This window comes from Hibiscus syriacus, unplaced genomic scaffold (assembly GCF_006381635.1).
Source record: "Hibiscus syriacus cultivar Baekdansim isolate YM2019G1 unplaced genomic scaffold, ASM638163v2 tig00005678_pilon, whole genome shotgun sequence".
Lineage (NCBI taxonomy): Eukaryota > Viridiplantae > Streptophyta > Magnoliopsida > Malvales > Malvaceae > Hibiscus > Hibiscus syriacus.
This window is the reverse complement of record NW_024062064.1, coordinates 171,317-243,405: the sequence shown is the minus strand read 5'-3', so window position 1 is coordinate 243,405 and position 72,089 is coordinate 171,317. Positions and strand designations below refer to the sequence as shown.

Below are 72,089 nucleotides of genomic sequence, written 5' to 3'. Positions count from 1 at the left end.
CATCACAGTTAAAAACTTACCATCAAGTCCCTAAATTTCTTGACCTTTAGAATTCTACCTTATACTTTTCCCAAATTTTCACTTTGGTCCCAAATAAACATTTTAACTTCAAAATCAACATTCTAATGTTTATTTCCAGCAAAGTATATCCTTTATTACACAATTACACATCAGCCCCTTGATTTCCAAAAAACTATGAAATATTCCCTATACTTTTACAAAGTGCCAAATTCATCCAAATCACATTCCAAAACATGTAGAATTATTCTAACGTCAATTCCAAGCCTTAGGAAATCTTTGTAGATTTCACCCCTATTTTTTCCCTTTGGCCAAACCTAACTAAGTACACGGGGCATGGTCTTCACTTTTATTCAAGCATGAATTCAAGCTCTTAAGTTCAATTTCATGTTATTCCAATAATTTCCACATCAAATTCAATAAAAAATCAATAATTCCTCCAAAACCCTAAGGTGACTAAAACTTGTATAAGGCTTTATACATATTTTTAATCATCACACATGCTTTAGAATTAATCTACAACATCATTAACATAAAAATCCTCCATCAAATCTTCAAAATTAAACATGTTCTTCATAAACCCTAATCAACAATCTCATCATATAATCATGTTCTTCATATAGTTTTTACCACATGATAGAGAATTTCAGGAAAAATGGTCGAAATAATCCATATGGGGAGTTTTATTTCCCCAAATAATACACTTCACTTATTATTTCCCCAAATGGGGTGAAATCTACAGTACTTACCTAAAATCCTTGAGATCTCTCGGTGTCTTCAAACCAAATTTCCCATACATAAGGGCACGTGAAATCTTAGCGTCTGTAGCTTATTTCTCTGTGCATGGAACGTGATTTCTCTGTTGCAGCTGCATGGGGGGCCGGGACATGAAGAATCTATATGCAACAGATTTCTCTGCATGAGGCGCAGACGTGAGACAACAATAATGGTTCCATTGTGCATCAATAATGGGCACCAATAATGGTGCCATTGTGCACCAATAATGGCCGTGAATTGGATTTATAAATATGGGGATGGGGTGGTGTTGGGAGTTCGGGGAGAAGTTAGAATATAAGAGAAGAAAAGCTTGCATGTTCGAGAGTGATTTCGAAAAAACAAAGGAGATAAAAAAGTTTGAACAAAGGAAGAAATAATTCGAATATTTGGTAAGTTTTATGTAAATTTTATTTTTCCATTATTTATATTTTAAATAGAAATTAATTAGATTTTTTTTTATTTTACAGATTGAATTATATTTGCTTTTTTGGTAAGTTTAATTTAAAATTTCGTGTAATTTTTAGTTTTATTTTTAAATAATATTTATTTGATTTTACATATTAAGTTGTATTTGAGTAGTTTGGTAAGTTTAGTTTAAATTATATTTTTTATTTTTTTATTGAGTAATATAAATTATTAGACTGATTATTTTAATTTTAGGGATTAAATCGTATTTGAGTGGTTTGGTAAGTTTAATTTATATTTTTCGTGTATTTCTAGTATAATTTTGGTTTTTAATTTAAATTATAAATATTAGACTATTATTTTGATTTTATATATTAAGTTGTATTTGAGTAGTTTGAAACGATAAGTTTAGTTTAAATTATATTTTTGATTTTGTTATTGAGTAATATAAATTATGCGACTAGTTATTTTGATTTAACATATTTTTTAGTGTAAATTTTCTTTAATTATGATTAATATTATAATTGGAATATTTAATTTTTTTTCTAGATTTGTTGAAGCATGGAAGAAGAAAATGTTCTTTTAAGGCTAGATGGTCAACACATTTCTAGTCATTTGGGAGCACTGGTATTATGATCGAATAATATTTTTTATTTGAGAATGCTGAATTAATTCTAATTACATGTATTAACAAATTACAGGATGACGAACAACGAGTCCTTCGTGGTCGACTTACCAATTGTGAGATGCCAGATGAACATATTGTCGATAGTTTAAAAATGGTGGGCTTTTACGATGTCACATTTGTAAGAGAATTTAGGTTGGTCCTCGGGTTGATCAGTGCATTAATTGAATGGTGGAGACAAGAAACTTATACATTTCATCTTCCGTGTGGTGAATATACGATCACTTTGGAGGATGTGGCTTTATAACTCAGAGTGCCTACAAATGGAATGGCAGTGGGAAATAATGATCATGACGTGTTTGCAATATGTGGGGAGTACCTTGGGAAGGTACCAGAAAATAGATTAACAAAAGGGCCACGGGTGATATTATCCTGGTTAGCAAATGAGTTTAAGCTCAGTTCTTATTGTACTGAGCAAGACATTATATATACAACTCGAGCATATATATTATGGTTGATCGGGGGAATCTTGATGCCGAATAAATTCAATAATCTTGTCCATATACAATATCTTCCTTTTTGGGTAACTTTTTTATTACCCGTCAATATAGTTGGGGATCGACAATATTGACGTTCTTGTATCGCGAGATGTACAAGGCATCGTTACTTGTAAATGTTGCGTATATGACTGAAATCGGTGTATGTATGATGTTATTACAATCGTGGGCCTAGCACATAATTTGATGGTTAACACCGATTAGTCGAACTGTAGTTGACTTTGCTCTTTTCGGAATATAATTTTTTGATTTAAAATTTTTTATCTTAAATTAATTAAAGAATATTTTGTAAAGGAAAAATAATTAGAGAATTTTATTTTGATTGGTATATAGATGGAGGTATAAAATAGAAGGAACAGGGTTGGTGCACAATAATATGAAAGTGTTTAAATTTAAGATGTACATCAAATGCAAAGTTGAGGTATATATATAATTAATTAGCAAATTTATTTTTTATTATGTTTCTAATATTGTTGTTTATTTATTTAGTTGAATTTTATAAATATTTAATTAATTAATAACTATATAATTTTGTTTTATAGTTTATTTGGAGGCCGTACGATGATGGAGAAATTATGTCGTGCGTATCGCAATATGTTTGGGAGGGTTGTCAATATTGGTGTGTTGTTACCCTATTGATCCATTTCACATTTCTGGAGTTCCAATTTTCCGATAGAGTGTTGAGGCAGTTCGACTTCCACCAATCTATTCCAAGAATTCTAGAGAATCATGACGCTCTCCACATATTAGATGGGCAGGGTAGGGTTGGTGAGGATTGGTCTGTGAGGCATACCAACCATATCAACCATTAGAACAACAGAGGTTCATACTTGCCAACGCTCACTCCCATACAAGCAGATAACTTTGACTTTCAGAGTTCAGATTACATGAATTATTATTGGAAAAATGAAAAGTCGTTCTTGACAACGAACAAAAAAGACGACAATTTATAGAGTATAAGAAAAAAATTGGTAAACCCGAGAAACCAAGAAAGACTGGGAGTGGGAGTTCTTCTCACCATGCAGTAGAATAAGTGACAATGGATAATATCCCACCAAAAGCTTTTGATCCCACAAGATCATTTCATCAAGTATTTGGTGATCCTACACTCCTTAGCTTGTTCCTCATCAATCACCCATGTTCTCTCTCATGTTTGGGGCAACATATAATTTTGATAAGATGACATCCATGATGTCAAATACGAGTATTTGTCCTCATATGAGAGAGAATAGTGGTGGTGGGCATATATTTACAATGCCAGATCATATGCCCTCGATAAATGAGCAGGTTGGTTATGATGAACAAACTCTTGAACAAGTGCAACGACCACAACGAAATCGACGTGCGCCTCAACATTATTATTCAACAACACCCCGATACCAACAAGAGTTGTAAACACTTTATATGTTTGAATTATTATTAAATAAATTAGATATATTTATATATCATTCATGGTACAATAAATTTATATTAAAATATTAAAATAAAAATTAAATATTTAATCATTATTAAATCATTATTAGTAATCATTATTAGTAATTATTATAATTTCATTATTAGTAATCATTATTAAATAATTAGTATCAAATCATTAAATATTATTAAATTAGTAATCATTATTAAATCATTAAATCATTTAAAAACATTTGATCAAATTCATTACGACGTATGTATGCAATGACAGTAAAAGTATGTCTGTTGAGTCAATCGAAAGGATGAAATAGCCAAGAGGGGGGTGGATTGACAATTAAAATTTTGCGGAAGTTTAAGAGAAAAATTTAAATGAATTCTAACCGTTGTTTAAATACTCCCTTGATTAATTATAACCGTTGGAATTGTTGTGGGAGTCAATAGAGCCATTGGGGTCTTGTTTCCCACTTGAATTGCTGCTAGGAGGCTTGTAGTATCGATACTATACCACTTGGTATCGATTCTTCCTGCATAAAATTCAAAAATTTGAATGTTTAAAAACAACGGTATCGATGTCGTCAAAGGAGTATCAATACTACCATATAGAGTTGTATCGATACCACTTGATGGTATCAGTACCATTTTGAGTTTCTGTTTTCATGGTATCGGTACTGCCTTAGCAGTATTAATACTACTTAGTTAAAATTGAGTTTTTTACTTGATTAAAGTTCGAAACCTTTAGTAAAAATTATTTCAAAAATATTTCCAGTAATAGATCTCAATTTTTCATTTGAGTAAGGAGTAAAAATTGACGTTTTAAACTTTAAGTAATAAATATATATATTCAAATAATTGAATCGAATATAATCATAAAATTTATAACAATTAATTAACAAATTTGTTTAGTATATCAAAATATCAAAATGTTTTCAACAATATCCAATTCGATCAAATTCATGAACAAACATTGATGTTGTCAATCGCTCATTCGCTTGCCGGTGACACTTTATATGTTTAATTATTATTAAATAAATGATATATATTTATATATCGTTCATGGTACAATGAAATTTATATCTAAATATTAAAATAAAAATTAAATATTTAATTTAAATATTAAAATATAAAATTAAAGATTTCATTTAAATATTAAAATAAAAATATTAAATAGAAAAATATTAAATATTATTCACGTGAATAATCATTGCCTTAAATAATTGTTATTAAATCATTAATAAATTATTATTAGTAATCATTATTAATTAAATCATTATTAGTAATTATTATAATTTTATTATTAGTAATTATTATTAAATCATTATTATCAAATCATTAAATATTATTAAATTAATAATCATTATTAAATCATTATTAGTAATTATTATAATTTCATTATTAGTAATCATTATTAAATTATTAGTATCAAATCATTAAATTATTATTATTAAATCATTAGTATTAAATCATTAAATATTATTAATAAATTATTAGTATTAAATCATTATTAGTGATTACTATTAAATCAATAGCATTAAGCATTGAATCATTATTATTAAATCATTAAATTCATGAACAAACATTTATGTTGCCAATTTGATCAAATTCATTAACAAACATTGATGTTGTCAATCGCTCATTCGCTTGCCGAAGACGGGGTATTCGTGCAAGAAATACAATTATTTGTTCAAATAGAAATAAGATTACTAGTGATGCATGAATCGTGGAAGGTTTGGACAATTTCTTTTTTAATGACCTTCATGTCTACATAATCCACGTATCTTCGGGTTACCTTTCTCTCTAATATGGATATCCATACTGGTATGAATACGAGTAGATTCAGGTCGACCAGTCGGACTTCTACGAAGTAGTGGATTTGACAACCATTCATCATGATGCCGATTCTCCCAATAAGATTTATTTGGGATCGGTCTGAACTCATGGATATATATATTTAATATCTTCTGTAGGTGAAAGCATTCATCAACATAAGTGTATGAATTGATTCCAGCATGCATACATGCAGCGATTGTATGAGCACACTGATATCTCTACGCTTGAAAGAAGCCACAATCTTACTATCTTTGTCGTAAATTATCAGTAAATGATTCTTGACCTGCTCATTCGTTGCGACGTATGCATGCGATGACAACAAAAGTATGTCCAATTCGATCGAAGTCATGAACAAACATTGAGGTTACCATATACTCATTTGCTTCCAATGCTTCTACCACCGTCGGAGCCCAGATTTTACCTTGATTTATCATACACTCGATCTTTTTCCCTTTATGTAACATCCCAAACTACGAGTTAGTGACTAAATTATAAAACTTTAGAATTTAGTGATTAAAATAAAATAGTTGAATAGTTCAAGAATTTATTTAGAGATATTCTATTAAGGGTTGTTAGTAATTATTAAATGAATTAAAGGGAAAAATGGTCATTTGAATTAGAAATGGATAAGATAAGGATATATATGGAGATAAGGTTGAGAGATTTCTCCAGAAATCTCTTACTTTTTCTTCTCTACCGTGAACCCAAGGGAGCAAAGGTGAGTTTCTTTGTTAGCGATTATTTGTTGATTTTAAGAGTGGGTTTTGATCCTTAGGTGATACTTAAGCTTAAGGATAGTTTAAGTTGTCTTATAATCAAAATATGAAGTTATGAGAGATTAAAGATAAGAAGTTTCTAAATGAATTTCTGAAAAAAAAGAGTTGATAAAAGAACTTTGAGATGGAATTTGACTTGTCATCAACTAAATTAAGATATATGAAGTGATAGAATTGGACTTAGAACATCTTGAAAATTTGGTATGATTATTGATTTCTATATGAAGAATAGAATTTGAGGTTTAAGATGTGATAAACGAGTATAAATTGGTTTAAGTATGTATACTTGAGTTAATAGCATAAAAGGGGAGGAAACATGAAGTATTGAAATTGAAAGGAGTGAACGTGCTTAAAATATGATTTCTGGGCAAGGTGTATCGGTACACATTCAATATGTACCGATACACTAATAAATGAAGAAACTTCGAATGCAATAAGTGTATCGATACATAGGCAGTGTACTGATACACCAGTGAATATATGTACCGATACCATATAATGTGTATCGATACACTTCAAAGGGAAAATGGAAATAGATCTTCCTTTAGTTTAAGAAATGAAAACTAGAGTACGCTATTGCGAATACTGATATGTATAATGTATGGTTATGTAGACAGCGAACGTGATCAAGTATTAGAATGATCACCGAATTAGGATTCGACTCAAAGAAAGAAATATTAGAGGTGGAATTGAGAATTAAGTGAGGACAAGGTGAGTGCATATTATAGATATAGTGTAATGAAATAAGACTTGTGATAAGTCTATTTCTTATGTAAGTTTTTATAGTTCAATGGTTATGAACATGCATACATGATGACCGTTGTAAATACATGCATAATTTATATATGTTTATATGATATGATATTAATGATTGTATGCACACGTGATATGTGACCGAAGAGAAGAAATATATGATCATAAGAGCAATGAAATGAATACATGCATATATGAAGCATAATGATAGTGCCCATGTTATGTGATATGAGAGCTAGGGGTATAGTTGGCATGTCAAGAGTCGAGGGTTACCTATGTTCTTCGGGATATATGGACTGATTACCTAGGTTATTATGGACCTATGGATTGGTCCTTTGGGACATTGATTGAGATGTGGCGACAGTATAATTGTGCACAACCTCAATGTACTCACATACCTTAAGTTCTCAGTAATGTACATGGGCTTATAACATGTATCAAAAGTGTTGGTTTTATTATATGTTATCATGTTATTATTCTTTACACTGGAGTACATGTGACATGATTGAATTAATAGATTGTATGTTTATATTTATAAGAAATGCATCATTATTATATTTTATTCCTCGCTAAGTCTATGACTTAGCGTGTAAGTGATTTACACGTAGGTACTGAGAAGCAAGAGGATCAAAGCTAAGTTCAAAGAAACAACATATCTCCGCTCAAAGATCAGATAAGAAGTAAATTACACAGCATGTCTTATTATGTGATAAATATGTTGGCATGAAAACAAAGTCGTTAAATTAAGTATGTATACTCTGATCGAGTTTTGTAATGTTTTAAACGTAATTATGTAAATGGTAACTTTATAGTGATGAGAGTTTATATATTTTTATGAGTTTTATATATGTTGGACTGAAATTATTGTAGCAGTGTATCGGTACACTGTAGCAATATCGATACACAATTTACATTCGATGTTTTTGTGCATCGGTACTGTTTATTACTGTTCAAACAGTATCGATACTATTATACGGTACAATACTATTCACAAAAACATTTTTGCCTTAAATTTGTTAGAACGAAATGTAATTCAACAGTATATTATCGTATTTTCTTATTATAAGTCCAAATATTCTGTTATTTTGTAAGAATATTGTTTTAAAAGTCAATGTGACATCTCGGACTCGTATCCGGGTCGGGTACGGGTTAGGGTGTTACACTTTATCAGACCAAACTTTAGCCAATCTAAAGTATGTCTCTTTCACCACACTCGCTATTGGGAGATGGAGTGTACCTTGTAGTATTGAATTAATGGCCTCAACAAGGTTTATAGTCATATATTTGTATCGCCGACCACCATCGTATGCTTACGACCACTTTTCCCGCTCGATTTTTGACGCCCACTTCCAAACGCGCTTATCTATGACCTCCAAATCCTCCAATCTCTTGTCAAAATTTGGTTGGCATAGTTCATATCCTGTTTCAAAATAGATATTGTGTTAAAGTCAATTTATAAACAAACACATAAATGGGTACAAATGCTTAAAATGAACTTACCCATGCTGAATATCTCCCTACGAATATGGCCGTTATGAAACTTCTCAATACAATTCTTACTAATATGATGGATACAATATGCGGGATATGTGTGCGGAGGTGTCCAACGACTTCCCGGTCTTTCAATTGCTGCCAAAAGGTCTGTTTCTTGATAGGATATCAAGGAAACTCCATCTTCTCGGACGACATACTTACGTAGATTAGTCAGAAAGAAGTCTCAAGCCTCTGTCGTCTCTCCTTCAACGATGGTGAGTGCAATTGGTAATATATATCATTGACCATCCTGCGTAACTGCTATCAATAATATATGTATGTATTGACTGTATAACCACGTACCATCTACTTGGACCATACATTTGTAAAATGGAAAACCATCTATGCATGACTTGAATGCCCAAAAGAGTCTATGGAATATTCTATTCCCTTGAAGAAGTTGACCTTCTCGGTTGTATGCAGGCATGGTCTGAGACTTTACGATGGTTCCAGGTATGAATTATTTCATAGCTTGTAACAAATCAGGTAACTCATTGTATGATGTATCCCAATCACCATATATCAACCTCCTTGCCTTCTCCTTCGCATGCCAAATGCTTTGTATTTTACATTGTATTCGAATCGGTCTCGAATAGATGCAGTTAACACCGAGCAAATGATCCTTGGATTTTGTTCAACCAACACCTTCACATATTAACATATTACATCGGAGTCCAGTAGTCAGTGGTCTTGTTCGATAGAGTTTTGCAAACATGTGTATGGACCATTGTATCTTGTGATGACCCAAGCATCTTGCCTCTGCATCTTGGACTTGATCAGCCACTTACACTCAGGCCCATATTTAACACACTTCGCGTACAGAGTTTTCTGGTTAGACTATGCAACCTTGCAATCTACATGGCCTCTTATGCAACACTCTTTAATCGCTAGTGTTGCTTCTTTTTTTTCCTTTGTATTGCTTCCCAACTGATAATTCACTAGAGTTATCGGACGATTCAATCATGTAGCCTGAAGTTAAATGTGACATCTCCGGGAATTTAGGTGCCCTCATTGTTTCATAATCAATCTCCTGCATGTGAGGGTTAGGTTGATACGGTGTCGGATATTCATCAATATTGATATTAGCTTCATCACCATCGAACATATCATCATCCTCAACCAAAATAGGTTCCTCAGTTTCTTCATCTTCACTGGAATCATCAAGTATTTCTTCCCAGCGGTTTTCAGCGTCATACTCTGCGGCTCCAGATGTTCCACCGACTTCATTTGCACTTTCCAACATCGCCACAAAGCTGTTCATCGACCTATATGTCGGGTTATCAAAATGATTTTTGAAAGCCATTTGAGATGAAGTTCCAACCGTATTTCTTGATGACCCAGACACATTAGATATATTACACAAGTCAACAAATAACTCAATAATTGGAATATTTGTTGAGTCATGTAATTTAACCATAGTTATAATATCATCATCTTCTTGAAGTGCTACTGCAGCATACCTAACCGTATTAGGACATACCATAAATCTGTACCTCAAACCATCAACTTTAGCACGGATTTTTATTTCTATCCTCTCATTCATCTATATAAATGTGATTTCCCTTTTAAACATCATATTTATAAGTGCTTCAAACTAAAAAATAACTCTGATCTCATTTTTCATAATATGTCCATTGTAATGGACAATCGTGCAAAATTTGTTGCTCATTTTCTATGCATGTAAAAATATAGGTATTCAGAATAAATTACATTCATAGTTATAATGAAAATTAATTATTTACAAAATTATAAATAATAAATGTAAATATGTTAACATTTTTTAAAAAATATAATGTTTAAATACTATGATTACATTATATTAATGATTAAATTTATTACTTCATATTTTTTATAACTACTCAAATACAACTTAATATGTAAAATCAAAATAAATATTATAATAATTATATTTAAAAATAAAACTAAAAACTACACTAACAATTACATGAAAATTTAAATTAAACTTAGTAAACAACGCAAATATAGTCTAATATGTAAAATCAAAAAAATATCTAATTAATTTCTATTTTAAATAAAAATAATGGAACAATAAAATTTACATAAAACTTACCAAATATTCGAATTATTTCTTCCTTTGTTCGAACTTTTTTATCTTATTTTTTCTCGAAGTCACTCTCGAACATGCAAGCTTTTCTTCTCTTCTTTTCTAACTTATCCTCGAACTCCCAACACCACCCCATCCTCATATTTAAAAGTCCAATTCAAAGCCATTATTGGTGCACAATGGCACCATTATTGGTGCCCATTATTGATGCACAATGGCACCATTATTGTTGTCCCACGCCTGCGCCTCATGCAGAGAAATCTGCTGCATGCAGATTCTTCACGTCCCAGCCCCCCATGCAGCTACAGCAGAGAAATCACATTCCATGCATAGAGAAATCAGCTGAAGATTCTGAGAAATCCATAGGTTTCCTCAACCCCATTTAGCCTGAAGACGCGAGATTTCACGTGCCCTTCTGCATGGGAAATTTTGTCTTGAAGATGTCGAGAGATCTCAAGGATTTCAGGTAAGTACTGTAGATTTCACCCCATTTGGGGAAATAATAAGCAAAGTGTATTATTTGGAGAAATAAACCTCCCATATGGATTATTTCGACCATTTTGCCGAGAATTTCATGTAGATTAATATTCTATCGAATAACTTAATCCAAAAATCAATCATGTAGCTTCAAAAATAAAACTGAAAAAGTTTCCCTTACCTACCATGAAACGCAGGCTTGGAGCTTGAAGAAGACAATATTTTTTTCTTGAATTTTCCAACATAATTATCATAATACACATAACTTAATAATATAAATAAATTTACAATTTTATCATTAATGAATCATGATAATTAATATATGCCATTGCAATATCTTCCATTAAAATATTACATAGTCATAGATAAATCAACTTGTCATTGACTTTCTACTTTGGCCGTACAATTTTTAAAAATTACAATTTAGTCATTGATTTTCCCATTTTTGACCAAATATGAAAAATTCAACTTCAATTCCATTGATCCACATCAAATTTCACTGTTATAAAATATGGAAATAATATTTCCAACCTTTATCTAGCATCCTTTAAATTTTCGTGAAATTCCAGTTCGATCCGATTATTCAATTATATACTAGACTTTACTGCTTTACAACTTTTAATACAAATTTTGTATCAAAAATTCGATTCCCACAAAAACATTTACTTCTAATAAACTATCCATTTACCGGCCAAAATATATAACTTTTATAAATTACATTTTTTGGTCCCTAAACTTTTTAAAATTTATATTTTGGCTACTAAACTTTCAAAACTTACATTTGGTCACTACTAAAAAATTTGGGGTGTTACACGGGTTAATTTCAGTTCGGTTTACTTTTGTTCCAACTAAAATTTTGGACGGTTTCAATTCTATTCTATTTATTTCAAGTTTCAGATCAATTTGGACCATTTTTTGTGTGTTTATATCGATTTTCGGATCATGTACAATAGTATGAGTCAAATTTGCCGGGTCTAGTTATATCCCTGGAAGACATTTTTTTATAGTAAGTATATTTTTTTATAGAAAGTATAGATTTGAAAGTGTGGTAAATCTCCAAAAATAAGTTACAATTCTCGTCTTTTATACCAATTTTATTTATTGTACTTATGTATTTCTTGTTCCATAGTAGGTAATTCATATGTATTTGTATATCATGGACTTGATAATTACTTTTGCATAAAATTGGTGCGCTTGATGTTCGTTTGTCTGGTGTTTGATCTCAGGATGAACGCCGTGAAGAAAGAAAGAGAAGATTACTAGCAGGATTGACCTGGTAATCTGAGATTGATTGCAACAGTGCTGAAAATGTGCATCGTGTATTTGTGTCCACGAGAAAGACATGTCCCAAATAGACCGACTTAGAAAGAGGTTTAAAGTGGAAGTAGCAAGGCCCTAAAAGTTTTCCTATAAATATCTCGAGAAATCTTAGAAGGCGATGTACAACCTAAGCGGTGCCTGCGGATGCAACGAAATTCCTATTGAATCAAGTTTGGGAGATGAAGATGAAACATGTTCGGTGCGAACTCAATAAAGTTGTAGATTATTTGGCGGCTTTGACTCGCCCTCTAAGAATATCATTTTTCATTTTTGAACGTGAATCCTTGAATTCAATAGAATAAATTGATGGTCTGTAAATAAATAACGGCTGCAAGAACCAGCCGCAGATCACTCACGAGAAGACTTCATCTCCAAAGGCAGTGCAAACATGCATTCGCCGTAGTTGTGTGTACAGGAAAGTGACAACATTCCTAAATCATCTTCTTTCTTTTTTGTGTCGTTGGCTTTGTAATCCGTCGGATAATAAATTTGAACTTAATTGTATTAACTTTCAATCTAGCCATGTACTAATTTACTTGGGCTGAGACTGCTTCCTTTAGTTTATTTATTGTTTCAATTATGTAGTTTTGTTTCGTATATCTCTTTGCTTCGTTTAGTTGTTTGCAGTTTAAATAAATTTCTTCCATGTGTTTGATAATTGCCATGTTAAAATTGCTTAAGTTGTTTTAAACACTACATTAAAATATAGCAGCGATTTGCAACGTTTTTATAATAAACGCCGTTAATTTCATAAATACCATGGGTATTAAATTCCAAGCACCGCGAGATGGTATAATTAGTGGTGTTTACTCTACAAACACTGCTATAGACTAATCAGTCGCAGCATTTTAAATCAAACGCCTTGATATATAGTTACATATTTTTATTAAACGCCGTTAATTTTCAGTTCCTTAGTGGCTTTTTTTAAATTATAAACGCCGTTATTTTCCGTATTGTTTTAAAGGTTTCAGCTGTTTCGCCTCTACCCAGGAAGCTGCGCAATCTGCTACCGTTCGACGCCTGTGTGGGCTTCACCGGCATACCCATCAAGAGCTCCTCACTATTACGAGTCAGCCCAGCCATATCCTCGCCTCCGGCAGCCTTCTTTTTTTCAAGAACCCTAAATTCCCTTCCTTTCACCCCCTTTTGCCTCTCGACGAAGTACCCCCAATTTCACTCTAGTTGAATTAATCAAATTGTTAATGGTGTCCTGATACTGGCATTTTTGTGGGTTTCAAAGGCATTTCTTGAGGTAATTCATCATTTACTCTATAAACTAGATCTTTATATAGTCTTTTAAGCAGAATACGCATTGACGTGCTTCCTTTTTGTTAAATGATAGGGTTAGGCTATTGGTACTTCATTTGTGCATTGGTACTGCATTAGCGGGTGAGAATTTGGTGATTTATCCCAAGATTACCATCATGGTATTCTCCTGTCAGTTTTAAAGATGTACGGACATGGTATACTTTTTCGAGTTAGTTTGATTGTATATGTCGGTGATGATTTTCGGCTGTTTTGGTGTACTCAATTCATTCTTTGCTGTTTGGTGTTCTGAAGATTGGGTGTGATCTGTAGCTTGGGTATTTGTTGGAGCTTTGCAATCTCCATATAAAGTGCACAGGTGTCCCTTTGGAGATTTTAGTATCCTATTGCAGATTGTTGAATGTCTTTGTTCTGGATAAGGTGTGAATTGGTAGTCATGTAGTGTTTGTTGTTATTGAAACATGGACTGTTTTGCTGCTGTTTGTCTTCCTAGTTTAAGAGCATTATTTTCCTCCATCTAAGTCTAGGGAGGTTTTGTAAGCTCTTAAATAACTTTTAATTAATAAATTTTTATTCTGTTAGGTTCTTGTGTCCTCTACCATGTGAAGTAACCATATTTTTGTACTATTCATTTATGGTGTGTGCTGGCATTAATAATAGCAGGAGTTAAAAAAAAAACCCATTTGTTTACCAATTCTGTTCATATTTATGCAGTCTTATACTCACTGGTTCGATTCATATTTTTATGGTTGTTTAAGTACTTCATATATTACGATTTTGTTGTTTACTATCCATATGTTTACCAATTAAGTATACCAGTTTTTTGTACTATTTGTTTAGTTTGTTTAACAAGAAAAAAAATTCCACATTTGTTTACCAGATTTTTGTACTATTCGTTTGTGTTGTATAACGATGAAAATTTGAGTGCGTGATTGCGAATCTGTTTGCAGAGCACCGGTTCTTCCCAAGTATCTTGAAAGACAGCTCAAAATCACTGCAGCTCTCTTTGTTGAGTTGTTATTAATTCGGATAATTATTTTATAATTTTTTATAATCAATAGATTTAATAGAAAAATATCCTTGGCAATCACATTGCTTTTCCACTTTTATATGAAACCCTAACTCCCTTTTTTCATTGTTCACTTTCATCCCCCCCCCCCCGGTAATACTTGTTTACTATCCATATTTGAATCCATGATTGCTTGTTCCAATAATTTCATCTTTAAATTTCACGTAAATATATAATATGATTTATCAAAGCACTCGTAACTCAATAGCGTTGGCATTCTAAATCTAAACTAAAGCTTTACAAACTTTTAAAATATGCGTATGTGCCCCAAACTGTTTTTGATCATTAAGTTCCATCCATGAATCTTGTGTTTGAAAAAAAAGTTGTTTATAGGCTTTCATTTTTTTATTTACTTTTTAAACTTTCTCTATAGTATTAGCAATTAACTTTTGAAATGGATACTCTAGAAATACAAAATGGATAAGAGTTTGATGGATTTGCCTAGAGTAAGCGACAACTATCGAAATGGAGTAGAAACTTTTTAAATTTAGCTTTTATGAATGCAAGCCAGGAAAATATGATTCTTTGCCCTTGTAAGAAGTGTGTTAACATTAATTGGCACATTCGTGAAGTTGTCTATGAGCATCTAATTGTTTTCGGTTTTGTTAAGGGTTATAAAAAATGGAAATCCCATGGAGAGAGTACACCTCGTAGATCTTCTTCCAAGAGTAATTCAACTTATTATCCTAATTCTTATCATCGATCGATTACAGAAGATGACATTGAGGGTATGTTGCTGGATGAAGTTAATATGCACAGTCATTATCAATCAGATTCATTAGATGATTGTGATATGGGTGTTAATGATTTTACCGAGATGAGAAGAAGTGGATGTGATGAAGAGTCAAATGGAGAAGCATAAAAGTTATATAAGTTGATTGATGAGATGAATGAACAAATTTATGAGGGATCGAAATATTCAAAACTCTCCTTTTGCGTTCATCTTTTCCACTTAAAATGCTTAGAAGGGTGGACTGGTAACTCTTTTACACAGTTATTAAAGTTTCTAAGAGAAATGTTTCCTTTTGCAAAAATTCCACAATCATGCAAAGATATAAAGAAAATGATAAATGATTTGGGTCTTGGTTATGAGAAAATGATAAATGATTTGGGTCTTGGTTATGAGAAAATTCATAGTTGTTAGAATGATTACAAGTTGTATTGGGGTGATCGAAAAAATCATGAGTCCTATCATATATGCGGACAATCTCGATGGATGAATGGGGACACAAAACATGTGAGTGAGAACAAAGTTGAAATGAGATCAAGAAAGAAGCCAGTAAAGGTTCTGCGGTATTTTCCTCTAATATTTAGGCTCCAAAAAATTTTATGTCTTCAAAGACTGCTGAGTCTATAAGGTGGAATCATAATGAACGAACCGATGATGGGTTATTAAGGCATCCTGTAGATTGTTTAGCTTGGAAGTCATTTGACCAAAAGTTTCCAAGCTTTACAAGAGATCCCTGAAATGTCAGGATCTATCTTGCATTTGATGGGTTTAATCCTTTTAAAATCATGAGTACTTCGTACAATACTTGGCCTATTATGCTTATTCCCTATAATTTGCCCCGTGGATTTGCATGAAACAGTCATCCTTTATCTTATCAATGATAATCCCCTGTGAGAAAGGTCCTGGAAATGATATTGACATCTATATGTAGTCTCTTATTAAAGAGTTGAAACAATTATGGGTGGGTGTCGAAACATATGATGTGCTGAAGAATGAAAACTTTAATTTATTTGCAACTTTATATTGGACTATTAATGATTTCCTGCTTATGCAAATTTGGACGATAAAGAGTACAAATTAACATTTGTAAATCATTCTTGACTGGCGGCGTTTAAGGATGAAAAACATCACTAAAGGACTACACATTTGTTGCGTTTTTAACTCTATATGTCCTAACTTTTTGCGACGTTTATATAAAAAAAATGCCGCTACATATCATATTATATAGTGTCAGTTTATTTACAAACACCGCTAAATATCCTAACCTTTTGCAGTGTTTTGTTTAGAAACGCCGCTAAATGACCTAACCTATTGTGGTGTTTGTGAAATAAACACCGTTAAATGTCCTAACCTCTTGCAGCGCTTTTTTTAGTCGGAAAGCTTTTTTGTAGCTCTTAAAAATGTCACTATAGGACTAAAAAATGTCGTTATTGAACAGTTATGCTGTAGTGATTCTAAAAAGGTTAAGATAGTTTTATCGTGGTTAAATAATTTGGGAAGAAACTGAAAGCATTTTCTGCACATATCCTAGATGTAGGATATTGCCCTTCACGAGTCATAACATAAAAATCCCTCACAGTTATGTAGTGTTTGTAATATTAATTCCTGAATAAGCTCAAGTTGTAGCAATCCTTTATTGTTTTTCCATCTTCATTCACTCTTGTTAATTTAGTATTTTGCCTCAAACTTTACCAAATCATTAGATTAATTTAGATTTGTTAATTTAAAAATTGAATCATACTCTTTATCTTTATTTTGTCACATTATTATTGTTATTAATTAACAATAATTCAACTAAATTGTCATCAAACCAATCCCTGTATAAACAATTCTCACTTATTACTATATTATTGTCATTGTAGTGTGTCTTACCAGTGATTTTATCGGATTCGGGAGTAGTTTACAATCAGGGAAGGATGAGCAACTTGAATCGCCCTTTTGATACCATTCGATTACCCAATCATCTTAATTGCAAAATTAATAATTTTAAATAAAAATTTAAAATTGATCCAAATTTATTTACATTTTAAAATTTACAAACATAAAATTAAATAAATTAGGGATTTTAAAATATATATATATACTCTGCAAACATAAAAAAAAGATCACATGTACCAATATAAAAGAAAAACTACATTAGATAAAAATGAATTTAACATTAGAAATAAACATGAAAGCACAAAACATACAAGCATGCAATAAATATGAAGAAGAATCATACATGCAAATATATTATTTAAAGAAAGGTAAATAAAAAAATCAGTCTTTTAAAGAAAAAAGAGAAAAGTTAAATGTTGAATTAAGGAAAGGAAAATTAATCAAATTAAAGTGAAAAATAAATAAATCATAACAAACATAAAAGAAAATAAATTAGGATGGAAATTGATTAAAACAAGATGTAACACCCATAGTTTGTATACGTCTCGAAATACTAGTAAAAAATGTAATACGCCAAATATAAGTCAGTGACTAAAAATGTAAGGATTCAAAATTTAGTGGTTAAATGTGATAAATTGAAAAATTCAAGGACTAATTTTGTAAATTTGTATTTAGGACTTATTAGCAAAGATGAAAGAGTGAAAGGGCATATTGGTCTTTTTGCAATAAATGAATTTAAAATTCATTTCTAAACCCATTTAAGCATGTGAGGAATTAGAAAAGGGAAAGAAAAGTCTGGAACTCTTGGTTATTTTCTCTTCTTCTTCCTCTTGCCTGTGAACCTTCATTTCCAAGGTGAGTTACTTTCAAGTTGGTTGTTTCTTTAAATTGTGGGGTTTTTTTTTAAGCTTTAAGTGGTATGTATGACTAAGGAAGCTTAAAAATGAAGAAAAACTAAGTGACTAAGGAATTCTTAGTGAAATGGGTTTTTAAGTGAAGGGTTGAAATTTGGTAATAATTGGATTCTAAAGGTATAATTGACTTGTCAAGGGTCTAACTAAGAGATTTGAAGTGTTAGATATGGTTTAGAACATGTTTGAATGAATGGTATGATTTTTATTTTTAAGAATTCCATAGAGAAATTTGGATGTTAAAAGGGAATTATTGGATATAAGTTGAATAGTATTAGTGTTAATGAGTTTGAGGGGTTGAATAGAGCTAAGAGTAAGAGATTTTGGTAAATTTGGGTAAAATTAGAAGTGCAATAAATGAAATATGGGCAAAGGTATCGGTACTGGAAGAACAGTGCCGATACTATAATGTTAAATTGAAAGAAATAGGTTGAATATGATGAACAATATCGATACTGATTGAATTAGTATCGATACTGAGGTGGAGGTATCAATACCATAAGTAAGGTATTGATAATATTGTTGAGGGTGAAATTACATAATGCCAAAATGGTACCGATACTGAAGTGGGTATCGATACCATAAGAGAGAAGTATCGGTACTGTAGGAAGGGTACTGATACTATTCAGTCTGAATTTTTAAATTGGGAGTTTGTTTCGTTTTTGTAACTGCTAATTGGTGATACGTTAATGGAAAGTTTGTAGTGATATTGGACATATCTATGTGTAGATTTGGTTTGAAATTGTATTGAAGGAATCAACATAGTACGAGATTGATCGAAAAGAGAAAGGACTTCGTTTAAAACTTACGTGAGGCAAATGTGAGTGCAACTCATTTGTTTTATATTAGATTTGAGGGCAGCTTGCGATAAGACAACCTCGGAGTTTTCGATCAAAAATCTTTTTATTTATTTTATGCAATATTTTTATAATGTTTTATTTAAGTTATATTTCTAAAGTTATGTTTTGATTGTTATATGCATATAAATGTGAACATGTGATATGTGAATATGTTATATGAAAATGTTCTACGTGAATGTACCCTATAAGAATTTACTCTATGTGAATAAGACACACTTTGAATAATGAAATGAGAAATAATTATGTGGTTAAAGTCCAAGGTATATTTATGAGAATTAGAGGTATAGTTTGCATGCCAAGAGTCGAGGGTTCTACGTGGTCATTCGGGATAAATTCTACGCACTCCTTCGGGACAAATTCTACGTGGCACTTTGGTGCAAATTATATGAGTAGTGGTGACTGCTTTAGTGCAAAACCTTAATGTACTCAAATACCTAGAGTTCTCAGTAAAGTAATATAAATTGAACAATGTGTAAAAGTATACATTCTTTTTATGAAGTGTAAATTTAGTTCAGTATGAAATGTTTCTAATTATGGATAAGAAAATATTGTATAATGTTTTGTTATACTCATATTTGCCTCACTAAGTCAAAAACTTAGCTTGTGATTGTTTCACATATAGGTTCAAAGAGATCGGAGGAGTAAAGCTAGGAAAGGACAACATACGCCTAGAAGAACATATCATAACCATTTGAATAGTAAGTTTCTTATAATTTTGTAAATATTGTTGGCATGTATCACAAAGTTTAAATGGAAATGCTCTGATCAGATTTTGTAAGCATACTATTTTATATTTATGTAAATTATTAAGTATTTACTTTCAATGTAAGTTTGAATTTTTAATAGTAAATTGGATTGGTTTCACCACTTGAATATAAATAAAAGTTTAAAATTTTCAACAAGTTTTCAACAAGTCAAAGTTTTAAAAGTCAATGTGATACATCTGATTCGTATCTGGGTCAAGTACGAGTTGGGGTGTTGCATTTATTGGTATCACAGCTATGGTTTAACTGATTTTAAGTTCGAAATGAAGTAGTTTTTATTTTAAAAAAGAAGTGTACATACCAACTAAAAGTTAAAATCTCTGATCTGATAAGGTAATTAGTATGATCTTCTTACTGATAGAATAATGATATTTTCTTATTAGATGTCAGACTACGAGGGCTCCCGAAGTGAAACGGAAGATGGAAATGAGGGTAGCAATAATTCACATGCCCCAATTAGGCAATATGAAGAACAGACACCTCCGGGAGTGTCTGTACAAGATCAAAGGACCTTTTTTCGGACGTTGGATGTGATTCTTTTGCATTTCCAACTATCTGTTCCCTCACGTCCTAAGATGAATGTGGCAAAGGAGATTAAGAGCCTAAGAGCATCAGAATTTAGAGGAGAAGCTTAAGATAATGCTAGATGGTCTCCATTGTTCTGAAATGGAGAAACTTGATGGAGTAATTTCATTGCTAAGAAGACAAACATGGATATGGTAGACTAACGTGACAATGAGGGCATCTAGAGATCAAGTGACTTGGCCATTCTTTATGTAAGAATTCAAGAACAAGTGTATCGATGGTCAGTTCGCCCATCAAATGAAACAAGAATTTATGAGTTTGAAATGAGAGATTTGCATGAGTGCGAGTTCAACAAATTAAGTAGGTTTGCAACTAAATTGGTTCATGGTGAAAAAGACTCATGTGATTGGTTCGTAGAGGGTTTGTACCCCAGATTGAAGGAGCTATTGTTAGCACTAAACCTTTCCACATTTCAAGAGGTGGTGAATCGAGCTAAAGCTTTGGAGTGAGCTAAAAATGAGAGATTTGGGGAGGAAACGACCCAATGGAATAAGAGAGTCGGTGCCTCGTAAAATGCATCATAATCAAAGAAAAGTTGAACTTTGAGTTTTCGAACTCAAACTAGATCAGATTCAGATGCATCCTCAGGTAGAGGCCCAATCCTGTGTTAGCTAAACAGACTTAATCAGTTGAATCAGGAACGGGAAAGCCAACTCAATGTCACCATTATGGTAAAAATCATAGTGGAGTATGTCGGATGGTCTCCGAATCATGTTTAAGATGTAGAGACACGAGACATTTTATTCGAGATTGCTCATTGATGACCGTAGAGCTTGCACAATTTGAAAGATATGCTACTGTACCTCAGAGAGGTAGAGGAAGAAATCAATCTAAGTCATCCACTCAACCTTAAATGCGCTCAACTTCTCAGATTTACAACCTTAAGACTAATGAAGATTGTGATGATCCTGAGATCATTGCATATACATTTCAGTTGTTTGATAAATATGTTTTGGTTTTGATTGATCCAGGATCAACTTATTATTATGTTAGTAGAAAACTGGTGAAAGATTTGAGAATTCAGTTAGAATCTACTAGTAGTGAGGTGATTGTGACTAACCCATTAGGGTATAGTGCTCGGGTGAATCAGTTGTGTCGAGGGTGTCCCATAAGGATTCAGGGAATTGAATTCCCTACTAATATGATGGAATTACTCTTTGACAAGTTAGAAGTAATCTTGGGAATGGTTTGGATGTATCTTTATCATGCCAATGTCGATTGTAGATTAAAAAAATAGCTTTAATAAGTCCTGATGGGTTAGAAGTAATTGTAATCAGAGAAAGATTTAATCCATTAGCTAATATAATATCAGTGATGTCGGCTAAGAAGTTAATGGTACATGATGTCAAACTTTCATCGCCAATGTGATCGATACTCGACTCAATGAGAGAAGACTAGAGGAAATTTAGACGGTCAGAAAATTTCCAGATGTATTTCCAGCTGAGTTGCTGGGATTACCTCTAGATAGGGAGGTCGAGTTTCAAATTTAGGTAATGCCTACAACGACACAAATTTCGATGGCTCCTTATAGAATGGCCCCGAAGGAATTGAGTGAGTTAAAGACTCAGTTGCAAGAGCTATTGGATAAAGGGCTTATCATGCCTAGTGACCTTGGGGTGCTCTAGTGCTATTTGTAAAGAAAAAAGATGGTTTGATGCGTCTCTTTATTGATTATCGGCAACTCAACAAGGTAACAATAAAGAACAAGTATCCTCTCCCAAGAATCGATGATTTGTTTGATCAACTTAAGGGAGCTTCGATGTTTTCCAAGATTGATTTGTGTTCTGTTTATCACCAGTTGAAGATTTAATAAAGGAACATTCCAAAAATGACTTTTAGGACTCGGTATGGCCATTTCGAATTCGTAGTAATGTCGTTTGGGTTAACTAATGCTCTGGAAACATTTATGGACCTCATGAATAGGGTATTTCAACTATACCTTGATCAATTCTTGGTTGTATTCATTGATGACATCTTGGTGTATTCAAAGACAAATGAGGAGCATGGCTCCCATCTTTGGGTGATTCTTCAAACACTATGAGACAAGAGGCTTTATGCTAAGTTGTCCAAGTGCGAATTTTGGTTAACCAAAGTGGAGTTCCTTAGACATGTGATTTCTGTAGAGGAGATTCGGGTGGATTCTCAAAAGATTAAAGCTATATTAGATTGAGAAGCCCCAAGAAATATTTCTGAAGTAACGAGTTTCTTGGGATTGGTGGGATATTATCGAAGGCTTATAAAGAACTTTTCGATGATTTCCTCCCCTTTGACCAAACTGTTAAAGAAAGATATACCTTTTATTTGGATGGATGAATGTCAAGAGAGTTTTGAATCCTTAAAGAAGGTACTAACGGAAGCTCAAGTACTAGTGTAACCAGAATCAGGCAAAGATTATACGAATTATAATGACGCTTCTTATAATGGTATGGATGTGTTCTGATGCAAGATGGAAAAGTAGTAGCTTATGCTTCGAGACAACTTAAGTCACATGAGAAGAACTATTTGATGCACAATCTTGAGTTAGCAGCGGTGGTGTTTGTATTGAAAATATGGCACCACTATTTATATGGTGAGCGTTGTTACATTTATACGGATCATAAAAGTTTCAAGTATTTGCTAACTCAAAAGGTGCTAAACCTAAGACAAAGGAGATGGATTGAGCTACTTAAAGACTACGATGCAATCATAGACTATTACCTAGGGAAGGATAATGTTGTAGCTGATGTGCTTAGCCAAAAGACTTTTACAGCTTTACGTATGTTAGATGCGCAACTTGCGTTTAAAGATAATGGTGCTCTAATGACCGAATTAAAGCTAAGATCGTTATTGTTGGAACGAATAAAAGAGTCACAAAGGAGGGATGATAAGTGTTTAGCAAGAATAGAACAAGTGGAAAAAGGTGGAATCAAAGACTTTAAAGTACAGTGGAATAGATGCCTATATTATAGATACAAGGTTTGTATTCCAAATGATGAAAAGTTGAAAAGAGATATTCTTTCTGAAGTGCATTGTATTCCGTTGACTATACATCCAGGAGGGAGTAATATGTACCAAGACTTGAAAGGAAGGTATTGGTTGCCTGGCATGAAAAAAAACTATTACAAAATTTGTTGCAAAGTGTTTAACCTGCCAACAAGTGAAAGTTGAACATCAAGTACCTTCAGGACTATTGCAACCAATTTCTATTCCTCAATGGAAATGGGAAAGAGTTACGATGGATTTTGTAACTGGGTTACCTTTGACACCAAACAAAAAGGATTCAGTTTGGGTTATTATGGATCAATTGACAAAGATCGTGCATTTCATTCCTGTTCGAACTGATTTTTCAATGGATAAGTATGTAGAATTATACATCAAGGAAATAATTCAATTACATGGAGTGTCACTTTCAATAGTATCTGACAGAGATCCAAGGTTCACTTCGAGGTTTTGGAAGTCTTTACATGGAGCTTTACGTACTCGATTGAACTTTAGCACGACTTTTCATCCACTGACTGATGGTCAATCGAAAAGAAAGATTCAGGTTCTGGAAGATATGTTAAGAGCATGTGTGATTGATTTCCATGGATCGTTGGAGAAGTATCTTCCTCTTGTAGAATTTGCATACAATAACAGTTACCAATCGAGCATTAAAATGGCATCGTATAAAGCAATATATGGAAGAAAATGCAGAACGTCGCTTAATTGGTATGAATTTAAAGATCAGAACATTCATGGTCCTGATTTGATAAAGAAGTAGAAGAAAAGGTTCAGGTGATCCAACATAACCTTAAAGTGACAACAGACAAACAAAAGTCCTACGTGAATTTGAAAAGAAAGAAGATTGAGTATCAAGTAGGAGATAAAGTGTTTTTTGAAAGTTTCTCCATGGAAGAAGATATTTCGTTTTGGACAAAAAGGAAAGCTTAATCCTAGGTTCATTGGACCCTAAAAGTATTAAAAAGAGTAGGACCAGTGGCATATCAGTTAGTATTGCCACCAGAAATGGAAAAGATCCATAATGTCTTTCAGGTGTCTATGCTCAGGAGATATCGATCAGATCCTTAGTACATCATAGCCCCGAAAGAAATAGAAGTTAAACCTGACCTAACCTACGAGGAAGAACCAGTGTAGATTTTGGCATATGAAGTCAAACAGCTAAGGAACAAGACAATTCCATTAGTTAAAGTTCTCCGGAGAAATCATAAAGTAGAAGAGACGACATGGGAATGTGAAGAGGACATGAGACCACAATTTCCTTATCTCTTTGTACATTGAAAAATTAAGGATGAATTTTATTAAGGGGAGAGAATTGTAATACCCCAAATATAGGGTCAGTAACTGAATTATAAGGATTCAAAATTTAGTGGTTAATTTTGATAATTGAAAAGTTCAATGACTAATTTTGTAAATTTATGTTTAGGACTTATTAGCAAAGATGGAAGAGTGAAAGGGTATATTGGTCTTTTTTACAGGAAATAAATTTAAAATTCATTTATAAACCCATTTAAGCATGCGAGGAATTAGAAAAGGGAAATAAAAGTCTGGAACTTTTGGTTATTTTCTCTTCTTCTTCCTCTTGCCCGTGAACCTTCATTTCCAAGGTGATTTACTTTCAAGTTTGTTGTTTTTTTAAATTGTGGGTTTGTTTTGAAGCTTTAAGTGGTATGTATGATTAAGGAAGCTTAAAGATGAAGAAAAACTAAGTGACTAAGGAATTCTTAGTGAATAAGTGAAATGGGTTTTTAAGTGAAGGGTTGAAATTTGGTTAATAATTGGATTCTAAAGGTATAACTGACTTGTCAGTGGTCTAACTAAGAGATTTGAAGTGTTAGATATGGTTGAGAACATGTTTGAATGAATGATATGATTTTTATTTTAATAGGATAAGTGTTAATGAGTTTGAGGGGTTGAATAGAGCTAAGAGTAAGAGATTTCAGTGAATTTGGGTAAAATTAGAAGTGAAATAAATGAAATCTGAGAAAAGGTATCAGTACTGGAAGAACAATACCGATAATATAATGTTAAATTGAAGAAAATAGGTTGAATATGATGAACAATATCGATACTGATTGAATTAGTATCAATACTGAGGTGGAGGTATCGATACCAAGAGTAAGGTATCGATACTATTGTTGAGGGTGAAATTCCAGAATGTCAAACTGGTATCGATACTGAAGTGGGTATCAATACCATAAGAGATAAGTATCAGTAGTGTAAGAAGGCTACCGATACTATTCAGTCTGAATTTTTAAATTGGAGTTCGTTTCGTTTTTGTAACTGCGAATTGGTTATACGTTAATGGAAAGTTGGTATTGATATTGGACATATCTATGCGTATATTTAATTTGAAATATTATCGAAGGAATCAACATAGTACGAGATTGATTGAAAAGAAAAAGGACTTCGTTTAAAACTTATGTGAGGCAAAGGTGAGTGCAACTCATTTGTTTTATATTAGATTTGAGGGCAGCTTGCGATAAGCCAACCTCAGAGTTTTCGATCGAAAACCGTTTTATTTCTTTTATGAAATATTTTTATAATGTTTTATTTAAGTTATATTTCTAAATCTATGTTTTGAGTGTTATATGCATATAAATGTGAACATGTGATATGTGAATATGTTATATGAAATGTTCTACGTGAAAGTACTATATGAGAATTTACTCTATGTGAATAAGACACACTTTGAATAATGAAATGAGAATAATTATGTGGTTAAAGCCCAAGGTATATGTATGAGAATTTACTCTAATAATACATAATATACATAAGTGTACCATAACTTAACTTGAATTTACTCAACTTAAGGGCAAGTCAAATGTTCAACTTAAGGGCAAGTCAAATGTAGCTATGACTCTCAAGGCAACATAAGGTGGGCTTAATAATTGTAATATAATCCTTTATAAATTAATGTCTTAAAATCATAAACCATTAAAATTTATCATCATAAAAATCGTACATGGGCAGTTCATACCCTAAATCCTTCATAGAACCTATTGAAAATATTTATGGAAATCATCCAAAATTAAATTTTATAAATCATACTTGAAAATAAAATGAGGTTAACTTCTCGCAAGTCGTCCTCAATCATAATAATTAAATAAATAAAATGCACTCACCTTTGCCTCACTACTGAACTTTTATATAATATTCCTTACTCTTGTTCTTTGTTCTTTCCTTTCAAATCGCTCGGATCGCTAGTTTTATCGTGTTCTGACAACATCATATAATAACATAAAATATTCAACTATATGTTATTATCGTACTAACATAATCTAAACTTAATAATATAAAAGTCTATAAAAATAAAATCGATACTAAAACTATATCATAGTTCCATCATAGATTCAAATTTCTCAAACATACTCTTTAAATTTCATAATTACTTATTTTCATAATCAACCCTTCAACTTTCGCTAATTACAAAATTAAGCCGCTAATTGTGATTTTTTTTTCTAGAATTATCCTTAACTTTTCCATTAAATTCATAATAACCCTTCACCCTTATGATCATTCCATATAAATTTATAAAATTTCTAACACCTTATTAAAATATTCAAATCAATGCTTAAACATTCAAAAGTTTGAAATTTCATCCTAAACATTTTTAGACTTTTCAAATTCAACCCTTTACTTTAATAAACTTGCAAATTGCTCCCAACTTATAATCAAACTCCAAAAATCAGCATACTAATAAAAATTTCCAGCATTGTAATATTTTACTCAAATAATACTTTCACATTTAATAAATCACAATCAAGTCCCTAAACTTTAGGACTTTTTGAATTATACCACTAAAATTTACCAAACTTAAAATTTGGTTCCAACCAACTTCCCAACTTAAAAAATTCAGCATTTCAAATGTTAAAATTCAACATTGAACTCTCCAATTATCACTTTAATACAATAATATGCCACAAATCTCAAAACTTGTAAAATACCCTTTTTCTAATTCAAGCTTCCAAATTGATCTCCAAGTCACATAGAACACACCTAATATCAATTCTAAATCATACAAAATTTTTCAATATTTCTCCCCTATTTTTCCTTGAATGGTCAAATATTCCAAGAATCATAAAGCTTGATTTTCATTCAATTTCAAACATGAATTTAACTTCCTTATACCCAATTCATGCTAATCTAACCATTACAACATCAAATTAAATCAAAATTAATCCAACCTCAATAAACTTCAACTTGGCTGAATCTAATATAGGATTGTACACATGATTTTATTCATCACATAAGCCTTAGAATTAATTTCCAACATCAAGAAAAAATATATTTCATCAAATTCTTAAAATCCATAAACCCTTCATAAACCCTTATCACCAAATCTAAACATTCAAGCATGTTTAGCATGAATTTATTATACCAAATGATAAAGAATTTGATGGAGAACATTTTTCTATTTCACGACTTAATTCAAATCCTACTAAAATAGCTCAAAAATGACAGAAATTTTTTTCTCACCTTGTAGGGGTTTAACAGCAGCAACCTGATGGAGAAGAAGAACTCTTGATTTTTCTAGTACACATGACAATTTCAACTAATTTAATTGAATTTAAAATTCAATTAATGAAAAATTCCATTTTTTCCATTAATGAATCTTAAAAATTACCAAATGACATTGACATATTCTCTATTAAAATATTCTTTAGTCAAAGATGAATCAAATTGTCTTTGACTTTCTATTTTGGCCATGTAATTTTCAAAAATTATATTTTAGTCACTAAAATTCCACTATTCGGCCAAATCTAAAAACTTACACTGGTCTGTGCTAAATTTCTTTGATCTAAAATATGAAAATAATATTTTCAACCCTTATCTACCATCCTTCAAATTTTTCGTAAAATTCCGATTTGATCCGATTACCCGATTTATATACCGAACTTTATTGCTTTATAGCTTTTAATTCAAATTTAAAAGCTAAAATATATAATTTTCTAAAATTACAATTCTGGTCCCTAAACTTTTACAATGATTATCCTTTAACCACTAAACTTTCAAAACTTACATTTTAGTCACTAGACAAAATTTGGTGTATTACACAAGATAAATAGAATTGTTGAAATAAATAAAAATCTAATAATAAATCAATCAAACAATGATGGAAATAAATTGTAAAAACAAAAAAGGAAAAGGAAAAGGAAAACGGCATAATGAAAGTAAATTAAAGAATGACAAATGGGAAAATGGTTAAAATGGATTAGTATAACATTAAGAATTGAAATCAAAATAAAATGGAATTGTGAAGAGATAATCATAATGAATTTTAAAAAGAGATGATATTGTAATTATTTTCTACCCATATACAAACATGTGGATCTCACAGGGATTCAAATAGGGCCATTTAATTACAATAAAAATCTAATATTGGATCAAAATAAATTAATAAAGATAAAAGAAAAAAAATCATTCAAGATCCATCATTGATATTCATTTAGAAACCTCAAGGAAGGCTAAATCATTGAAGATTATTTAAAAGTCCTTGTTCCTCGATTTTCTCTCATTCAACGATTAGAAAAACTAGTGTCGTGATTGATCGAAACAAAATAAAGATAAAAAGTAGAATAGAGATAAAAAAGAGAAGAAAATGATTGTCGGTTTTCATTGAGAAAGCTCAAGGAAGGCTAAATATAAGAAGATTAATTCAAAAGCCTTTCATCATTGTTCCTGAGTTTTCTCTCCTCCATTAAAGTTTTTTTTTAAAAAAAAAGAAAAGAAAAGAAAAAGAATAAACAAAGACAAGAAAAAATGGCAAAGAAAAAAAGAAGAAAAAGAAAAAAGAATTACCTTGATCAAAAGTTTTTTATTGATTGAATCTTTCTTTCTTACAATCCTTTTTTTCTCCTTCTATTATAATAAGAGTGCCTATTTATACGCTCTCAAAAATCCTAAAAGAGAAAACCCTAACATTTTTTCATTAATGCTAGATATACTAATAAAAAAAATCCTAAAATAATAAAAAGATCCTAAATTGTCCTAAATAAATAATGAAAAGTATTAAGGCATTTCAAAGTACGTTGGAAAGCTAATTGAAAGTCGGTTCCATCTCAAGAAGACATCATGTCCTGAAAACATTTGAATCTTGCTTGAAAAATTGTTACAAATCGATTGATATCTTAGGTTTCAAAATCTGCTCCAATAAAAGGTTTGGGCTTTGGAAAATAAAACTAGGCCGGACAAAAATAAGGTATTATATGTACATGAACACTTACTTGTTGGTAAGAGAATTTCGATCTACTTAAAGGACACATTGAATCATGGGCTTATGTTTAAATCTGATTCGAGTGGTCTCAGTCTAATGTTATTTGCATATGCTGACCGGAGAAACAACGTAGATCGAAGGTCCATCTTTGGGAATTGTGTATATCTGGGTAATAGTCTCTAGTCACTTGGAGTTTGAAGAAACAAAAGTTTGTTTCTCGTTCAACTATGGAGGTACAATGTCAGAGAATAAAAGACATTTCTTCTGAAATTATCTGGATAAAGGGAATACTTTTAGACATGAGAGACACACAAGATAAGATTCCAGTGGTATTGAGGGACAGCAAGAGTATTTTGTTTACGAGTGTCAATCCAGTTTTTTGTGTTGGGTCTAAAGGTATCGACTTTGATGTTATTTTGTATGAGAGAAGATAAATGAAAAGTATTTGCAAGTCATTGATAAGTGTTTATTTTAGTTCATTCTGTATCGTTGGACTTAGTAAACTATTCATGCTTTTGCTAAATCCTTAAGTGTTTATTTTTTCCGTTCTTCTCAATGTTTGGTATAAATGGCTTTTCTTCTCAGTTCGTCTCAAGTCACTGGCAATAATTTTTCATGCTCACTATGGTAATTCTTCACTCACTGATTCACTTTAGTAAGTACTAGAATCTCTTACTATTTTCGTGATGTCCCTTTTTATCTTATATAAATAAATAGTCCCTCCAAATCTCAACAAACAATGACGATTCATAAGAACATGAAATGAAGTAAAAAGAAACAACCCATTTAAATCCCCAACAAACCGCGTTGGACGCTAAGACAGCTAGCATACCAACCTTAACCAAATTAAGGAAAAGCAAAAACACTCAAAAAGCTAAAACACGACTTTGGTAAAGCGTGTGGTATTCCATGTAATTTCAGCATAAGGCAATACCAGTATCGAGAATTGCAGCGTATAAATATAAGTTAAATTATAAATGAGTAAATTATATCATTCATAACTCAATTATATTCTTACTCCTATTTTGGTTACTAAAGTTGAAAAAATTTCAATTAAATCACTCAACTTTTGTATTGCTCCTATTGCTCTCACATATTTATTAATTTTTCCTGTTATATTAATATATTTCTTCCACATAAAATTATAATAAAAAACCATAAGTCATCCCTAAATAAGAAAAACCCTAAAATTTGCTCATCGTTCATTTCCACAACATCATTGCATAAACTATGAAAGGGGATCAATTATGAAACTAAAAAGGGCATTTGTAGAAATGGAACTGTTCGAAACCCAAACCTTAATCAGATTCTTCGGGAACTTTGGGGATATTACGAGCAACAATAGTATCTGGGATAATTCGAGTGTTGGTGTAGGCTTTGCTTTAGACCTCATCATCCTGCGTCATTAATGAGGTTGAATTGATTGATTGCTATTCAGAATCATTGTATATTTCATCTTCAGAAAATTCATCAAATGATCTCATGTCCAATTGGTTAGAAGGATGCCTCAAATACCGTCAAACCCATAGTACACTTGAGGACCCTATTATGATGTATTGATGGTCCGCTGCAACACATATGAGATGTAACAGAGAGGTGTTTTCGTTATAATGAGAGTGTGGTGAGGGTTATACGTTGGGGTTTAGAATTTGGGTACGTGGTTTTTAGGCTTTATTTTTTAGTTTAGGGGTTTTAGCATAGGATTTAAGGGGTGATTTAGGTTTTTAAATTTTAATTTTATTATAATATTATGTAGAAAAAGATATTAAGATAATATATAAAAATATAAGTGAGAGTGATTAAAATAAGAACAATTCAAAATATAAGTGAGAGTGATTAAATTAAACCTTTTTAAATTTTAGTGACTAAAATAGGACTGAGAAGATAATTGTATGATAAATGTTATAATTTACCCTAAACAAAATATATATACACATATAGTTTTTTTAGGTAGACAGATATACACATTCTTTTAAAATGGGGTAAGTCAGGAGACTGATCATTTTCACTACGTGCTTATTCGTGTTGCAATCAAAGTCCCTAAAATCGTTGCTGTCATTTTGCTGTATTTATATATGTAAGAGCTCTATCAATCCCCATACATTCTCTCTAATAAACCCCCTTTCCCCCTTCTCTTTCACTTTAGCAGTTGACCTTTAGATTAATATAATTGCTCTTTACAACTTTGGGAAGATCGTTTTTGTTCTGTTGGTAGCAAGAATGGAAGATCGCAAGGAGGCGAGTTCTTTGGTTTCCGCTTGGGCTTTTAACTCTCTTGATTATGCAGCTGCTTTTTGAGAAAGTTCAGTTGCTATAAACTTGTAGTAATTGTTTGAAGTTTATTTGCAGCCAAACCAGTTTATCTTTTTTGCGGAGTTCAGTATTTACAAGTCCATTGATTGATGAAAAGTATTTTAATTTTACAATTTCAAAGTATGAAGTAGTGAATTTATTTTTCCAAATATGTTTTTTTTTTCTGGTATTTGGGGGCTTCATGTCCTTTATACTGAAGAAACATCGATAATCTTAAAAGTGTTGGAAAAGAACAAGGAAAACATATCTCTGGTCTTTTTTTAATAATGTGCTATCTACTTTTATCTATGCAGTATTATACATAGAACAAAGCAACATAGGTGTTATTGTTCAGAATATTTTCAGTTCTATAAAATTAAAAAGTAGCAGTGGATTATGAATTTGGAATTTCAGCTATTGAATTGAACCAACAATGATGTTTTATTATATAATCAGTTTTAGGGTTTACCGTGTTTGCATCAAATTTGAGGCCAAAATTTATGATTGATTGCAGTTTGACAGCTCACAAAGCCATGGACTTTGTGAAATAAAAACTCAAATGGCATCTTTATATTCCCTGTCTTAGACAAAGAATTTCATATTCAAATAATATTCTCTTTGAGCATTGTTTCAGTCGAATTCGAGAGGGAACAACTCGTTCCATTGTATTCTTGAATGCATTGTAGTTAATGAGATTGTTGGCTTACTCTGTTCTAATGAAAACAAGCACTGATATAGCTTTGCTAATTGCTAATATTGGGTTATTGGGGTGTTAAAATTGATGCAGAAAAATACTCCATGGCTGTCAGTACCTCAATTTGGGGACTGGGACCAAAAGGGGAAGCTGCCAGATTACTCTCACGACTTCTCAAAGGTCAGGGAAATGAGGAAGCAAAACAAGAGGGATGTTTCAAGAGCCAGTCTTGGAAATGAAGAAGACTTCATTAACCCAACCGCCACCACCGTTAGCACCACTCCTAGCGATGATCACCACAATTACCCGCAAAACCATCACTCTCCATCTGTAAGATTCCCCCTTCAACTCTATTTTTCGAATTATTTTATCAGATGATGCACTCTAAATATAGATACCTAGTTTTGGTTGGTAGCTTTAAATAGCGGAGTATAAAGATATAAACTTTGGTGGTATGCATGTGCTAGTTCTGGTGGGGAAGTTGCTTAGCTGGATCAGTTAATCTTTTCTTTGATGTTTTGTAGTTTTTAAGCCCCATATAGTTGTAGGAGTTATTTTCTAATTCTTCTATCTTTTTGGTCAATGAATTAAAGATAAGAGCGTTGAAGATTGTGTATTGATATTATTGTTTATTTGGTGTTGATTTCTGATTGTATACTTTTCATACTTTGACAAATTCTATGATGAGCATGCCTTTAGGAGCCTATGGTTCCTGTTTCTCTTGTGACAGAAATTATATGTCGTCTAGAAAAAAAATACATGTGAATGTTTTTAATGGGGTTATATCTGTGACTGCATGATAAAGATGCGTGAATAGAAATGTGCTTACTGTAAGAATTCGATGACTAATATATGGACATATGTTTTGATTTTCTTGACAGACAAGAAGGAGAATCCTCAACTACTTCAGCTGTTGCGTCAAGGCCTAAGTTTTAGGGTTTAAGGCTGGCTTGAAGATGATTTTAAAGCTAGAGTCCGAGCTATGTCGATGTAGTTAGAGAGCACCCTCGTTCTTTAACCTTGTGTTTTTGTTTTCTCATCTCTATTCTATTCCTCTGCTGCCTCTTCCGCTTTATCACCACTTGGATTTTTCAGATTATGGAAGATAATTTATGCTAATCAAACCTGGTGATGGTTTCATGTATCTGAGCTTCCACTTTTCTTGGATTCTATGATGTATAATTTGAATGAATGTTTTGTTTTTCAAGTAAAATCTATCAATAGATTCATAAGCTGAGGAGACATGTAAGAAAGATCAGGTGGCTGCTTCACAAAATATAAAAATGGAGTTTATTTGAGGGACAAGCATTCGTTGTGTTATTTAACATAATAATTGTTATCTGTCAGCGATGTTATAAGTTCCCTAATTTTGTTTAGTGGTTAGGTCTTGAACATATTTCTCTTGATCCCCATACATTTGTCCAGATGAAGGTCCAAGATGTTATAAGTGCCCTAATTTTGTTTAGTGATTAGGTCTTGAACATATTTCTCTTGATCCCATACATTTGTCCAGATGAAGGTCTTGGACAATCTTCTTTTGCTGCATCTTTCACTTGTCAAGAAAACAGTAGCAATTTGCATCTAACAGTTTGCTTTCTGTCGACACCGTTTTTCGCCTGGGCGGGAAAAAGATAGATACCGACTCGAGGGTTTTCTCTTTGAAAATGAATTTTCTAAATTTGAGGAGTCGTCACCAATCATTTAATGTGCGATTGGGACACCGTGAAAATAAGGTGATTTTAATAAAACAATTTATTTTTATCAAAATATCGAGTTTTAAAGTCTGCGAAAATTCAAAAATCGGGTTCGGGAGTCACATACGTGTGGGGAAGGATTAACACTCCCACAAGCGCAAAAAAATTGATACATATTTGATTACCCTATATTTAAAATCGGAAATTTTGAGTTCGATCTTTATTTAATTTGAAAATCGTTACAGATGCAAAGTTGAAAAGAATATTCGTTTATTGAGACCGATAACATTCGCTCCCAAGCGTAAATGCGGGAGATCAGCTATTATGTCTGTCGCAACTGCCTTTCGTGTGGGCCTAGAATTTAGCTTCGACTTATTCTGTTTCTAATTACATTCCAAGAATTGGACAAGTAAACAAAGCATAAAAAACAACTAGAATACCTTGAACTATTTGCTTTTGATTTTAGACTCAGATAGTCGGATTGCTGGAAAATTCTTTTTTCTCTGTATTTTATTGCTGAAAATTCTCCTGAAAAACCGAGAGGAACCTCCCTTTACAATTGTTTCCCTTCCTCCTCTTTTTCTTACATTTTCATTTGGCTATTTATAGCCCTTATTTTACATAGTTTTACATAAAAAATAGTAACTTGGTACGACCATGCTTTAGATCAGATCTTACATGCATTTTTATCCTTGTGAGTTGGCAGGAAACATGCATTAGTGGAAGCTTGGTGTAATGCTGGGATGAGGACAAAATCCGGGGTCTACAATGCCTAATAACCGAATATTGCCTCATTTTTAGAAAATCATGATGCAGTTTTTGAAAAGGATGTCGACCTATTTCGGGAATCACCAGTAGTCACCCCCTGAGCATACTTGCGGGAGATATATCATTAATTCCCCAATAAGTGAACATTGTCTTAGGGTTAAAAATAAAATGCGATTAAACAAATTTTATTTATCCTAATTAAAATAAAAGTAAATTAAGGTTTTTTCTGGCTTAAAGTGTAAAATTATGAAAATTAAGGAACCTAGGGATTAGACCTAAATGTAGGCTCTAATATTAACCCTATTTGATTTTAATCAATTCTCAGATCAAAAAACCGAGATGGTCCCTTGAGCATTAAGGCGAGGGCTAACTCGAATTATTCCCTAAATTAAAAGACTAGTTTGAAATCTAACTAAAAGTGAAGGCTCTATTTAACCTATTTAATTATGTCAATATTAAGGCTCTAATCGAAATTCGAGGACTAGAAAGGTCAAGTTCTAAAAATATTGATTTCTAAAAGATTTAAAAGATTAAGGACCTAAATTGATAATTTCTAAAGTTGAGGACTACTTAAAAACCTAATTATTATCTAAATTATTAAACTTAAAGTATTTTTAGAAAATTATTATATATTAATAAATTTTAAAAGTCGAACAATCTATTCGAGTAATAGGGAATCTTATACGAAAACTCGACTCAAATTGGTCCCTAATTACACTAGAGTGTCATCCTAACTTCTAAGTTCGATTGGAGTATTAATCAAAGCAATTAAAAAACCTAATTTAAAAAAAATAAAATTACAATAATAAAAAAGTAAAAAAACAACATAAAATAAAAATAAAAAACATAAATATAAGGACCTAATTGCAAAAATATTAAATTACCAAGCTCAAAACAAATAAATTAGGCATGCAACAAGGGCTAAATTAAAATAAATCAAAATTTGAAGGCTAAATCGAAACAAAATAAAAATAAACATATTAGGATATGTTTATGGACTCAAATACAAAAACACGTTAAACATACAAGGACTAAAAGGAAAATAACTCTAAAAATAATATCATACATAAAATGGGTAAATCATAAAAATAGTCCCTACAGGTGATCATTTTGTAAAAACATGGGTGGGTTAGGGGGACCCAACAGTAAATATACCAAAAATTACAAAACACAAATAGAAATGGAAAAAATTATGAAAACAGTCCCTTCCAGTGGTTATTTTGCATAAACATGGGAAATGTTGGGGGACCTCTATGTGATTTCCCATAAAATTTTCTATAAATAACAAACATTTTCCTCTTTTCCTTTTGTTTGTTTTTAAATTTTTTAGAGAGAGAGGAGAGACTCTATCTCTAGAAACCGGTCGTCGCCAGTGGTCGTTCCTCCTCCAGCCGCAGTCCTAGTCATTGCCGGCCATCGCACCACTGGTGGACGTTAGCCAGCAAAAATCACTAGGAGGTTCATCTCGACCTCCTCGTCACCCATTTAGACCCGGGATTACGAGATATGGCGTCTACCATCATGAAAATGGCCGACAATCTTTTAGCTTTTGGTGTTCCGATCTCCGCGTCCGTCGTCGGATCGTTGCCGTTTCCATATATGTTGTTCTCCTCACCACTACGCGTATATTCACCGTTTAGATTGGGCAACGGATACCCCGACCACCGGTGAGTCTCCGACCGAAGGTAGCCCCTCTCATTCTCTTTATTTTTCGTGTTTTTGAAATTTTATAAAAAAATAAAAAATACCAGCAATAAAAAACCTTTGAACTGTTTTTTCTTCTGCTTTTTATTGATTTTTGAAAATGGAATCCCCCATTACAATGTATTGCTTAAGGTTTTAATTCCCATTTTATAGAGAAAAATGATGATTGTTTTTGTTGCCTTGTGTGGAGTTGGAGTGGAGATGGCGTGCTTGTAAAGAGGGGTGGCCTTTGGTTGGGTGGAGTTAAGGTGCCCTTTGGTTGGGTGATTGGGCGGTTATCGGGTCGGGTTTGGGTTATATCTGTAAAGGGTTTGATTTTGGGTCTTGGTTTGGGGCCTTAGGTTGGTTGTAAAAATCCAAAAAATGGTGCTCACAGCTGCCCCTCTTTGCTCATTGCCGTGAAACGGGAATGGAGCAAAGATAATAAAGCACCATTTTTCGTCTTGGTCTCTTCTTGTTAAGCTGTGAACTCTTCGCTGGGAATGTTAATTCATCTCTTTCTGTGAAATTGTCGAGTATTTGTTGTAAACGATGTCATCTTTGCTTCGTTCTCTTGGTTGAGTCTCCATCTTTAGTTCTTCAATCTACGAGTTCTTCTTATCATGATCTTTCCACTGGAATTGTTGATCCCTCGATTGAGCGTTGCTGATTTGAAGTGTTGTGAATCGAGAAAATGAAATATTAACCCCTCTGGTGAGACATTGATGATTCGAAGTGTTGTGAATCTAGCAAAGAAAATATTGACCCCTCTTTTGGGGCATTGATGATTCGAAGTGTTGTGAATCTAGCAAAGAAAATGTTAACTGTTCTATTGGGCCGTTGTTTGTTTTAAGAAAAACAATCTCAAGTGAGAAAATCTTCTGTTTCGAGTGAAACTATCTCAAGCGAAATAAAAATCGTTTGTTTCGAGTGAAACTATCTCAAGCGAGATAAAGTCTTCTGTTTCGAGTGAAACTATCTCAAGCGAGATAAAGTCTTCTGTTTCGAGTGAAACTATCCCGAGCGAGATAAAATCTTCTGTTTTGAGTGAAACTATCTCAAGCGAGATGTTGATCCCTCAAGTGAGGCATCGATGATTCGAAATGTCGTGAATCGAGCAAAGGAAATATTATCCCCTCTGGTAGGGCGTTACTGATTCGAAGTGTTGTGAATCGAGCAATAGGAAATGTTAACCCCTCTGGTGGGGCGTTGTTCGTTTTAAGAAAAACAATCTCAAGTGAGATAAATCATTTGTTTCGAGTGAAACTATATCAAGCGAGATAAAATCTTCTGTTTCGAGTGAAACTATCTCAAGCGAGATGTTGATCCCTCAAGTGAAGTGTCTCTAATTCGAAATGTCATGATCGAGCAAAGGAAATGTTATCCCCTCTGGTGGGGCGTTGTTCGTTTTAAGAAAAACAATCTCAAGTGAGAAAAAATTTATGTTTCGAGTGAAGTTATCTCAAGCGAGATTAAAATCTTCTATTTCGAGTGAAACTATAAAAATCTTCTATTTCGAGTGAAACTATCTCAAGCGAGATAAAACCTTCTGTTTCGAGTGAAACTATCTCAAGCGAGATGTTGATCCCTTAAGTGAGGCGTCGCTGATTCGAAATGCTATGAATCGAGCAAAGGAAATGTTGAAAACATCCTGCCCGAAGATCTTATGGATGGCCCGAAGGACTTATCATCTTGCTCGAAAGACTTATAGATGACCCGAAGAATTTAAGCATCATGCTAGAAAAACTTACTGATGGCTCGAATGACTTACTCATAATGAAACCCTTAAAAATCTAGTTTAGTTTCTTAAATCTTTCGTTTTCAATTATCATCAAGAAACCCCTAAAAATTAGGTTTAGTTTCTAAAAACTCATTTAAAAACATCAAGAAATCCCTAAAAATTAGGCTTAGTTTTTTTTAAATTCATCAGAAATAATCATCAAGAAACCCCTGAAGATCATGCTTAGTTTCTTTAAAAATTCTTTTGAAAACATCATGTTGTTTGGGTAATGTGCCCCCACATAAAAGTAATGATTCTTCTTGGATTGGGTTCCTGAATTCTTGAGGTTTTGCCACTCGAAATATAATTCCCTTCATTCAAGGCTTGAATTATGTCTTTGTCTTCTCTTCTTTTCTTGAAAAATCTGTAATATAACTGAATGCAACTATCTTGAATGTCCTCATGAGAAGAGAAATGTCTTTGAAAAAGACAGGATTTCAAGAGAAATTTTAATGGTACCCTTGTGAGAGGGAAAATTAAAGTTTTCATTGCATAAGGTGATGGATGTTTGATGCAAAGATGAAAATTCATGCATGTGTAATGTATGTTTTTTCTTGATTAATAGTAGTGAAAAGGTGTTCATCCAATCTTGGTTCTCTTCTTGATCTTTTCGTCTTTATTCTCGTCTCACACCAAGGTGTACCATTGCACCTTTCTGTAAAAATCTACTTTTCTTGCTCTTTAACACTCAAATTCATTGCCCCAACTTCTGATTCTGAGCTTCTAGGTTTGAAGGACTTCTGTCAATTTCCAATCTAAACTCTTCAGAGAGATTGTCTTGTTTGAAAATGTTTTTTTTTTTATTTTCAAAAAGTTCGTTTAAGAAAAATGTCATTCTTTTAGTCTCACAATTGGAGCAAATCACAAAACATGAGTTCACTAAATATCAAAAGAATGAACAACTCTTTTAATCTTTCAAAGTTATACCTCTTTGACAAGTTTCAAAATTGATGGGTTGTTTTAGGCTAGCTTTTTAAAGTTTCTAAGGTTTGAGTCATCGAAATGTTATTTATTTTCCGGTCGCTATGAACCTTACGACATGCCCCTCTTCTTTGGCTTGACATTTTAATCAGATGCGAACAAAATGACGCAACTAGCATAATTAATCACTAGACTTTCTAGAACACTTCTATTTCGGTTCTCTGAAATCTTTCATTTGTTCAAGTTTCATAGACTTCCTTTAGTAGAGGTAGTTCATGGACATCAATCTAAATATAAAATTCCTGAGTGCTTGTGTGAAGTCGACTATAACAGTGTTCCTCAACTCCCTTAGTCTATTTTCATATGAACTCATTTTTAGATCAACTTGATTTAATTTTCCATTGTTTGGCTAGCTAAATTCAGCTTTATTGTTTATATTTTAATCGCCTTCATTGGGCTAGTTGAAGGGTATGTCTCATCTCAAGATCTTCGACTTGACAATTGCAGTGGAGCAAACACCGAACTGTCGAGTATCCGAGTAATGTCATAGTTCGGATACAATCTATTCATAAAGGGCTTTTGATTTGTTTCTATAACTAATTGCTTTAGCGGAATAACTCAGCTTTATTGTATAATCTATAGTAATAATTTATTAACCTCTTGAGTATTCAGACTTAGAATTTCTTAAGCTCATTGAGAAGAACCTGTTATAGTCTAGGTGTCTTTGATGGTCAGGAAATCCCACATTTAGAGTTTAGTTCCCAAACAACTGACCTAAACTAAATCTGTCTACTCCACTATTATATTTGCGAAGATTAGGATCATCATTGAACGTCTTCAATAGAAGTGTAGTCTAGGCAGTTTTACAATGTCATACACAAGAGATGCCCCATGTTGTCCGCTCCTATTCATACCTGAATACCAAGCCTCTTGATCATTTCCTCATAAGAGGAGAAGGCTATATTGGTCTCTGCAAGAGAAGAGTATGGTGTTTGAATGTATCATCTGGGGTAAGGTCAAGTGTCCTTGTTTTATCATTTTTCAATCTTCTTATTTTGTCAAAGATCTACGACTCTAATTTTTTGAAAGAGCTTTTAATCCAGTGGATAAATAAAGAATTTTGAGTTTGAAAATTACTCATTGCTCATAATCTCATAAGGTAGCATTTTATTGAAAATGTTTGATTGTCAAGTGACTTACAAACCTTTTAATGAAAAAAAAGAAAAGAAATTCAAACAAGACAACATGCGAGTGCATCAGAAGTTCCTGGTGGCTGCAATGATTTTTCTTGGTTTGCATCATAATGCCCCTTCATTTATCTAATGTCCATGCCCCCAAATCGATTAAATTTTGAACCTTACACTTCAATGCTCCACAATTCTTAGTGATGCGCCTTGAACTTCAGACGACGATAACATCACGTCCATAGCTCTCAATATTTTTTGGTATGAATGGGGTGACTTCATATTACCTCAAAAATTTTATCACAAGATTCTCCGCGAGTTACTCTCAGGACCTGTTATTAATGCACGTTGAGATATAATGTATACCATGTAATGTATAATGTATATGTGTTAATGCAAAGATGCACATGAAAATGCAAAATGCAAATGCAACAAGGAATTGATCCCAAAAATAACTGTTCCTTGAACAATTCTTGAAAAACCGACAATGTGTCGGTACACTGGGGAAGTGAAAATTTGGTCCATCTGTAAGTTGTCTAGCTCATACGAGCATCTGAGTACTGCATCGTCTTCAAAGCTTATACTCCATCTCCTACTTTCAGAAGTCTTTCGAGCTAGTTCGTGATCTTCAACTGTTGGGTTCAACGTTAAATCGTCTCGAGTCCAACTGTTATCTCAGCAGGTAGATGTCTGGCTTGTCTCCTTAGTATGTAGACTCTGAAACTTTTTCGATCCCAATTAAAGGTATTGTTGTGGGCATTGTTTTTCAAGAGCCTTTTAAACGATCACTTATTTAAGGGATCGATACCTTTGAATGATATGTCATGTTCATGCAAAAATACAACAACACCAGACAAAAGGAAATCAATGTTAGTAGAAACAAAAAGAATCAAGTCAGTTGAAATGATTAGTCAAAGAAATGTAATCTTAGGAAAAATAAAAAAAATTCCACTCAAAGTTGAAACTGAAAAAAACATACAAAGAAAAGTAATAGTCCTAACTGCATGTGTTATAGTTCTCCTAGGTTATCCATATGGCTCTAGCGGGGTATACTTACTAAATTCTCTACATGAGGTTGTGTTCTAGCAAAGGTTCCCGAGCCATCTTTACAACCTGCTAAGGTTGACTCTAATTCCGACCCATTACAGACTTGCGAATCGGATTCGGCTCAGGGGATCACACCACTAAAAGCGTTCCTTGGATCTGATATCCGGGTAGGCAACTTAGAAGTTTTCTAGAGATACTTTATCAGACCCACACAAGGAAGCTCAATGCTCCTCATGAGGTGTGACGTTTCTCCCTACTTAGGTAAACCAGGTTCGAACTCGGGTTTAGAGATATGATATGCAACAATCTTAAATAAATTCACAAAAGTGTAAGCATTGACCAGAGAGAAAATCTTTTTTATTTGAAATAACATAACGAACTATAAATTAAAACAATATCAAACTCATAATTTCCCAAAATCCTAAATATAGGGTAACCAACTCGTGGCACGACTCTCAAGTTTTTTTTAAAAGCAAAACATCCACAGTGGAGTCGCCAAGCTGTCGACACTGTTTTTCGCCTGGGTGGGGAAAAGACCGATATCGACTCGGGGTTTTCTCTTTGAAAATGAATTTTCTAAATGTGAGGAGTCGCCACCAATCATTTAAGGTGCGATTGGGACATCGTGAAAACCGGGTGATTTTAATAAAATATTTTATTTTTATCAAAATACTGAGTTTTAAGGTTTGCGAAAATTTAGAAATCGGGTTCGGGAGTCAGTTACGCATGGGGAAGGATTAGCACCCCACAAGCACCCAAAAATTAGTACCTAGTTGATTACCCTATATTTAAAATAAAAAATTTTGAGTTCGATCTTTATTTAATTTGAAAATCGTTACAGATACAAAGTTGAAAAGGGTGTTCGATTATTGAGACCGATAACATTCGCTCGCAAGTGTATATGCGGGAAATCAGCTATTGTGCTTAATAACCGAATATTGCCTCATTTTTAGAAAACCATGCTGTGATCTTTGAAAATGATGTCGACCTATTTCGGGAATCACCAGTAGTCACCCCTTGAGCATACTTGTGGGAGATATACCATTAATTCCCTAATAAGTGAACATTGTCTTAGGGTTAAAAATAAAAAATGATCAAACAAATTTTATTTATCCTAATTAAACTAAAAGTAAATTAAGGCTTTTTCTGCCTTAAAGTGTCAAATTATGATAATTAAAAAACTAAGGGATTAAACCTAAATGTAGGCTCTATTATTAACCCTATTTGATTTTAATCAATTCTCGGATCGAATAATCGAGATGGTCCCTTGAGCATTTAGGCGAGGGCCAACTCGAATTATTCCTTAAATTAAATGACTAGATTGAAATCTAACTAAATGTGGAGGCTTTATTTAACCTATTTAAATATGTCAATATTAAGGCTCTAATCGAAATTTGGGGACTAGAAAGGTCAAGTTCTAAAAATATCAATTTCTAAAAGATTTAAAAGATTAAGGACCTAAATTGATAATTTATAAAGTTGAGGACTAATTAAAACCTAATTATTAAACTTAAAGTATTTTTTTGAAAAAAATTATTTATTAATAAATTTTAAAAGTTGAGCAATCGATTTGAGTAATCGGGCATCTTATGCGAAAACTCGACTCGAATTGCTCCTTAATTAAACTAGAGTGACATCCTAACTTGTAAGTTCGATTGGAGTGTTATTCTAATTTAAAATTAAATCTAAGAATTAAACTATGGAATAATCAAAGCAATTAACAAACCTAATTTAAAAAATAAAATTACAATAATAAAAAATAAAAAGGGTAAAAAACATAAAATAAAAATAAAAAACATAAAATAAGGACCTAATCGCAAAAATATTAAATTACCAAGCTCAAAAAAAATAAATTTGGCATGCAACAAGGGCAAAATTAAAACAAATCAAAATTTGAAGGCTAAATCGAAACAAAATAAAAATAAATAGATTAGGGACTAAAATAAAAAAATGCTAAACATACAAGGACTAAAAGAAAAATAACCCTAAAAATAAATATCATGCATAAAATGGGTAAATCACAAAAAAGTCCTTACAAGTGATCATTTTATAAAAACACATGTGGGTTACGGGGACCGAACAATAAATATACCAAAAAATACAAAACACAAACAGAAATGGAAAAATTATGAAAACAGTACCTTCTAGTGGCTATTTTGCAAAAACACAAGAAACATTGGGGGATCTCTGTGTGATTTTCCCTTAAATTTTTCTATAAATAACCAACATTTTCCAAAAAATGGTGCTCACACCTTCCTACAATATACTAATTCCAACACATCTTCGGAAAATACTAAGAGTTATGTTCCTATAAAAGTACTATTAGGTACAAATGTGCATTTTCTTTACTCTCTTTTTTATTATTAAAGGACCTAACTTTCAAACTCAGAACTAGCCCTTCAACATCTTGGGTTTTTCGTAAGTTGGAATAATAAAGTTTGAAGTGTCAACTTTACTTTTGCTTCCCTGCATGGTTCAATTAACCAAATCCAAAAAAGCAATCTTTTTGCAGCAGAAAACCCAGTTATAAATGTATGCTGCTGCGGGTACGGAAAATAGAAGGAAATAATTCACATTTGCTTGCCACCAAGTCACCACCACCGACTTCAAAAGGTTGATTAACTACATTCAATGCTATAAATAAACAAAAATTCAAAAAAGAATGATGGTAAATTCATTATTATGGTTGAAAAAAAAGGGTTTTGAAGAAGGGTCCAAGGTCCATAATATTCTGCCGATGGGGGTTGGGCATGTCCCTTAGCCAATAGCCACCCAGCAAAGCGTGTGGACCAAAATCACACTCGTAACTCAAGTACTTCCTTTCCATATTAAGTTTGATGAAGAGTTCTCGCGGATGCAATACTATGAACTATCTCAAGTCTAAACAAATTTTAAGAATAAATTATCTATTTGATTATTTACTTATTTTTGTGCTTTCAGTTTGATTTTTTTAAATTATGTCTAACTTTAGATTTTATTTATCTTATGGTCATTTATTGTTAAGTATCCATAAGAAATTTAGTATTATATTACAATGTATGATGAACGTTCGATCGATATTTTATGTTTAATTAATACTAATGAGATTTTAATTGACCAAATATGTTATCCATCTAAAATTTAATTATTTACCAAAAAATGTTCAACGCTTTGTTAAAATATGTAACACCTACCATAATTTATATGATTTATCGAAAGATGTATCGAAGTATAAAATTTTTAATAATTATAAAAAAATTTATAAACAGACTAAAATAGCTAATAATATTCTCATAGAAATTGTAGTACACTATTAGAAGTTTTAGTATTGAAGACCTTCCAACAAAGCTCCCTTCAACTTGGGGTGTTCTTACTACACTTTTTTAGGTTAAATATGCATATTGCACGGAAGCTTTTTTTTTATTATTCCATTAAATATTTGGACTTAGTCTTAATATTCAATTTGCTACCTTAGTTTTCTATTGGTCCAATTAGATACTTGAACTTGACTTTTTTCTTTTATACTTGAATTTAACTTTATGATTGGAATAAAGCATTTACTGTTAATATCAATTTGGAAAAAAAAATTCAACTTCGTATACCTACTTAGAGCAAAACAACTTTGCATACTAAATTGAACTTTAAACTCAAGTTCAAGTACTTAACCGAATAAAAGAAGAGTTAAATATCAAATTAAACGTTAAAGATAAATTGAAGTACCAAAATGTATATTTACCCTTTGGTTACAACAATTTAAAATTATTTAAAGGTTCTGAAACTATGTTTTCTCACTAAAACAATGTCGAATTATTTAAAAGTTCTTGTATTATATTCTCATTACACTTCTTAAACAAACTCTTCAAACTCAAGCTAACCCATCATCTTCGTTTCAAATGATTCTATAATCGATTGAAAATACAAATTATGCAAGTAAGATTAAAAAAGAAGAAGATGACAATGAAATGATCAATCAATGTCAAGACTTTAAAAACAATTTACTGGCAACTTGAATGATGAACCTGTACACTACAACAAGCTACTTGCATTGACACACCACCCTTCAAATTGTGTGGAGCTGGAAAAAACAAGTCTCAACCCTCAAATTCTAAAGAAATTAAAGCCATATGCCCCACAACAAGTTCTTAGATCCTGTGATGACCAAGTTTGACTGTCCTGTTGCTTAAGCCTTGACAAAAAAAGACAGCAGTATCTAGCTAGCTAGATACCAGTTAAGTGTGGAGGGTTCATTCAATTGGGGTGCAAGTAGTGCATTTTGAGAGATTGGGGGACTATGAATCGAGCCATTCCTTGTTTCCTTAGAGATGTTGAAAAGGATAAAGGAAGTGGGGCTGACCATGTTACACCCAAGGATATTATCACTTTGCTTGCTGCTACTCCTTTATCCCTTTCTTCCTACTGGATAACATCATAACATTGCTTCATGATTCTTGTGGGGACTTGAGCCAGATTGGCTAACTACCATTTAAGACCCCCATCATCCCACATGCATTTCTTCCCCTACTTAACCCCATCTCATTTTCCACTTCCTTTTATTTATATTTAGAAACTAAAGGATTCCTTTCTTGGTATCTTGCCTAAATAAAACCCACACTCAAAAACTTACTCTTGCCCACAAGCTTTAATGGAGTTGGCTGTTGAGCTTGAAGATGATCTGTTTTTTGCAGACTTAAGCAGACAGATCTCTCTTCTAATCATGGACGATGATGATGGTGGAGATGAAGACCAAGTTTCAAGGTGTCCTTCAGTTTCTTTCCAGGTTTTTAAACCTTTGTTCACATCAAATAACATGTTATCTCCTTCAATTTCTGGTGTTTGAGTTTGTATTTGTCAAAAAAATTGCAGACATTCTCCGGGGCAAATTATCCAGTAACACAATCTCCATATGTCCATGAGCAAATCTGCAGAAGAGAAAGCAAAGGCACTGGAGTTTTCATCCCAAAGGCATCAAAACCCAGAAGGAAGAACAGGCAAGGCAGATACAGTTCATTCAACAGAAAGACTAGCAGTAGAAGGCAACATGATGACACTACAAAAATGACTTCTCAAGCATGTTACAGTCACTCTTTTTACCCAGGCAAAGGCTAAGCACAAACATCTTCATCAAGTCACTACTAATCCCCTTGTCAACAACTGTTTAAGGATCTTAAAATTACATATACATATATAAATATATGTATATATAGATTTATCATGAATTATGTGTATGTACATGCATTAAGAATAATTGATTCTGCTAGCTTCTAGTAAGTGAGTATTAAAGAGGTTTTACTGAAGGGTCTGCCTCCTTAAATCATGGAAATGTGTGGTGATCGTTATATGTGATATAGGAGTAAAATCTGTACTTGTTCATAATGTAATTGATTTTATTTATATTTATAATTGATGTTAGAGAATTTTTTTTTCTTCTTATCCCTTTTAATTGCCTGTTCGTTCATCCATGAAACCACCCAAGCAACTTCATTAGACCATAGAATTGTAGACGAAATTTCAATAAAACGACTTCGATCAATAAAATTATGGTGTTATTCATTATGGGACCGTCTAAAACCTTATCCCAAAGTTGTAAGATTGATTTTTTTGTACAATTGACATCACTGTCACACATTAATCATAAATAGATACATTTTATCATTCGAACGCATTGGATTAAATACTAGATAAATTTTATGATTAGATGGCTAACAATCATGAGGTCATTGCCCTTGAGAATCGAAGGGTCCCTCGTGTCAGTAGACCATGAAAAATTAAAGATTATGAGTGAGTATTTGGTCTGGTTTTTGTTTAAGACGGGGTTTTAATGTCTTGGAATCTAGTACGCACCTTGACAGATTGTACAAGATCTATAAACAGATAAAAGGAGGCCACCCAAACATTCTAAATGAATTATTGAAGGCAAATATTGGAACTTCAAGTGTGGGTTCCCACACTTTAGTTCCCCGTATACATCGCCAACACCCAACTCGGAATTATAAATGTAAAGAGCTTTTGCTTGAAAAATGAAAAGACCATGGGCTCGGTTTGAAAATTGTCGGCAGTGCACCCATTTCAACTGGCTTTGAAAATTCATTCAAGCTAGCATTTGATGTGTTGGAAAAATAGGACCGCTACATAATACTAGTTAGATGATGTTATGATGTTATGTGACCTAGATTTCATCTGAAATACTCTAGATGATCATTTTAGTTAGGTGTACGTTCCTGATATCTGTGTAACCCAAGTATAACCTGTAGATGATCATTTTGTCAGAGGATTCCTTTCGAGCTTCGATTGGGTTCATATATAATTATATATTATTAATTAGTTTGAAAATTAGGTTAATTATTTAAATTATGTGTGTGGTTTGCATGTTATATAGTAATATGTATATTATTATCATTATACGAATATATATATATAATGTACTAAAATATAATTTAACTATTACAGGTCCAAAAACAAAAATTTTACAAGCAGCCCAAAGTAAGGGGCTCAAACCCCAAGTGGCCCAGCTAAATCAGGCCCGAACCCATAATAACAACATAGAAAGTTTAGGGTTTAGGAAACCCTAGTTACATCAAGCATCCATGCGCAGCCGCCTATCTATCGTTGGATCTGTTGAGATACAACGATCTAGATTGAACACTCAGTTAGGGTTTTACCCTAATGTGCATCAGTCGTCACCGTCAAGGCATCTGAACCGTTGGATCCGATCAACGATCTAACAACCCAACTTTGACCAGAGGATACCAACCGTTGATTTGTCCATCATTTGAGATGCACGCTCGACAAGATACACACGGACGTTGATCAGTCTACACGCGTCTGATCAAACTTGACTCACTAGTTCCCAAGGTATTCAATCGCTACAAGATTCTACGTTGGTCACCGAAAGAAGACAAAAGGCATTGGGGTTAAAATCTTTACCCCTCTGCGCTGTTGCCGTTACAACCGAATCCATCAGGGTGTTGTCCTCAGTCGCTTGTTCCCCTATGAGGAAAAAAGCCAAAAGAAACACAAAAAGTAGAGATTTCTCCCTCCATATAACATGCAAGAGACAGATCCATCAAAAAAGAAGGGGAAACAGAAAGAAAACCATCAACACCTAAAAAGAAAAAGGAAGAGATTTGGGAGAACTAAGAGCTTTTTTTCTAGAAAGAAAGACAAAAGAAAACAGAAAGAGAAGAAAGAGAGACTTACCACCCGAAGCCGTGCTTCTCACCACTAGAGAGAAAGGAGGGGCCGTTGAAAACGAAAGGTAACCCCTTCGATTTTTTAGATCTAGGACGATAGAGGTAGTTTTAGGTGAAGTGGTGCTTGTTTTTGGGTTTAGGGAAGTTCGAGCATTGTTTTGAGTCAGTTTTCTATATCTTCGACCGTCGTGTGTGGAGGTGGAGTGCTCCGATTAGTGGTGGTCGGAGGCTGTCGGTCTCCCCCGGTGAGGAGAGAAAGAGAAAAGGCAGAGAGTTTCTCTCTTTAGAAAGAGAGTTTTGATGAAATGGGATGCTTGGCCATTTTAGGCCAGTTTTTTGGATATATATATTGTGGCCTGGACGACGTCGTTTTGGGAGGGGAGTTGTGCGTTTTAGGTTCATGGGAAAACCATTTCTGCAGTCCTCCCGACTTTGTAACTGTTCAATTTAGTCACTAAATGGAATTTTGAATCCTTTTATTTCGAGTGTCCTATTTTAATAATTTCCATTTTAGTTTTGAATGTTGATGATGGTCTTATTACAATTCCAGTGCCTAGATTTTGTGATATTTTTGTTTATTTTTATTGGTTTTACAGTTTAACCCTGAGAGTTACTATCTTTTCACTCATGTTATCCATTTACATATTTGTTTAGATTTCTATTATTTGCATTTAAGCTTCCTATATTTATGGTAGGTTATGTAATTTCTTGTTCGTTTCTCTTCATTATAAGGGCACATTGTATTGAGATAACATGTTGTACGAGGAATTTATGGAAACGTACCTTAACTAAACAGAAGTTCGTTTCCGATATTTTTTCGTACAAAATAATATAAGATATGTTTTTACACCCCAATGATGTTTTTTTATTTTTATTTAATATATGTAGTTCATTAAACATTAGGGCAATATTATTTTGTATGAAGAATCCATAGAAATGCCTCTTAACTAACAAGGAAGGTATTTTCGAGAATTGTTCGTACAAAATAATACCCCTTTTAATTTTTGTTCTAATAGGATCGTAATTTAAATGTATATTCAAATTTTCCAATTTAAATATTAAGATAACGTGTAATCACTTAGGTACCAATTTTGGGCGTTGTGGGGGTGTTAATCCTTCCCAACGCATAATCAACTCCCGAACCCTTTTCAAAATGATTTTATGGTTAAACACATATCAGTTTTTGTCTTTTAAAATTATTTTTCTTAAAATTATTTTAAAGGATATTTTTTAGGTATTCAACCTACCTAACCCAAAGGTCGATGGCAACTCCAAATTTATTTATTTATTTATTTATTCATTTTTTTAAAACCTAATTTTTTTCTAAAATTAAGTTGGATCACTCCTCGTCATAGCCTTAAAAGGCTTACGAACCGTTTCGACAGCTTGGCGACTCTGTTGTGGACATCAGAGGGTCAGGCCGTAATCGATTATACGTTATCTCTTTAGTTAAAAACGGTAAATTTGAATGATATTTAAATTTTGATCCTTATATTTTGTTGGCATTGCATCTCATCATACATCTTTTATTTATTTATTAGTTGTACAAATGTGTGATTTCCATTATTTCAGATTTCTGACCTTTTTTTAGTCTGATTATTTTTGGGTCGAGACGAAGGATTGTGAGTTTCCCCTCACACACGCTAAAACCATGAATATTTATAGCCTTCTAACTTTGTTCTGTCTCGATAGGTAGGGGTGAACGCTACGCTTACATGAGAAAAATTATTTTTCTCCGCATGGGCTTTAGCAAGTAACCTCTGGGGTGCATATGCCTCGTGTTTACGAGCGAAACATTGAGTTTCCTTGCTTGGACATGGGGAAATGCATTCTCTCGAATTGAACTCGACCCGTTTAATCCTATAATGGGTAAGGATCGAGGGTCTGGCAGGCCCAAAGGGCACCAACAAAGGATAATTTGAGGACCCTTTTAGTAGTACCGAAACTCTACCCTTTTGTATCGAAATTCTATTTGTGGTTCTTCAAAAGTCACAAAAGGGAAATTTACTCTAACATTTCCTCAGATTTATTTATTTATTTTACAAAAAAGCATGAGAATTAGAAGAGAATGTGGTTAGGTTTATATTTCTGCGCGAAACTTGCGAAGTAAATATCATGCGGTTAGGATTTTTTGTGAATAACAAAGCATGTTGGTAGAAAACATGTTTGGGTAGGATTAATCATACCATGTATAGGTAGTCAACCTGTGAGGGTAGGTTGTATTTGATACTTATAGTACTTACTTACTATCTTGTTGTTTATCTCATGTGTGCTAACCCATTTTTGTCCTGTGTTTATTTTATTTTGATTTTATTTTCTTGCACTTGCATCTTCATATCATCCAAAGGTGTTAATTTACAAGTGATTGACTAAATAAAAAGATTGTTCATAATGAGACAAGAAATTCTTAGCCATGTAGTCAAAATCAAGTGATCCAAAGATTTATGATGACCCATGAAGAAAGACATCTGATGAATAAAGAAATTTGAAGCTGATTGAAGACTTCCATTGAAGGTGCAAAGGCCAAAATGTTTCCTTAAGAGATAGATTCAGTCATATCAAGGTCGAGAAGACTCTTCACGAAGAAATGAAGACCACTTCACATTGGAAGTAAAATGAAGATCTCAAGATTCAACCATAAATAATTTAAGGATATCAAGTGTCAACAAATGTGAAAAATACACCGAAAACTTTGGGTGCAATATTAGATTCCATGAAGAATACAGCTCAAGGAAATGAATAAATGAAGAATCACAATTTTATTTTGACTACATGGTGTAATAAAACCTTGTTTTCTAAATAAAGGTTGTTCTATAGTTGTCACTTATGGAATTAACACATGCTGCATTTGCATTTGACATCTACATTTGCATTCATGCTGCTTTAATTCAAGCATTTTTACATGCATCAAACATGAAACACGAGAACAACTCGTGAAGGATACTGTGATAGAAGTTCTGAAAGCCAATTGAAGTTACCCAGGAAGTGTCTATAAAAGGGTCAAAAGCGATGAATGAGATATTAACACGTGTTAGTAAGATTGAGAGAATCCAAGAACAAATCATAAGGACCCAACAAGAAATGATTCATGAAGCAAGGAAGTTCCAAGTAGAATTGAGAGAACAGATGTCCAAGAGCATGATGGTTACAGTGATATATGGGGATAAATCGTTAGATGACTCTATTATGCAAGAAAAATGAAGACTTTGGGTAAAAATCTGAATATTGGTGGTACAACCAATGTGATGACAACAGACGATCAAGAACCTGTTGGGGAGTATGGTAATCCAAGTCAACTCCAACAATCGTGTATGATTCCAAAAAATGAGACAGAGATCATGCTGGAGAAAGCAAAAATTAAGGTTGAAACTTCCAACACGAAAGTTGAGTCTCACTCAAAGAAGAGAGGCATAAAGGAAGTTTAAATACCAGTAAAGAAGGCTAAAAAGAACAAGAATAAAAAAAGAGGATACCTCTCATTCTGATTCCAGGGTCATGTTCAGACTTGTTACCATTTTTCTTCAAAAGTGGCCTTCTAGCACCTATTTTTCCAAGGCCTAATACTTATTTGCGTCTAGATTGGCAAGGTGCCAAAAATTCATGCAACTATCATTCTGGAGATTTTAGCCACTCTACGGAAAGTTGTGGTTATGAGTTTAAAGGTTCAAAACATCATTACAGAAGGATTGTTATGCTTTGAAGATGGAAAACTAAGCTCCCCAGAAGCTCAAAACTTATCGATAAGGGGAGGTCTGCAAGACAATGTCTCCAATAAGACGTTAGCCAAGAGTTAAACCTTCAAAATGAATATCTCAATGATCATTCACCAAGTCTTCAAGATGATCATAATAGTGGCAAAGAGAAAATGAGGTCAGTTGAGCTTTTACTCAATTTTCATTCATTTTCGTGCAACAATTTATATCCCAAGTTGCTCAAAGCTCAATTGATAATCCCACGTCTGACCTCTATTACCCCTTATACGAATTGGTATAATGGAAAAGTTTATTGTGAATATCACACTGGAGCCCGAGAATTCTCTATCGAGAATTGTGGTAATTTCAAACGAAGAGTCCATGATCTTTTAGCTCACGGATCTATAGAGGTGGTTGTTAAAAATTCGTCAATTTTAGCAAACAGTATGGAGTCAACCCTCATAATAGAGTTGATGGGGTCAAAACAAAAGTGCATACAAAAAAAGACGTGAAGAAAGAAAAGAGAAAAATCAAGGAAAATAAGGTATGTGAGGCAGAGTTAAAGAATTCAACTATCGAGACTTCTCTGATATTGAAAAAGGAGAAGGAAATAGGAAATGACGAAAGGGAAATTAAAAGAGAAGTAATTTGAGATTGGTCGTAAAAGATCTCTTGGAAACGTAGGACCCTCAAGGTTTTTCAAATGCACATTTCTGATATGTTATATGATAACTCCGTAAAAAGACTATATTTTAGGTCTTTTTACTTAAGTTATTGTTTTCTAAAAGCCATTGACATAGAATTTTAGCCGCATATAGTTGCATTTAGGACATATTTTCAGGTGGTGGATAAGTTTTTCCAAGGCAAAGTTTATTTCATTAAACTGATGCTGCTGATGAGAAAGGTTTTGATTGTGATGATGCAGGAAATGTCAGAGGAAAAATTTATTTGCCGACACAAATTAATTTGATAGGGCCAATGGAACACAGAAGACAAAGACAGTGAAGAACATATTTTCCTTGCTATGTTTCCTTGCCAAGGCAAGGAAAATCTTACAAGTCTGACGCGAATATGACGAACTGCTGACATCACCTGCCAGCTGCCTGATTCACCTCGCATGCAAGAAATCCCCCAAAAGTTTGACAACAGCCAGCCGCCTTTCCATTTATAGCTTAGAAAAGAAAACATGAAAATTTAAGGAGCATTTAATGATGTGAAACCCTAGGAAAATTCCCATGATAAATACCTAGTCACAACCGCCAAAAAGGGAGGGAGAGAGGGGATAATCATACAGAGAAAATTCCGTAGGTTTGAAAAAAGGCAGTCACGACGTCCTTTTTCCACCTCCCCCACTCGTCCGTCCTTGGTGCCCTCCATAGCCAGGCTTCGTTGGGGCAGCGGCCAGACCCTCGAGAGAGGCTGGTGCACTAGAGCAGTCATGGTCGTGGTCTGTTGTCATGACAGAGCTCTGTTCTGGGAGTTTTTCTTCCTCTTGTTCTTCATGTTTTATTTTTCTAAGGGCTTGTACTTAATGAATATTTTTGGGATGATGTTAACCACACCATAAACTGTTTTGTTTGGTGTTGGGAATGCTTGGATGATATTTTATTTTACCGTTAATGAATGATTAAGTATGTTTTGTTAAGTGTTGTTTTGTTCACTGTTTTAACCTTTTGCCTTGACACTGTAAAAGCTTCGAGAGATTGCCTGGTGCCTAGGTGAAATATTTCTAGACCTTGTAAGAGCTTTGAGAGATTGTCGTTTGTCTAGATATTGATTCTTAGATTCGAGAGAATTAAGATAGATCTACGTGAACAATAGAATGGATCTGGGATGGTGATGTTCTAAATTGTCTATCTTAGAGATAAGGAGAGGATTTCAATTGACTAAAAGGGATAGACGCTTGAGTAGGATAGATAATGACTATAGTTCACGCTGGAGGTATTGTCACAACAACAGTTTGACAAACCAAGGGTTGTAGCTCATGCTGAGTAGTATTGCCATAGCAACCGTCTAAGAATACTCAATAATTCTTTCGGGTAGCCTAAGCATAACATACCAAATCATTCTTAGCATAAATAACTTCTCGCCATAGCAAATCCAACCCAAGTGCCCCGTTATAAGTCTGATTGTGAGAGATTTCCAGTTTATTTACAGAGTTTTGATAACTTTAGCCTTGACAACTTTTATTTGTTTACCTTTGCATATTTTTCTTGTCTTGACCATACTTTTCTCTATCTGTTCATACCATTTGCCATTGCATATTTTCCTTGTTTACATCATTAGACTTATATACTTAGGATTAGTTAGTGACATCTATTCCTAGTTGTAGCAATCTTTTAAAAGCCCTCCAATCCCTGTGGAGACAATACTCACTCACTGCTATATTACTTGCATCGATTGTGTACACTTGCACAGATTTGCTTGCCTTAGCATATGCATTTACAAGCGATCAAGTTTTTGGCGTCGTTGTCGGGGATTTGGTGTTTTTAAAAGTTTTGTTATAGCATTATCTTGTTTCTTTATTATTGTATTTTTATATTATTTTTATGGATTTATTTGCTATTTTTGTTTACCCTTTTCAGGTGTTGAGTGGTTGCATAACTTGTAAAAGTCCCAAGGAACCATTATCTCATTTTAAACCTGAGATTAAAAAAAATTTATGTCAAAGAAATTATATTCAAGGAGCTCAAAAAGCTATATACGAAGTTGAAAATGAAGTGGAGGAACCTGAAGAATTAAAGGTAACGATAAATAAAAATGCAAAAAATGTTGCAAGACCATGAACTATCAGAGATCACTTAGCTCCCACCTTGGATGACCTTAAGCCTGCTATTATAGCGCCCAAGATTCAAGAAGACCACTTCGAGCTCAAACCAGTTATGTTCGACATGTTGGACTTGATTGGACTGTTTGGTGGTACTCCACTTGAGGATGCAAGGCAACATGTTCGAGCATTTTTGGAGGTATGTGACTCCTTTCGACAGCAAGGTGTGCATGAAGATGTACTAAAATTGAAGTTATTTCCATATTCTTTGAAAGAACATGCCAGGGCATGGCTTAATGGACTACCTTCAGGCTCGATAAGGTCTTGGGTAGACTTGTGCAAACAATTTCTGTTATGGCATAATCCACCCAATATGAACAGTTATCTTAGGAATGTCATAGTATCTTTTTTCCAAGGAGATGAAGAGTCTATGTACGAGTGTTAGGACCAATACAAAAGTTTGCTTCGTAAGTGCACCAATCATGGATTCCACGACTGGACTCAAATTGTGATGTTCTACAATGGAGTCAACGCACCCACTCGCATGATCTTGGATGCCTCAACGAATGGTACTCTGCTTGACAAATCACTCGAGGAAGCCTTTGATATCCTTGATAGGATAGCCAGTAACGATTATCAATTCCCGTCTACAAGGCTTGGAAATGGAAGGAAAATGTCTGGGGCATTTGAACTTGATGCCAAGGATTCAGTGTCTGCCCAAGTTTCTTCCATAACTAATATGTTGAACATTTTACAACATTCTAGCGAGGTGAAAGAAGTCAAGGAAACCATCTCAGCATTCAATTTTTTCCATGGCAACCATCTTGAAAATGAATGCCCAGAAAACCAGGAGTCCATCAATTTCGTGGGCAGTTTTAATAGAAGCAATAACAACCCCTACTCTAATACATATTATCTTAGATGGCTACAACACCCAAATTTTTTGTGGGATAATCAAGGGACCAACAACATCCATGCATGCAACCTTAACATGTCACAACAAAGTATTTTTGAACCGACAAATTTTCAGCATCAACAGATGTCCTGGCAAAATATTAACAAGGGTTCAACATCTTTCTCAAATTCTAATTCCCTCGAACCTTCACTAGAATATTTTATGGCATCGAAAAAAGATTTCACGACTTCAAATAAGGCCTTGCTACACGAACACTCTTCAACAATTAAAAGACAAGGCACACTGTTACAAAGGCAGACAACTTTATTACAAAGTCGTAGCTCATATTTGAGAGTATTGGAGAACCAAGTGAGCCAAATTGCCAAGGCGTTATATGCTCACCTACAAGGAATCCTCCCTAGTGATACTGAGGTCACTAAGCCTCACAAAAATGAGTAATGCAATGTGCTTACAATGAGGAGTGGTACCCAGCTCAATCAAGAAGACAAGTTTGGGGGGAAGAATCAAGAACATTTTCGACTCGACACTGTACCAGAAGAATCTGAAGGTCAAGCTGAAATTGTTGTACATGAAGAATTTCCTATGGAGAAGGAAAAGGACGAGGGTTTAACAAGTCATCCTACTGATGGTGGAAAATTTATTGCCACGGTAAAAGTTTTACCCCCACCTGCAACAGATAAAGTCAGGCCCCCTCCACCATCCCCTCAATGATTAAAGAAGCATAACGAAAAGATCTTATTCCACTACGATTCAGCTTTATGACGAGAGCACTTTAAAGGAGAGAGGACTACTGCAAAGGTCCTACAATTAAGATGTGAAAGATATGAACTGCCAGGACAAAATATTTTGAAGGTGGAACTATTATATGTGTGGGGCACTTTGGTCTATATTGGTGCTCCGATAGAACGCGACAAAACTACCATATCATATCAGGATGTTTAGAGATCCCAAGCATATGGACAAGAGTAAAGCCCCTGTGGATGTTGCACCCACTTAGGAAGAAGACTCAATTGGTGTTGGCACAAGCGATGACATTACTGATGATGTCCACCCTTTTGCACAAATGTCAAGGCAAATTACAACACCTCTGATCAAGCATCGCCTGAAGAGAATAAAAAATCATGTTTGGACTTCTCTACCTGAGGAATCTGCGTAAAACTACCCCACCACAATCAAAGTAGATGTTAGTCAAGGTACCTTGCATTACATTTCATCTTTAGTTTAGTCTTCATGCATTGAGGATAATGCATCTCTCAAGTTTTAGGGAGGTGTTGTACTCCATACTTAGTTTTTTATTTTATTTTTAATAATAATTGGTTGAAATATTTATTGTCATGGCATAAGTTTCATTAGGATAATTGTTGGAAAAAGTTAACGATTCCCAATGATGAAAGCAAATTTTATTGCCTAAACCAGAATTATTTTACATGACTGTTGAAGGCTGGAACCGACCTTAGGACTTGATATTTGTGTCTCTTTGAACACAATTGTATGTTTTCTCTGCTTAAAGTGCTTAGAAAATTTTTAGGAAATAACTTTTTTTGCGTCTTGACATTAAATGTTTGAAAGGGTAAATTTAACTCCTTAATGTTTTGAATTGTGTTGAATTACAAATAAATGTCTCGGCAGAACTGTAGAGGGACACTTCTCTGTGCAATGGCATGACCTGTAAAAATCCATTAAATAAATGGTTGCCTCGGCATATAAGTGAATGAAAGCTGTCACAGGATGACTCTACCTGACTAGCTCAGGGGTGAAAGGTATGCTCCATTTCACTTAGAGTGTGGGATGATAGGTTTGATGGGGTGACTCCCTTCAAAGCAGTGTAAAAAAAACTCTACTTAGAGTGTGGGATGGTTGTGTAAAAAAAAGGGAAAGAGTTGAAGTTACATGTTAAAAAACAATAGGAGTGAAACTATGCTTGATGAATAATTTGATGCCTTGGCAAAATAGAAGCGCTTACTTATGAGTTTTCTAACTACGTTAAAGTATAGACTGCTATACAATCACACACACACACCAACAAAGAATCCTGACCTAGGAAAGGTACTTGATTTTTCTCAACTGCTTATTATCTATTGCTTGAGGACAAATAATAGCTTAAGTTTGGGGGTGTGATAACTTCGTAAAAAGACTATATTTTAGGTCATTTTACTTAAGTTATTGATTTTCTAAAAGCCATTGACATAACATTTTAGCCGCATATAGTTTCATTTAAGACATATTTTCATGTGGTAGATAAGTTTTGCCAAGACAAAGTTTATTTCATTAAACTGATGCTGCTGATGAAAAATGTTGTTTGTTGATTGTGATAATGCAGGAAATTTCTGACGAAAAATTTATTTACCAACATAAATTAATTTGATAGGGCCAATGGAACACAGAAGACGAAGACAGTGAAGAACATATTTTTCCTTGCCAAGGCAAGGAAAATCTTACAAGTCTGATGCGAATCTGACGAACTACTGACGTCACCTGCCAGCTGCCTGATTGACCTCACGTGCAAGAAATCCCCCAAAAGTCTGACAATAGCCAGCCGCCTTTCCATTTATAGCTTAGAAGAGAAAAACATAAATTTAAGGAGCATTTAATGATGTGAAACCCTATGAAAATTCCCATGATAAATACCCAGTCACAGCCGCCAAAAAGGGAGGGAGAGGGGAGAATCATACAGAGAAAATTCCCCAGGTTTGGAAAAAGACGGTCACGATTCCCTTTTTCCACTGCCCCCATTCGTCCGTCCTTGGTGCCCTCTACAGCCAGGCTTCCCAGGGGTGGCGGCCAAACCCTCGAGAGAGGCTGGTGCGCTGGAGCAGTCATGGTGGTGGTCTGATGTCACGACAGAGCTCTGTTCTGGTAGTTTTTCTTCCTCTTGTTCTTCATGTTTTATTTTTCTAAGGGCTTGTACTTAATGAATATTTTTGGGATGATGTTAACCACACCATAAACAGTTTTATTTGGTGTTGGGAATGCTTGGATGATATTTTATTTTACCTTTAATGAATGATTAAGTATGTTTTGTTAAGTGTTGTTTTGTTCACTGTTTTAACCTTTTGCCTTGTCACTATAAGAGCTTCGAGAGATTGCCTGGTGTCTAGGCGAAATATTTCTAGACCTTGTAAGAGCTTCGAGAGATTGTCATTTGTCTAGATATTGATTCTTAGATTCGAGAGAATTAAGATAGATCTACGTGATCAATGGAATAGATTCGGGATGGTGATGTTCTAACTTGTCTACCTTAGAGATAAGGAGAGGGTTTTAATCGACTAAAAGGGATAGACGCTTGAGTAGGATAGAAAACGACTATAGTTCATGATGAGAGGTATTGCCACAATAATAGTTTGACAAACCAAGGGTTGTAGCTCACGCCGAGTAGTATTGCCATAGAATTCGTCTAAGAATACTCAGTAATCCTATCGGTCAGCCTAAGCATAACATACCAAATCATTCTTAGCATAAATAACTTGTCGCTATAGAAAATCCAACCCAAGTGCCCCGTTAGAAGTCTGATTGTGAGAGGTTTCCAGTTTATTTACAGAGTTTTGATAACTTTAGCATTGACAACTTTTATTTGTTTACCGTTGCATATTTTTCTTGTCTTGACTATACATTTCTCGATATGTTTATACCATTTTCCATTGCATATTTTCCTTGTTTACATCATTAGACTTATATACTTAGGATTAGTTAGTGACACTTATTCCTAGCTGTAGCAATCTTTTAAAAGCCCTCAAATCCCTGTGGAGACGATACTCACTCACTACTATATTACTTACATCGATTGCTTACACTTGCAAAGATTTGCTTGCCTTAGGATATGCATTTACAAGCGATCATTATACCCATTAATCAAGAGTCAGTACCTTACCCCAAGGCCCTTAAGAATGAGGACTAGCCCATCTGCTTATGGCTATGACCCGAATAGTGCTTGCGATTTCCATCTGGGGACATTAGGCCATCCCACTGACAAGTGCATGCCATTGATGGAAGAGATAGAAAAGCTCGTTGACAAGGGAGTCTTGACATGATAAATGATCGATATATGGGTAGAAATAAAGATAAAGACCTTAATCCAAATAGTCACCCAACATTCTAGGTGTAATGGGGCATTCTTGACGAACAAGTGGAGGTTGTTATCTACCACAGTTGCACCTTACATGGAAAACATCTTGTCTGAATTTGTTTTTTGTCATTTCTCAGCTTTCTTGTAAGGATATTTAAATTAAATTATGCTATTTTAAAGATTGTGAGCATTGAATTAAATTTGTAATCTTGAAATTCTCCAAATATAAATTGGATTAAGTTTTTTTAATTAGAGTTATGAATCTTTGACAAAGTAGTAAGATTGAAAACTGATAAAACAAGGACCCTTGACCTTACCCCATTAGATACACTCGAACACAATACCCTTCTCTTGTAGAGATGGACATAGACTTCTCATCTCATGAGGAAATCATCAAGAGGCTTGACATTCAGGTATGCATAGGAGCGAACAACATGGGGCATCTCTTGTGTATGACATTGCAAAACTGACTAGACTACACTTCTATTGAGGTCGTTCAGTGATAATGCTAATCTTCACAAATGTAATAGTGGAGTAGATGAATTTAGTATAGGTCAGTTGTTTGAGAACTAAACTCTAAATATGGGATTTTCTTAACATCAAGGACACCTAGACTATAACAGGTTCTTCTAAATGAGCTTAAGAAATTCTAAATCTAAATACTCAAAAGGTTAATAAATTATTATTATTATTATAGATTATACAGTAAAGATGAGCTATTCCACTAAAACAATTGGTTATAGAGGAAACTCAAAAGCATTGATTTTATGAATAGACTGCATTCAAACCACGACATTATTCGGGTACTCCACAGTTCAGTGTTTGCTCCACTGTGATTGTCAAGTCAATGACTTTGTGATGAGATGAATCCTTCAGCTATGCCTAGGCAAAGGCAAACTAATTAAATTCTAATAAATAGAGGCTCTAATGCCTATGTTTAATCTAATAATGAGTTTCAGTAAAAGAACTAAGGGAGTTGAGGAACACCTATTATAGTCGACCTCGCACAAGCACTCAAGAATTTTATATTTAGACTTATGTCTCTACTCTACCTCTGCTAAGGGAGTCTATGAAGCTTGAACAAATGGAAGATTTTAGATAATCGAAATAGAAGTGTTCAGAAGGTCTAATAATTGATTATGTTAGTTGCATCATTTTGTCCGCATCCGATTAAAATACCAAGACAAGAAAGAGGGGCATGTTATAATGTTCACAAGGACCAAGAAAGAAAGGACATCTTTGATGACTAAAACCTTAGAAAATTGGAAGCCAACCCATCAATTTTGACACTTGTCAAAAAGCTATAACTTTGAAAATATTAAAAGAGCTGTTGATTATTTTGATATTCTGTGAACTCATGTTTATGATTTGCTTCAATTGTGAGCCTGAATTAAGGGGCAATACTTTACAAAATTCTTTCTTTCTTTGATTTCTAAAATTTTCAAACAGGACAATCTCATGTTAAAAGAGATGACATGATAATTTTTAACTGACCGATGAACACTATATAGACACTTATTTTCGTCCGGAACTTCAAGGGTCTTTATTACATTATATAATATATGTTAATATATATATTAATTTCAAAATATATAATATACATAGTTTTTGAAAATATATAGTATGATTTTTTGAAAACAAAATTTTGAAAACATATAATATATAGTTTTTTAAAATGGTTTTTTGAAAACGTATATAATATATATAAATTTTTGAAAACATATTATAGTTTTTAAAAATATAATATATTTTTTAAATAAATATAGTGTACGTATTATTTTATTTTATTATATTATTTATAGTATTATTATTTTATACTTACTTCATTATTGATTTGTTTTTAATGTTTTTTTAGATCCAATTTCAAAAGCCCAATCGGGTCTAAAATGGGAGCCCAACCGGGTAGGCTAGCCTGACCCATCAAGCAAACCCGGAGGCCCATTTGAGTCTATCTACCTGACCCAGTAGGGCCTAAGGTTTCGTATCAAGCTAGGAGCACCATACAGCTTATGAACGTTGGATCAAAACGTGAATCAAGGGTTCAGATCGAAGGCAACTAGGGTTATAGAACCCTAAGAATTATATCACATACACAACCCCACGTGGGCCGTTAGATATGGCCATGTGATCTAACGGTCTATATTACATCAAGAGACCCAACGGTCACCATTCAATGACGTGTGGTGGATACGCGCCAGCAAAGTCAAGCACCGACCCAGGTTATCGGCACTCAAAACTGAAAAAATCACAGAGTCAGAGCATAAAGGAGATATTCTCCCCTATTTTCAGTGAAGAGATCAATGATGGGTTCCAAACGTGCAGCAACGGACCAAAAATCCCATAAAAATCAGGACTAAACCATCATCGATTTAAATGAAAACACCCCCAACGATGGGCTATATATACTTGCAAACCCATTGGAGGAAGACAAGCAGAAACCATAAGCAATACAAGCAACATACTGCGAAATACAAAGAGAAAACATAACAAACAACACACAAAAAACAAAAAAAATAAGCAACCCAACATCGCATAAAAACAAAAAAAAAATCAAAGCACAGTTATGGGAAAACCAAAGGTCACCGGAAGACGAAGGATCTCGTCGAAAAAAGGTAAACCTGAGGTTATAATTTTATATATACATTGGTATGGCTGTTTTTAGGACGTGTTGATTTCGGTTTTGGGTTAGGGGTATTGAGAGCTTTCGAAAAGGGTAACTTTTAGATTTCCAGCCATTGGAGAGAGGCAATCGTGCTCATCAGGAGGGTGGCCGACCATAGGTTGGTAGGTTTGGGTTTAGAGGATTTTTGTGGTTTTAGAGAGTTTTTTTGTAGGTGGGGTGAAATGCATTTTTTGGGATTTTTTGTTATTTATAGGGGGACCAAAGGGTAAATAATAAATATTTAATTATTTTCGCAGTCCATCTAATTGTGATGCGTAATTCATTTTGGTCACCCGTTGTAGATTTTCCCTTGAAATTTGAATTTATTCAATTTAATCCCTTTTTATATTTCTTATATTTCGCAAATTGACCCCTAACTTTTATTTTTCTCCTTGAATTTTCAATTAACATCAATTTTACCTTTAATTTCTAATTTTTCCAATTTAATTCTTCTTTAATTTTTGTTTTCTTTTAATAATATATATATTTTATATTTATCATTTTAATTTATTTTAACCCTAATTTTAATTCTTTTTGATTTAATTTTAAAAGAATGATTTTTTTATTCATTTAATATCCTTTTTTTTATTTTATTTTATTTTATTGCTTATCATTAATTTGAACTATTTTTAGGATAATATTAAATTCATCAAAGGTAAGTAATTCAGATCGAACTTTTAAATTTTAATTTAACTTATAATTTTCACACTTAAGACAACTGAGAAATCAAATTGGTACCAAAACAGAAGTATAGGGGGTGCTAATCCTTCCCTGACTGTAATCGACTCCCGAATCTGACAAATTTCTGGTAAAACGTAGATCAGATAAAAGGTAAGTTAAGGTATTTGATCAAACTAATTTAAAATGATCGGTGGCGGCTCCAACAGACATCAATTCAAGTTGGAACCCGATCCCACCCAAAGGACGGTTACGACAGCTTGGCGACTCCACTAGGGACAGGTAAGAGAGTCAGGCCAAAATTGATTTCTGGTTGTCTTATTGAGAGAAAATGGTAAGTTTGGATTATAATTTATCCTTTCGACCTTTGCTATTTACCTTTGGTTATTATTTTTCGAAAAAATAGTTGTACTGATGTTTTTTTAATTATTTCATATTTTTTCAAAAAGAATCATCTCAGGCACTATTCCCGAGCTCCAAACCCTTTTTATGTGGTAGTGAAAGCGATGCCTTTGTGAGAATTTATTTTCTGTATATGCCTTGCAAGTAACCTTCGGGATTCATATACCTTATGTCTTCATGTGAATTTATTCTCCGTACAGGCGTAAGGGAATGTGTCCTCTCGAGTTTAACTTGGACCACATGAGCCTATAATGGGCTTAGGATTGAGGGTCTGTCAGGCCCATGGGGGCACCAACAAGGAGAACTCGGGTATCTATTTTTTAACCAAACCATGTGTTGCATGGAATTTGAGCCTACCCCAAAACCTAATTTCAAAACCTAGGATGCTTGATTTATTTACTGGTTTATTTTTTTTCAAAGCATGCGAATTAGAAATATATGCGATTAGTATTTGTTCAAAAAATAACATACGGGATAGAGATCATGTCTAGGTATGAATAAAAGCATGTGGGGTAAATATCATGTGGGGTAGGATTTTTTTATTTTTGTTATTTTTAATTATTATTTCTATTTTACTAACTTATTTCCTTTTTTTGTCTTATTTCTTTTTATCATTTGCATCATTTAAAGAGGTGTTGATCTACAAAAGTGTTCGTTTAAACCTGAATAGTCTGCATTAATGGACAAAGGGGTTATAATGCAAGAGGTCAAGAATTCAGAAGTACGGCTATGGTCAGAAAAGACTTAGAAGAAAAAAAGGGAACAATTTGAAAAAAAACTATGTGTCAGATTTGGTTGGCTACTCTTCCATCAGCCTCAAACAAAATGATACCCATGGGTTGTGAAACATTTGGGACAGTTAGAAAATTGAAAGAAAATAGAAGTTTTGCCAGCGATATGATGATATTGCACACTTGCTTTATGTCAAGATAGACGAACCTTTAATTTGAGCCTTAGTGCACTTTTGGAATCTGGGATACAATTGTTTTACATTCAACTAAGAAGACATGGTGCCCACGTTTGAGGAGTACACTACTTTATTACATTGTGAAGGAATCAGAATGGATCGGGTCTTCAAAAAATATATCAAAACTCAGCCTTTCAAAAACAAGTTTGACAAAGGTTGCAGGGGTTGATGACAAGTGAGTAACTAATCGGATACAACACAAAGAAAAGGTGAAGGAATTGCATGGACTCATATCAAGCAGTTAATGAATAATCATCATGATGAATGGAAGGTGATCGATCTTTTTGCATTGGGAATCTATGGCTTGGTTATCTTCCCAAAAACTTTGGGATACATTGAGGCAGCTGTGGGGGAATTATTCGAACAACTGCCAAAGCGAGTGAATTCTACATCAACAATCCTAGCCTAAAACTTTCCGCTCACTAAACCATTGTAGAAGGACTGGTGGAGGACGTTTTATAGTATGTGTGCAACTACTTCAGGTTTGGATCCATATTCATTTTTTGGAAAACTGATGGGATTTCTTACCGCTGGTTCAGTACAACATATTCACCCTTGGAGGAATTCCTTACACAAAAATGGTGAGAAAACGTTCCAAAGGAAACGTGGGCGAAGGTATTTATGCACTTCCAGGATAAAGACATCTATGAAGATCCCCTTAGCAAAATCATAGTGACATTTTGTATCGGTGTAGAGAATCAGGCATAGTAATGCTGCTCGGGTTATGGGGAGGAGTTGGTTATTCTTCGCTTTTAGCACTTCGGTAGTATGAGGCACGTAAGTTTGTCCTAGCTACATATGAGTTATCTGGATCCAAGTTCATATATCATGAAGATAATTACAAGAAGAGAGATAAAGATATAGTCGAGTCATGGAAGAAGATATTTTGTACCGATGTTGTGGCTACCAAAGACATGCTTACTCTAGACTATATGGAATGGAGGAAGTTGAGAAATAATGAAGCTGTTCCCTCACCAGATCACGAGGACAATCGGACCATTGAATAGAATCTTAAACCTATTCCCTCTGAGATAGAAATAGTGAATAAGGAATTTAAAGCTGAAAAAGAGGAATTGAAGCCAAGATTGAGATATTTAGAACCTAAAAAGTTCAAATGGAAGCTGGACCGTGATACTCAAAAGGATCGAGTAGACAAATTAAAGAATGAACAAAAGAAAGTCTGTTTTAAGTTAAAAGATTTGAGAAAACGGTATCAAGAGTAGGTTCAGAAAAATACTAGCTTGAAAAGATCTTCTAAGTTTTGGAAATGTGAAGTTGGTTGCTTAAAAAGGAAATTTGAAGGATAAAATGACAGGGAAGCATTGAAGAACCAGTTAAGGATTTCCCAAAGGTAGTTGTTAGAAAGTCAACACCAGAACAAGTGGTTGAAGACCAAGGTAACTTATCTTGAAAAGTCCCTTCAAAAGCAACAATAACGGGATGGTAAAACTATAACTGAACTTGAGGTCATCGTGGACAAATTCAAGAAACAGGCAAATAAACTCCAAATAATTCCTTTTGATAGAGGGCTCCAATGGCGTTTCTATTGGGAATAGACTTAACAAAGGGTAAAAGTTATAGATGCAGTCATTTAGAACTTCCTAGAGAAGGTACAGAAAGTGGCACACTACTTGCATGGTTTGGCATGAGAAGTCGGGGTGGTTCGACAAGATATTCAACCAGTGACAGAAAAAGCAAGAAAACTTGTCAACTTATTATAATTTATTCGGGGTCTAGAAGATCTAGCTATAATGTAACTTTGAATTGTTTCTGGTCTCTTTGAAGTAACATTTTTGTCCCAATAAAGATTATTTATAATAACAGAACATTTTGGATCAATGTTTGAAAAATTTCATGCATCGTGCATTTTTTCATATTTTTTGCATTTTCGCTTCTTTACATTCAAATTTACTAACAGAAAATGTCTTATTGAAAAAAGGAACAAGCACTAGACACACCTTATCAAGCATTGGACACACCTCATCCTTATAATACCCGTACAAAGAAAAACAAGATGAAAGAAAAAATTGCTCAACTTGAAGAAAACATGTTGAGACTGCAAAAGGAGCTTGAGGAAAGAATAAGTCAGAATCAACAAAATTCCTTGGATTCTATCACTAGGAACCAAGATTCATTTATTGACCATATTGTTGCATGGTTGTCTGGCCTGAATCAAATGAATGCTCATTGGGAAGGGGAATCAGAAGGGGTGGTTGTATCATTTACTGCACATTTGGTTATTTCACCTGAAATCTTACCAGGACTTCAAGGGGATTCATCTACTGCAAAAGCACAGGCCTCTACAACCAACCCTCAAAATAATCCAGATGATTATCGTATTTCAGATTTTGATGAGAAAACCAAATAAAAGAAAATAGAATAAAATATCAAGCAGATAGAAGATCAAATAAAGAAAATTAGAGGAGAGGATAGTTATTATGGAGTTGATGCTCTGGAACTAAATTTGGTTCCAAATTTAATTCTTCCTCATAAGTTTAAAGTCCTAGATTTCGAGAATTTTGATGGAAATAGTTACCCCTTAACTCACATCACCATGTTATGTTGAAAGATGACATGATATGTCAGGAAGGACCATATCCTGATTCACTGCTTTCAAGAGAGTCTAACAGGTTCATCTAGCCAGTGGTAAAATCAACTGAACTATTCTCACAGCAAGACGTGGAAAGATATTGCCAAGTCATTCTTGGAGCAATACAAGCATGCAAATAACATGAGATCAGATCATGTTATGATACAAAGTATGGAGAAGATGCACAATAAAAGTTTCAGGCAGTATGTACAACAAATGAAGGATTTAGTCGTGCAAGTTCATCCATATTTGGATGAAAAAGAAACAAGAAAGCTCTTCGTGCATACTTTAAAGGCTCCTTTCTTTGGGCATCTAGTCAAAATCACATCAGGGAACTTTTCTAATCTCGTTATGGCCAGAGAAATAGCGGAGACAACTATAAGACAATGAAAGATAGAGGGGGTGAGTCAAGTAAAAGATCTCCCATGAAGAAGAGAGAATAAGATATCAACAATATCAATGCTTTCAATACCAGTAAAAGTGTTACGATCTCTAAATCAAAACCAACCGCACTTGTACCATCAGGTATTTCTAGATAAGATTTGAGGGAACCAAAGAGCGAAAGATAAAATGAGCATTTCAATCGTATTCCCATGACGTATAAGGAGCTTTACCAGCAGGTTTTTGACACACATGTGGTGTCACTATATCCAGTAGAACCTCTGAAGCCCTATACCCCATATGGTACGATAAAAATGCCCATTGTGAATATCAGGGTGGTGTTCCGGGGCATGCTATTGAAAATTATCTCACTTTTAAGAGGATTATCTAAAGAATGCGCAACAAGAACTGGATCCACTTCAATAATTCAAAATCACCTAATGTTGAATAAAATCCTATTCCTAATCACCAAGAAAATGGGTTAATGTAATCATCGAGGAGAAAGGCAAGGAAGTCAAGCTAGAGTTTTATAGGTGAAATCCCCTCTGGCTTGGGTATGGAAGCAAATAGTAAAGGCATGATTTCTTGCATCACATTCTAACACATCAAAATACGAAGGCGGCAGTAATTGTTGTTATCACAATGAAAAAGAACATGATAGATAGAAAGGAACTGGAATTCTATAAGGAAAATAAGGATACTCCAAAAGTCGATGTTTGCACTGATGGAGATTTATCTGACAAAGGATATCGTACAAGTTACCCTTTAATTATCACCCCTCAGGTGAGAATGGCAAGCAAGACACCGGTAAAAGTGGTGATTGTAGCACCAAGACCTTTCCCTTATAAAGATAGCAAACAAGTACCTTGGAAGAATGAATGCCAAGTTAGCTCTTTGAAGGAAAATTTCAATGAAGTGGGGCATACTATTGGGAAGTGCTACTCCCAAAAATCTAATTTGCCCCAAAGAACACTTGAACCATTCAAATGAGATAAGCCAATAGTGAACGATCCAATAAAAGAAGAAGATGCGGTTGAGTTCCTAAAGTTTTTAAAGCACAACAAATATAACATCGTGGAACAATTACATAGCTTGCTAGAACGCATCTCAATGTTAGCACTACTGCTCTTAAATCAGACATTTATGCCAAAGGTCATACCAGTTAATAAGTTGGATCGACTGGTTAATAATATTCAAGCTGATAACCTTATCTCATTTTCTGATGGTGAGATTCCATCTGGAGGAAGGGGTCGGGCTAAAGCATTACACATCACTACTCATTGCAAGGGGCATGCTTTGCCAAGTTTAATAATTGACAATGACTCTACCCTTAATGTAATGCCTTTGGTCACTCTTAGAAGGCTACCGATGGATACTTCTCACATGAGAACATGCCAGAGTATGGTTTGAGCATTTGACGGGAAAAAGAAGGAGGTGCTCGAAAAAATTAAAGTACCATTGACTATTGGGCCTGCCACATATAACATAGAGTTCCTCGTGGTGGACATTATGCCTTTATACAACTACTTTTTAGGAAGGTCATGGATTCATCAAGTCGGGGCAGTACCATCAACACTTCACTAGAAAATTAGTTTGTTATCGATGGGACTTTTATAATCATTAATACTGAGAAAGACATAGTGGCAAGCGTGTTCACTGATTCCCCTCACATAGATATGAATGAGGAACCCCGAGAGTGTTCCTTTCACTTACTAGAGTTTGTTAATGCCACCTTTGTGGCTGAAGAGGGAAAGATTTCCAAGCTTAGACTCTCAGGATGCACCAAGATGAAAATTAAGCATACTTTGGGGAGAGGTACAAGGATAAGAAGAAGGTTCAGGAGCTCTCTACAAGAAAGAATCCACCCTATTTTTTTATTTCCAACCTGGATTGATTTGGGCTTAGATATCAGCCCAGTCATCAACAAATAAGAAAAGAAATTCAAAAGTGTCAAGAAAGAAGAAGGGAAAGATTGACTAGGGAAGAAATTCAGTGGGAACCAATGGTTTTTCCACTTCTTCACAGTACATTCAGGTATGATGGATATGTTTTTTTAGGATGAAGCAAGGATGTATTTACCTGATTTGGATGAAGCTCTGAAAGACTTAAGTATCAATGCGATAACAACGGATAGCGTTGAGGATGTTGATAGATCTGGAATCCGTCAATTACCACTGGGGTTCGTGCTAAAAAACTAGATTGCTGAAGAACTACATGTGGTTTTCAAATATATTTCAGAGTAATACTCAAATTTTCCCTATTTGCATATATTCGGGGCAAGAGGTGATCGTTTGAACTATTTTTATTTATATTACAATAAAAGATGCAATTTTCTTTTTCGGCAAACATTTCTTCTTTCATATATAATATATTTGTTTCTACATTCTATGTGGGATATTTTCCTTTCTCTCTTTCTCTCTCTCTTTATATATTTATATATGTACATATATATATATTTCATCTTTTTTCCTTTCAGGTCTGGATATTAATGACGTGGATAATGATGATTCTGACCCAGAGGTCGACTTTGAGCAGCTCAAGTGTCTCAGTGAAATCGATGAATGTGACAATGAAGAAGAGTGTAACTTACCTCCTGAGTTATTAAGAATGGTGGAAAGAGAAAACAAACAAATCTTGCCCCATGACGAGAAAATTGAAATTTTGAATTTGAGCACTGAAAAAGAAAAAAAGAAAGTTAAATTTGGCACAACACTTTTTTCCGAAGTAAGGCAAAGTTTGATTGACTTACTTCAAGAGTACAAGGATGTGTTTGCATGGTAATAACAAGATATGCCTAGATTGGACATGGATATGGTGGTCCACAAATTACCAATCAAGCCAAAATATAAACCTGTACAGTAAAAACTAAGGAGGATGAGGCCTAAAATGCTCCTTAAGATAAAATAATAAGTCAAGAAGTAGTTTGATGCTGGTTTTCTTTAAGTAGCCAAGTATCTAGAGTGGGTGGCTAACACAGTGTCAATACCAAAGAAGGATGAAAAAGTATGCATATGCGTTGACTATCGAGACCTCAACAAAGCAAGTCCTAAAGATAACTTCTCGTTACCGTATATAGATAGTCTGGTGGATAATACAGCAAGAAATTACTTATTCTCATTCATGGATGGATTCTCAGGATACAACCAGATTAAGATGCATCCAGATGACATGGAGAAGACCACATTCATCACAATGTGGGAAACATTCTATTACAAGGTGATGCCTTTCGGATTAAAGAATGTTGAGGTAACATACCAAAGAGCCTTGGTTACCTTGTTTCATGGCATGATGCATAAGGAGATTTAAGCCTATGTTGATGATATGAATGTCAAAGAACAAACTAAAGATGAGCATATCGAGAATCTGAGAAAACTTTTCCAAAGATTGAGAAAGTTTTAATTGAAGTTGAACCCAAACAAGTGCACCTTCGTAGTAATGTATGAAAAGTTGTTGGGCTTCATTGTTAGCAAGAATGACAATGAAGTTGATCAAGATAAAGTCAAAGCCATCCAGAATTTACCTCCCCCATAGACACAAAAAGAAGTTCGAGGTTTTCTGGGTAGATTGAATTCCATGGCTCAATTCATATATCAATTGACAAATAAATGTAATCTAATTTTTTAGCTCTTTCAGAAAAATAACTCTGGGAATGGGATGATGATTGCCAACTCACTTTCGAGAGAAAAAAAGGAGTATTTGTCTCGCACTCCTGTTTTAATGTCTCCTATCCCAAGCAAGCCTTTATTTTTATATTTGTCCATCTTTGAGAATTCGATGGGATGTGTCATGGGGAAACATGATGAATCTGGGGGAAATGAAATAGCCATTTACTACCTTAGCAAGAAGTTTACTAATTACGAGGCCAAGCATCCATCAATTGAAAAAGTTTAACGTGCTTTAGTCTAGGCTACAAGAAGACTCAAGCAATACATGCTAT

General features: G+C 33.7%; 2 protein-coding genes and 1 long non-coding RNA gene across 3 annotated transcripts; 2 read left to right on the top strand and 1 right to left on the bottom strand.

Annotated features, from left to right (window-relative positions):
• The first annotated feature begins 31,900 nt into the window (after window positions 1–31,900).
• Window positions 31,901–34,001, top strand: LOC120199860. Its single transcript, XM_039200851.1, has 3 exons — window positions 31,901–32,040; window positions 32,882–33,118; window positions 33,670–34,001. The coding sequence occupies exons 1-3, from the start codon at window positions 32,023–32,025 to the stop codon at window positions 33,715–33,717; spliced, it is 303 nt and encodes a 100-aa protein (XP_039056782.1). The 5' UTR covers window positions 31,901–32,022; the 3' UTR covers window positions 33,718–34,001.
• LOC120199861 lies at window positions 33,408–33,671 on the bottom strand. The gene is made up of 2 exons (XR_005523488.1): window positions 33,582–33,671; window positions 33,408–33,532 (listed from the first exon to the last, which is right to left on the bottom strand). It is a non-coding gene; the product is annotated as an uncharacterized LOC120199861 (long non-coding RNA).
• Window positions 34,002–46,410: 12,409 nt separating the features above from the next.
• LOC120199849 lies at window positions 46,411–46,981 on the top strand. Its single transcript, XM_039200844.1, has 3 exons — window positions 46,411–46,455; window positions 46,494–46,621; window positions 46,708–46,981. Coding segments are annotated over exons 1-3 (372 nt in total). The 5' UTR covers window positions 46,411–46,454; the 3' UTR covers window positions 46,951–46,981.
• The last annotated feature ends 25,108 nt before the right edge of the window (window positions 46,982–72,089 follow it).

Bases quoted from the DNA above. Each gene is read 5' to 3' on its own strand.
- LOC120199860 (XM_039200851.1), top strand. The intron at 33,119-33,669 runs GTAAGATTCCCC...TTTTCTTGACAG, and splicing joins AAAACCATCACTCTCCATCT to ACAAGAAGGAGAATCCTCAA.
- LOC120199849 (XM_039200844.1), top strand. The intron at 46,622-46,707 runs GTTTTTAAACCT...AAAAAATTGCAG, and splicing joins GTCCTTCAGTTTCTTTCCAG to ACATTCTCCGGGGCAAATTA.